A 72,089-nucleotide genomic window follows, 5' to 3' on the forward strand; every position below is an offset into this window, starting at 1 on the left:
CTCAGACTCCATTGATTAAGGCGCTTTGAAAGCGTCATTTAGATGGCTCTTAGTGTTGGTGGCGCCACCAACATGGCCAGAGGCGTTGCCTCCCTCTCTCTTTCCACGTTTACCTCTTCGGTTCCGTGTTCGCCTATTTTGGCGGTTACCTTCCCAAGTAGAGCGATTATATGGACCAGAATGTCCAGAAGTATCCCTAAGATTAGGGTTTCGCTCTTGGCGCCCTCTCTTAGAGGCGCGACTATAATTGGATTCCGGAATATGTTCTATTTCCATGGATCTCGAATTATAGTTCTTCACAAGGATGTTGTCATGCTTTTCAACGACATTCATAGCTCCAATAAGCTCATGAAACCTTATGATCCGTCCTGCAGTAACATCGATTCGATAGTTCTTCGCAACCATCAATGTAGAGACGGGGAAGGTAGAGAGAGTCTTCTCAATCAACATCGCATCTGTGATCTCTTTACCACAGAATTCCTCCATTAAGAATTTAATGCGAAGTGCTTCCGAGTTGTAGTCAAGAACTGACTTGAAATCACTGAAACGGAGGCTATGCCATGTCACTTCTAGGTCAGGAAGCAGGAAGTCACGGACATTGCCAAATCTTTCTTCGAGTGAGACCCACAGCCTTCTGGGGTCTTCTTCATTCATACACTCGTACTGGAGCGAATCATCCATATGACGAGTCATTAGGATGATGGCTTTCGCCTTATTTGCCTCTAAGGCTGCTCTATTTGCTTCCAAAGCTTGAGCTTGCTCAACAGTTAGCACATCCTGGCTAGGCTCGAGAATCGTATCCAGGATTCCATCGGCCTTGAGATGCTGGCGGACATCACGAACCCACCTGTGATATTCAGAGCCAGTTGTTCCCAATGGAGCAAAGTCCAATTTGTTCAGGTTACTCATCCTGAAAGAGAACAAGAAATTAGGGTTAGTTTCAGAGAGAAAAATGCTACCACGAAAACAAATAAAATTTCTGAGCGTAGTCGCTTCCAAGAAATTAGGAATTTCCGAGCGTAGTCGCTTCCAAGAAATTCGATTCCAAGAGGGGTTGGATTAGATCGAAACAATGATGTTTGCGGTCGATCGTTTTATCTCAACAAACTCTAAGTTTGGAGGGCTCTACAAGCTCCAAACTTGGAGTGAGCACGAACCCCCACAGTTCGGCTTAATTTGGTCTCCCCTATGATAAAGAAAACGGGGGTAGAAGAAGGGAGGTTGCAAGTCCCCGAAAAAGAAGAGAAATTAAATGTAAAAACTCTAAAAAACGGGAACTTAAAAAGTCGCCGGAAAAGTGGTTGACCGGCGTTGAACGGAGGCTGACGTGGCACTGATGCTAACGTGGCCTGGTGCTGACGTGGCAGGCTGAGGTCAGTTGCTGACGTGGCAGTGGGGTCCGTTGCTGACGTGGCAATGGGGTCCGGCATATGACATGGCAGTGGGTCCGGCTGCTGACTTGGCAGACTGATGTCAGTGGGCTGGGCTTTGACTTATTCCTTTTGGGCTGGGCTACTTCTTTCTTCTTCTTTTCTTTTTCTTTTCCTTTTTTTTTTTTTTGCTTCTGCCGGTTCAAGATTACTGACGCTCAGGTGGCCGGTTCAGAACTTTTTAGGCCGGTTGCAGGGAAATTTTTTTCAGTTCCAGGATTCTGGGATCGAGACGCTAGTTGTGGAAAAATTTGGTAGCAATTGGAGGTATTGAAGGTGGTGAACCGGTGGAATATTTGTTGCGGGTGGTTTAGAGCTTCTGGTGGCTGGTTTAGTAGGTTTCCGGCTGGTTCTTGAGGTGGCGCCGCCGGTTCTGGACTCCTGGGATGGAGGGCTTCAAGATGTGCGGCGGGGGCCAAAAGGGTTTTAAGGTTTTGTATTCGGATTTAGGGTTTTTGCTTCTTGAATCAGGGTTTGGCTATTTGTTTCAGGGTTAGGGCTTCGTGCTGATAACGTGTTTAAGGAAAACTGAAATTGGGAGAGAATTGAGTCGTGTTTTCATTGATAATAGGGGCCTATTTATATAGAGGATTACAAGCATAGAGATAGAGTTATACATGGAAACATAATCGTACATTGATTGGATATCTCCTAAGATTCTCCGAGAATATCTCTAATATAAACCTTATTTCAACTAGAGCAAGTAATCTCGAGTTTGGGCCAGACAGATTCTGGATTTACTTGAACAGAAACCAATTTTTAGCAGTTGAATAGGGAAAACAGTTGAAATTAGTGGGTGACAATTTGGGGAGCAGATGGATAATACTTATATTTATATTTTTCTTTATCTTTTTTTCCTTTTGTAATTACAGCTTTATCCTTGTACTTTTAAACTTTCTTAAACTTTTTTAATATTTGAGGGCTATTTCAGTAAAAAAATTCTGTTTTGGCTTTCAAACCCTTTTCTCTTAATATTTATTAACAATTAATATAAGAAGGATGATTGTACATCGAGGAGGACATGTTTCCTTCACCTCAAATAATAGTATAAGAATCCTCATAAAGTACATCCTCATTATGATTATTAATATAAGAAGGATAATTATACAGCGAGGGGGACATGTTATCTACACCTCGAGTACTAGTATAAAAATCATCATAAAGTACATCTTCGTTATTATCTATACTATTATTAAGAGAAGAGGCTTTATTAGCTAAAACTGAAAATTTTGACAGATTTAACCCTGAAAGATTAAAAAACTTTGAGAATAAATTAAATAACAATGATAAATAGGACAATTATAATATAGACTATACTATTATTAAGAGAAGAGGCTTTATTAGCCAAAACTAAAAATTTTGACAAATTTAACCCTGAAATATTAAAAAACTTTGAGAATAAATTAAATCGTAAGGATAAATAGGACAATTATAAAATAGATTTTTATTAAGAAAATTAAAAAGAAATGATTCCACAATCCCCACTTTTCTCTCCCACTATTTTCTCTCTGCAATAACTACCGGTGAATCTATTTCTTTTGCAACAACTACCCACCTTTTTTCTTCTTTTTTTTAAACAAAAATTTTTCGTACACATGCAGAGCATGTGATTGCAGACTAGTTATTAATATATGAAGGATAATTGTACATGTTACCTACACCTCGAGTACTAGTACAAGAATCCTCATAGAGTACATCCTGGATAATCACAAGAGTCTCACATAACCAATAATCATCTAAGGAAGAGACACAAGCAAGATGGCCAATCTAATTATTTTGTGAGACTGTAGATTGGACATCGCACATGATATTTTGTGAGATTGTCAATTAATTGAGAATTTTTCCCTCAAAATTTGACCTCATATCAATACTACATATGCAATCGGGTCATGATGGGTACAATTGACTTATAGACGGCATCACCGATACAGGTTCAGGCCCTCACACTCTCGTGCCATTGATGGACTTGTTGAAGACTAGCGGAAAGCTAGTTAAGTTGGGTGTTCCACTTCAACCTGCTGAGCTGCCAGTTTTTCCCCTAAGTATGGGTAATTTAATATTATTTTTTTCCCTATTTTTGATCATATTTATCTTTCATGCATGAAATCACTTATCGAAACTATTCCTAATATTTGTATCAAAAACAAAAAAAAAAAACTATTCCTAATATAGATAAGGACGAAGCTAATTGCTGGAAGTGTTTGTGGGGGAATGAAAGAGACCCAAGAGATGATAAGGCGTCTAATACAACTAAAGATAATAAACCTTATTTTTCAATGTAAGCCTACATTTCAAAACCATTTGAAAAGAGAGTGACTTTTCACCTATCGATCCTAATATTACACTTGTCCAAAGGTAAATGGTTTTGAAAAGTATGTGTAGGAAGAAAATTAAAAATCGCAACGTCCCTCCCTCTCATATGTATAAATCATCGTCAGTGCTGACACTACTCGTACAGCCATCAACTATGAAAATAAGTTCTTGCTATCCCACAAACAGTGGCGGAACTTGGAGCCCAATCTTGGAGGGGCCAAAAATTAATAGTTTAGTAAATTGGGGCAATGGGGGGGCCATATATATACAAAATTGTTGACTTTATTGGTGTTATACACGGCTGGTTAAGGAAATTTGAAAACATTGGGGGGGCCATGGCCCTCACCCGCCCCTATAAGGATCCGCCACTGCCCACAAACATGCTATAAATACATGGCAATGAAGGCATATAACACATACACATGTACACAAATACAAAGAGAAAATGTCTAAAGCACCAGCTCAAGAAGAAGCAGTGCATGCTTATGGATGGGCTGCTAGAGATTCCTCAGGAATTCTTTCCCCCTACCATTTCACTAGAAGGTACTCTCTCTTTTGGCTAGCTAGCTTCTACTTTTCCTCATGATCGATCATAGCAAGGTGCCTCAACTTAATTTTCTCTACTTTTCAGGGCTAACGGGGATAATGATATCACCATCAAGATACAATATTGCGGAATTTGCCATGGAGACATTCACCTCGTAAAGAGCAAAGTATGGTCAACCATTTATCCGACTGTGCCCGGGTAAATTTTCATTTCAACGAAAGCTGGTTTGGTTTGTTTTCAATAGGTGTTTGAAAATATGGATCAAACCCAGATTTAGATTGTCTTTAAAAAATTAAGTTGAGAACGAGCAGGCAAAAAAGACTTTTATGATTCTGACCATTTATAACTAATGGCATTTTCTTTGGCATATAACTATAGTAAGATTTTGTATGATCTGAGATTTTGCTCAGGCGATGGCCTGTTTATGAGGCATCTTGCCTTCAGTCGCCGTTTTAAACGGGGTTTGCCCGTTATCGCACATGGGTTGGATCCCAATTGTGCAACACAGGATTGTTCATCCTTCGAGTGGCTGTCCAGTTGATCCCTGTGTGGATCAGTTTAGCTTTGGCTTTTCTGGCTTCTACTTTGGCGATGGAAGATGTTCTCCGTTTCGGAGATGATCTGACATTTGTGGCTTCTTGTGGGTCTGGAATCGGGATATTCCGGTGCTCTCGTTTGAGTTCGTTGTTGGCTTTTTTCAAACTTTTCGACTCTGGCCTGATGGTGTTCTTCATACTTGGTGCGAATTTTATTCTCTTTGGCGCTACCGCTGTGACAGCGTCCTTCTCTTCTCTTGGCCAGATTAGGGTTTGGGTGGCCTAGACTCGCCTGGTTTGAGTCTGTGTTTTCATTTTTTTCTTTGTCTGGGTTTGGTTTCTTACCCTCTGTTTAGGTTGCTTCGTTTGTTGTTGTTTCTGTACTTGTTGCACCCAGTTTCTGGGTTTTGTAATTTTCCTCCAGTTTAATGTCACTTGATTGCTGTTTGCCGGAAAAAAAAAAAAAAAAAAAAAAAAAAAAAAAAGAAGATTTTGTATGATCTTTTTTTTTTTTTTTGTATGATCATTTTTGTAGGCATGAAATTGTTGGCCAAGTGACCAAGGTTGGGCTCAACGTCAAAAAATTCAAAGTTGGAGATGTCGCCGGAGTAGGGTGCATGATGGGTTCATGTGGCTCGTGCGAGAACTGCAAACAAGACTTGGAAAATTACTGCCCCAAAATGTTATGGACCTTCAATGGACAATATGAAGATGGAACAAGAGCCTTTGGGGGATATTCAGATAAGTTTGTTGTGGAAGAGCACTTTGCCGTCCGAATCCCAAATGACATTCCACTAGCAGGTGTCGCCCCGCTATTGTGTGCTGGGATTACCGTGTATAGCCCCCTGAAATATTTCGGACTAGTCCCCCAGCCCGGTAGCAAGAAACATTTGGGTGTTGTTGGGCTTGGAGGTGTAGGTCATATGGCCGTGAAGTTTGCCAAAGCTTTCGGAGCAAAGGTTACTGTGATTAGTTCCTCTCCGAGTAAGGAAAAGGAAGCAGTGGAACGACTTGGTGCAGATTCATTTTTGATCAGTCATGACCATGAGAAATTGGAGGTAATTAAGTACCGGGTTTAATTTGTTGCCATTCATTATATATTATCTACATACGAAGAGAGCATCATGTGAATAAGAAGTTTATGGTCACCTATCATTCAATTTAAGTTCGATGATTGAGATTAAAATGCTCAAAATATTTTTATTTAATCTAAATCTTTAGATCTAAATCCAATAGTAAGCGACACTAAGATACTAAAAATACCACTGATTTCTTATATTAATCAATATATTAGGCCCAAATGGTGAGAGTAGGTCGAGAATTATGAAAGGCTAGGTCAAACGTTCGATTGCCTTCAATGTAACTCAAGAAAATCTGGCCGATGAAAATCAAAATGTGATGATAATATTTTCATGGTATTAGGCTGCCTTGGGCACCATGGATGGTATCATCGACACTGTTTCTGCTTCTCACTCTCTCCTCCCATTGATTGGCTTGCTGAAAACTAGTGGAAAACTAATTTTGGTGGGTGCTCCAGTGGAGCCACCTGAGCTTCCCGTCTTCCCTTTAATTATGGGTAATTTCCTTACTTCTCTTCCACAATCATATTTTTAAAGGGCGGAATACTAATTAACACTTCTTCTTCTATTTTTGGAAATAATAGGGAGGAAAGTTATTGCTGGTAGTGCAATTGGGGGAATGAAAGAGACTCAAGAGATGATAGATTTTGCAGCAAAGCACAACATCACAGCGGATGTCGAAGTTATTCCAATGGATTATGTGAACACTGCTCTTGAACGACTTGAGAAGGGCGACAATGTTAGATATCGCTTTGTCATCGATGTTGCCAACATGATAAAATGTGCAAACTAGTTCGATCAAGTTGTAAAGCTTTAAGCCTTTAGTATCTGACTAGATAGAAAGGCCCGCGCGATGCTGCGGATCTTTTAATAGCAGTAATAATTGGTGTATTGTTGCAAAAAAAGGGAATGAGAAAACAAAGAAGAATAGCCAAAATGTACATTGATTGTTAGATGTACAAACTGTCTGCTATCTTGGTTGATTGGTTTTAGGCATTACAGAAAACATAGAGAATGGTCCTGACAACCAGTGGTTATATGTACATAGCATGACATTGTTTTTTAAGCACCGTTAGCATTACCAAAAAACCATAGAGATTGGTCTTTATCACAAAGAGTTACACAACATAACAAAAAGCATAAGATTGCAGAGCAGAAGTGGCTAGGTAAGGTCTTTTGTGTCAGATTGAACCGATGTATTTGTTCTGGTCTGATCTGATGGTTCAAAGTTGTCACTGAAATATACAGAGCACATAAAGGTTATATATAAAAAATTGGGCCATTAATTAAGGGATGTCTAAATTGAACGGACAGAGTAGATAAAATGCTAAAAATAAGTGGAAAGGGAATTACAGAGTAAAAAAGAAAATTAACAGAACAATTCATGAACTTCATTTACAGCTCAGTGAAATCTGCAACAAAATTCAAAAAAAAAAAAAAGGTGCAGAATCAAACTATGCTCATTCCCTTATTTCCTTCTCTTGGTCTCAGTATCTTAAGCAAAAATAGGCCGTTCTAGTATGTACAGAATGGCACAGATTAATTATCTCTGACTTGTTCAACTTGGTGTGTTCATGAACTTATTTTAGTTCAATCTGTAATTCTGTGTATAACCCTGGAATGATGTAGAATGTAGAATAAGGAAAGCAGATATGATGGAAAAGGCTTCAACTTCAACTTTACCTGAATCGGTTCTTTCTCAGAAGGCTCTATAGTTCAAAGAGTGTCCAAATTGTAGGAAGCTCTAGCATTTTCTTCAAGAGCACGAACTATCACTTTCCATGAAAAAGTGAAGACGACTACTACAAACGCAAAAACCTACAAAAAGAAAATGTATCCTCCCACATCAATGATGGGCTTTTCATCATTGTTCACACACTGTGAACATTGTAATATATCAAAGATTTGAAAGTAGTTTCAAAAATTTACAACAGGAAGTACAAAAATAGAATTCATTATCTCTGCCCCCTCAAATACCATGGATTCCTCCCTCTCTGGTGAATTTATATTGTTATCGCTTTCTCATTTGTTTAATTATAATATGCAATCATATAACAAAAACAGAAGAAGAGAAATCTTAATTAAATTTGGAAACAAAAAGAAAACAATCCAAACACTGCACTAATGAACTTAAGTCCTTATATGTTAAGGACAATGAGTCCTTAATCCAGACTAAGAGAAAAGAAGGGGTGTGACCTCATTGCATTCTATATATAAAACTCTCTCCTTTATCTCATACTGCAATTGCACTAATCTGAAAACAGCTTAGGAAATTTGGGGATTTTTCTTGAAGTTGAGGAGTTCTTCAAATTACCATTAATAGAGGATGCAAATTCTTTAAGGCAAACATGAAAATTTTGGTTACTGGAGAAGCTGCGTTCATTGGCTCTCACCTAACTCTCAATTTTAAAATACCCTAAACATTGGCTGAGATACTTTATACAGAGAGAGACAATACAATGTAATTGATCAAGATACTTGAGATATATATACATATGGAGGAAATAAGGATGTAGATCATTTACCTTTGCAGCTATCAGATACATTAAAGGACTAAGCTTTTACTCTATCACACAATTACCTGCAAACAAAAATGGAAGGAAATAGTGAACTTAAGTGTGAGCCAGGTATGTAGATGGGGGATGATATATTCCTCTGGTTTCTTTTTTTTATGCAAGTGGTAGTTAAAGTTGCACTCCAACGGGTGGTATTTGTGAAGCAACAATGTTGGGAACAATTCTTTGATTTATTCAAAGTTCAACGTCTACCTTCAGGGTTCAGAAAAAAAAAATTGAAAAACAAAAAAATATGCAATTCCAGACTAATAGTCAAAATAGTGGAGAGCAATTATAACTCTCGCATATGGATCAACTGATAATTTAATTGGAAAACCTATATATAAGGACCACTTTTATTCACTTGAACTTACAAATACAAAAACATATACAACTTCCACCAAATCGTTTCTTGAAAAGCAAACAAAAACAAAAGAAATCATAAAGTGCACCACACAGGCACACATGACATGCATATTAACCCCAAAAAACAAGCTCTTGCCTAGGACTTGATCCATGCCATGCAACACAAAGCTAAACTAAGATCGATGCATCTAACTATAAGTCCCGCCAGTCCATACCCAGGGGCTTAAATCACACTACACTGTATCTGTTCAAAGTAAAGCCCCAAACAACCTATAACACCCCAAAGCCAGAAAGTAAAATTTGCAGAATCGAAATATCGATAAAAGCATTAGGCACACGACAATATCAAAAGAAAATAAGTTTAAGTGAATTCAATGCTAATCCCAAGTCTATGTGACAACAATGTCATTTACAAAGGAGTTGTGATAATCTGAAATGTGAGCGTCATTATTTCCATTCATTCATAATGAAATGTGCGAGCTAGGCATTTCATCGTACACCTTATGTGCAATTTTTAAGCTCATGGATGAACCTCTAGCTTGTCTAACCCTTTCAGTGGGGGCAATCATTAAGTTCAAATTCTAACATAACGCTGTGCCTAAAACCAATTTGCTATGAGAACTACAAAACCAATTTGCTATGACAGCTGTACAATGTTCAGTGATCATACCAATATTTTCCAGAGATTAACAATTAAAACAGAAACACTTACTTGTTTCTTGTTATAAACTTCCATGTTGTTCTATTCAACCTTTCTCTTCTCTGCCTTGGCCTGGTAGGGCGCTCTCTCCTGTATAATTTTTATCCAAAAAGCTCCAATCAAAAAACTATTGGAGAATATTCCAGCAATTACCAAATTATTAACAAAAAGAAAAGCCTAAAAACCCATCACCAGTTTTACCAACCTGGTCAATACCGTAAAAGAAGATATATAACAATTAAAATCATTCAAAATTTGACTAAAAAAATCACAGAAAGGAGAAGTCGAGAGAATTGAGCATGTAGATCTGGGAAATGAGATTCACTTATAGTACTGACCGATTTGTTGTTGGGATGTTCCTTCTTGTACTTCTCTCTAAACTCCACCTATTCAAAATCGAAATAAAAGTCAAAATAAATTCACACCAAAAAAAAAAAAAACAAAAACAAAAAAATTTTCACAGATCCAAAAAATTCATGAACATGCTCAAAGGTCACTTTTTCCTCTACTCAATCAGATGAATCCCACAACCCCAGCTGAAATGTAAATAAATAAAGGGAGACAGGACCTTGAACATGGCATCAAATCTGACTTGAAAAAACTGTTGGGGGACTAAGAATCAAAATGTAGGAGCTGTAGTTTACCAAAAATAAATAAAAAGACAAAATAAAACAGTGTAAAAGCTACAAAGAATAAAGAGAACTGCATAGACTAACAAAATACCACGTATGAGCAATACATTGTGAAAATACTATATGAACCAAGGTCCAAAAACAATAAAGAGCCTGCATATCTTCATTGAGAATAAAACAGAATTGTACATGAATATTCAATAACAGATTTCGGAACCGGAGAAGCCAACACCATAATATCTAAGAGCATCAAAGGAGGGTTTTACCTGCAACCAGTTTTTATAAATCCTTCAATGTAGACCCTCTTTGAGTTTCTCTAGTACATACCTGAATAAAAATAAGAGATTCAGATAGTGCAAAATAACTAACAAAGCAGCAGCAGAAAAACAGAGGCATATATGAATATAGTGTGAAGAATCGATGCTCAGAGGCATATATGAATAACTAACAAAGAAGCAGCAGGAAAATATGCTCAATTGTTAAAGAAGTTTTAAGCTTTTGCATATATGAATCCAACCGCGCCCGATTAATTTCTCTCCAATAGTTTTTTGATTGTCGCTGGTCGGTTTGTTTAAAGAGGAATATGCAAAAGTTTTAACATTGTTTAAAAATTTGTATCACAATCTCAACAGAGGCATATAATCCATCTCATCTCATCCCTAAACCAATCAAAACTTAAACTGACAGCATATAGTATATTTAGAAAGCGGCAACAAAAACCCCCAATTCGACAGCATAGTTACTTAATGAGGCCATAACAACTACATATGATTAATTAACCTCCCAGACCCAAATATCTACACTTGAAAGGAAACACCTCACTGGGTTTCTCACTAAATATTTCTACCCTTAAACAACCTCAAAGTTACTGAAAGCATCATCCATCTTGCTTGAAGAATTATGCAAAGCAAGAAGTTAAAATTATTAGGTCTATATAATTATATACCATGTGTGTTTGAGTGTTCATATTTCATAGACTGGAAAGTCCACATTGGTGAATCCAATCGCACCCGGTTAGTAAAATTTCAAAACCAAGTTAATGTATCGACAACGGAAACTCATTCATATCACACACAAACCCAATTCAAAACAACACTATAAGTAACAATTGGTGTCCCTAATCGTCTTAAAATACAAAACCAATTGTGGAAAAGAGCAAGAACCCAATTGAGAAGAGCAAAAATAAAGTAAATACCTCTTAAAATCAAGAAGATCGCCACGTTCAGAAAGCCTGTGCATTGTCTATCTTCGAGGCAGCTCAATCACCTTGTGCCCAGATAGATGATCAGACGCGAATTCACTTGGGTCAGGGGCGAAGCAAAGAAGAACACTCTCGCTCCCTCTGTCATCTTAACCTCTCTCACCCTAGTAGCGGTGGTTCGGTGGAGCAAAGTGAAGAAGACACACGCCCAAACAACTCCGCGCCATATAAATCGTACAGGTGGACTGTTAAGGAATGGCAAACACAGAAGGGCAAAAGCGTCAGCACACTATTCATAAGGGGGCGTTACTGTTCGTAAGGAGTTGCAGTTTTTTGTTTTTTTAGAAGAAATAAATTCATTAATAACTTATAAGATTACAAAGCATTAAAATGACCGGTTGTGGTCACAACACCACTACACACATTCCTATCAAGAACCGTAGTTATGGGTCCGCCACAATCAGTGACATCCATGAGCTAAAAGAGCCCAATCCCTAACTAAATTTCACGCCCCAAATCATGGGCTACAAAAAAAAAAAAACTCCCGAGTGTCTCGATACAACCTTACTACCAACATTAAGACGAATGATTTCACCCTCTCCAGCACCGTGTCCAAATACTGCCAAACCACGTGCGAGGTCAATTCACCATCACGTTGACAACCAGAAAGCACCAATCTTAAAACACATAGTTCCTGGGAATAACGCCAACCAAATGGCACAACTACAAAACCACCATGACTCCCAAACCCTAGCTCAGTTGAGTAGGGACTTATTGATACTAACCAAAAAACTAAACCAAAAAAGAAAACCCTAAAGAAAGCCAAAAGAAGACTACTGAGACCCAGAACGATGTCCCAAAGAGCCGCCACGGTATCCCTGCTAGCACACATTCTCAGATCGATACACACATCTGAGATGTCTCCCACATCAAGACTAATCTGCATGAGGACAGCCAAGCCGCCACGTACGAGAACACCACCCCCAACCCAACGCATCCGTAAGCTTCCACCGCTGCCAAAATTCACGCGTGGACTCCAGAACTGCCCAGAGCCTCCAACCCCAATAGCACAGCCCACCACAGTCGATCCACCAACCAAAACCCATCTGCACAATCACATGACACCCCCCAAACCCATCACAAATCAGAACCAATGTGGGAGACCACCAATCCCCCTTTCCCCGTCGATCTGAAACACTCTGATCAAGGCCCGACGGAGCAACCCAGCCTAACGATCACCGCGACAAGATTGCCATCGTCTTCTTAACCATATCGGAAAAACCAACAGTGATACCGCCGCCACTCCCCAAGGCAACAAGCCATAGGTAACCATCGCTGCGTCTCCTCAACCCCCCGTCCGGCAGCACCCACCACACACCGGCGAAGCCAGAGGCTCGCACCGCCGCTGGGGCTCCGCCGGACGAGAACCACCAACCACGAACGAGAGAACCCAAACTTTTGAGTGAACCCTAGGGCTCCGAGAGAAACAGATTACTTATTTTAAGACCGGCTTTTATTTTGGAGTTGCAGCTTTAGAAGAGAGAATATATGAGTGCTTTTATCTTCTGGTGTGTATCAATTGCAAAATCAAACTATAAATCGTACTTTTTTATTTGAACTGTTCATATAATTAATTAAGTTATGCCTTGAGCTAGAACTATCTTATGCTTAGAAGACGATTGCAGCGTACTTTCTTTTAGATTACAAGGGAAGGTCGAACGGGGTTGACAATGACATATAGGTTATTTTACACTTTTTCGGACGAAGTATTCGTCGGCATAAGGTCAGTCTGCAATTTTATTTTTAGTTTCTCATAATCTAATCAGACTCTAGATGTAATCACCTCATGTTCTCAAAGAGAGAACTATGTGCAATATGCTTCCTTGATATGATGCATTTTCTTCCACACATGTTCAAAGAGACTCGGAAAATTATCAAAATATATAAGGGGTGCTACAATAAGCACTTTAATGTTCAGAACTTGGCAATTTAAGCATCAAAACCGAGTTATAGAGTGCTTACCCAAAACTTGTTTTAGAAACCCAAGAAGTGTCCTCTACAATTTGTAATCAAAATCTCTTGCTTCCAAGAACATTCTCCCATGAAAACGCTTTTGTTGACAATTTTCCACTCAAGACGACTAGCTTTTGTATTTTGCTTTAGAAATAGTCTCATAAGCCAATTCTCAAAAAAAAAAAAAAAAAAAGTCTCATAAGCCAAGAACGTGTTTAAGATGCTTTAAGTGGGCTGCTTAATTTAATTGTCATATTTTCTCTTCTTCTTTTTTTTTTGAAGGGGAAGACGACAAGCTTTATTAAGTGAAACTGAGGAGTACATGGAGCGATGCAAACACATCAAAAGAAAGCAATAAAATATAACAAGATGCACAAGCGCATCTAATTTTGAAAAGTAACCAGGGTATGACTAAATGCCTTTCGAACATGATTAGAAGCCGAAAAGCCAAGAGCTGCACTGCCTATATCAATTCAGTAGCGAAACTGTAACGTCCCGAACCTAAATGTACCCGTTTATTAGTCATTTGGACGGTAAACGACAACTACTTTCACTTTTACTTTGTTTCGATACTTTTAGTGGCCCTAAAAGTTGACTTTTTGTTCGGGTCAAAATTTGGGAAAATTTTCTTCACGAAAGTTGTAGGCGACGTTAAATTGAATCCGTGGACATGTGGTACGTAAAAATTGGAGTTCGTATGTAAAATTTATGGCCAAAAATGTAAAAGTTACTGTTCACGGTAACTTTCTATAAATATAGAAAGTTACTGTGGTGAGTTGCCATTTTTGGAAACTTACCCAGTTTTCTCTCTCTTCTTTCCCGATCCTTTTCTCCTCTTCGGTCCGATTCTTCCTCCTCCAATTTCTTCCTTCTCCGGTCGACCAACGACGGAATCCGAGCACCGGTAAGCTCGCCTCTTCCTACTTGTCACGTCTGTGGTGGTGTTTTGCAGTGATTCGGCCGGAGGAGCTCGATTTGGAGCCGTGAACTTCACTGTAGCCGATCGGAACTTTCGTCGATTTTCGGCGATTCTGGCCGTCTCCGGTCACCAAACTGGCGTCGAAGGTTCGGTTTTTTCCAAGGATCATTTTGCCCCTAGCCTTGAGCCACGATTTGCAGTGTGGAGGTCGAATCGACGATTTCAAATCCTAGGGTTCTTGGGTTTTTCTGGAAAAACTTCACCGACCAATTTCGATCACTTACAGGTAAAATTGGAACTTGTTGTAGTTGTGAAAAATGCTTGGACTGTTGAGTAGGTGATGCTACCAAAATTTGGTGGCCATTGGTGGTGGTTGTCGGTGGTGCGTGGGGCTCACGCGCCGCCACTGTGGTCAGCGCGTGGTGGCGCGTAGGGCGGAGCTTTAAGTCCAAATTTAGTTGTTTTAAATAGCATTTTTATTATAGAGGTTTTAATTGTGATTTTGGTGAAAATTGGAAGAGTTGGGATTGGATTTTGAATTGTTGGAAAACTATAATACCGGTTTATCGAATATTGAGAATCCGACGATTGGATTTCTCTTGATTAATACCTAGAATTTATAAATCGACGAATTGGATTCTATGGTGAAGTTTGGATGGATATTGAAGAGGATTGAAGGAGTTGAGATTATGGGATTTGGGATTGAATTTTAATTATCGTAAAATTATTTTCCGTCCGGTAATTTTTTATGTACGAATGATTGTGTACAGGACGAGATACTGACTCATCACTCGACGAGGATCCTTACGCTTGGATACCACGCTAGCCGTATACTGTGAGTGGACTTTTGTTTTCTAAATAATGATGCATGCAATTGTTTTCCGAAATAAGTATTTATTTAATTAATGATCATATTATTATAATTCGCTTTCAGGAAATTGATATTGATTTATCTTGATTTTGATTTGGGAAATGGATTAGCGATTTAAATTATTGTTTTAAGTTATCGAGCATGTTAATTGGATTTAAGTATTCATTACCATATCGATTGGAAATTCAAATTGAAGTTTGTTATGCTCGATTTAAAATTGTGATTTATATTGAACTTTGACTAATTATTTTTCCGAGGTGATTTCCGGAATTAAATATTGTATTTCTATTTCGAGAATGTTTTGGCGTGCGGGGCCACGTCATTGGAATATTATTTTCGTCTTGTGAGATAGTGGGGAAGCCTTACTGATTTTCGATTTTCATATGATTTTAACCCACCATACCTGGGTCGACATATTTATTGCTAGCTAGCCTATTAGTACTCCTCCCTGCTTACTATGTGTTTGTGGGTGAGTAGAGCAGAGCATGGGATGCTCAAGAGTGTGGGACACTCCGACCCGAGCCTGGGAGGCTCCCTTTATAGCGTATGGTGATAACTTCTTCCTCATACTTTACTATTGCTTGACTAGCGGGGCTAGTCTAATTTTACTTGACTAGCAGGCCTAGTCTGATTTTTTTTTACTTAACCAGCGGGGCTGGTACGTTCTTACGAGTTTTCGAGTTTAAAGAATTGCACTTTATAATTGTTGCATGCATCGGTTTTTAATGAAATAAACTTGGGAAAGTATAAACTCCTTTTATTTGCAATTACTTATTTTTTGTCCACTCACGCTAACGTTTTTATGTACTTTCCCTGGGCCATTCGGTTTCAAATGCCCAGTCTGCAGAGTAGCTGGTTCAGCATAGTAGGATTCGGGGCATAGCATCTGCTGCTGTTGTTTTCATTGTAGGTTAACTGTTGAACCTACCTGTGTTTTTATTTTCTTCTTCCTCTTTTAGATTGCTCTGATAACCTGTGGGTGATAAATAATGTAAAGGTTGGAAGTTACTTTGGTGTAATTAAGAATATGTTATTTTCGGATTTCAGTTACTTATTGTGAAGTTGTTGGGTTTTGGGGAGCAGGGTGGCTCCAGGAGATTATGGATGATTTGTTAGAAGTGTAGGGTTATTCCTAAGGTGGGCCCCACAGGGCCACCTCGGATTTCAAGGTGAAATTCGGGGCGGGTCCTGTCAGAAACTGTAGTAGCAACCGTAACCAGGATCGTAACCATAACTTGGGAGATACACTTCAAGAGAGTGAGGTGAGGCTCCCGAGAGTACGAAGGCGACCAAGGGTGTCAAAAACTTGGACGTTAGCAATCGAACTCTCAAGAATAAGAACCATGAGACCGAGTCTCTAACCCAAAATTGAATTAGAGCCCGGATTAAACAACAGCAACCACCTGGGTCCCAAACACGAGCCCAAGAATGCGTAGGCCTAGGGAAAGCCGCCCAATACCCTGCAAGGCCCAACATACATACCCAGGCTCACAAAGAAATACTATGGACACCCAGACCACTCAAACCACTCTGATCGGTGTCCCCAACCCTTCGTCGGCACCACCCGACCACTGCTGCTAGTACACCAGAGCACGAGGGCAATGAACAGCTGCCACTAGAGGAAACATAAGTGCGCCAGAAGAAAGAAACGGCGCTCTGAAGACCACCAGCCCAAATCAACCTTGCAACCCGGATCAGACCCCTATACCAACCGGAGTCCTTTAGCCTCTGCGATCGGATATCATCTCGACCTCCACCATCACCGATTACCACCATCAGCCTACCCGGTCCCCATCGCACCCACTTCTCCATCCCCGCGAAAGAGACGAAACAGATCCAAGATCCCAAAGTCGGATTCTCCCATAAACCCACTTTGGAGAAGCACCTCCTCCGGCGAGAATCCCCGAGCAAATGATCTCCCGAGCACACTCCCCACGAGCACCGCTGTATAGTTTAGAATGGCAATCCATCAAGAACCGGGTGCCATAACCCAGCGGTTGAGCACAGGATACAGACGACCTCAAAGAGGACAACAAACAGGCTTCACGAAAGGAATCATCGTAAGCCAAAGATCTCGATGAGCAAAACCCTAAAACTAGGGTTTGTCGTCGCCAGTAGAGAGAGAACATAAGAGCTCTCATAAGTTTTGTGACTGTCATATTTTCTCTTGTAAACCGATATAAAAATGATTTCTGTTTTCCCAAGCAAATTTTAATTGTGTCATATTTCCTACCAGTTTACTAGCTATAATTAGGGGAAATTCATTATAGACTTAATTCCTATAGAATCTAGTGGAAAAAACCCGCTTATGTAAAAGTAAATGGGAATTGATCTACTCATTTCATTTCATAGTCCCTTTATATAGAGATAGAATTACAACGGAAATATCAATTACAATAATGATACTAAATGTTGATTGAGCTGTAATTGCAATTACTTGATTCCCTCTTCGTCAGTCACTTTGACGAAGGCACATAATGTGATTTTCCGTTAACACTCCCCCTTGTGCCAAGTTAAAGACGAAATGGTGCATGAGTTGTTGTCTCACTAAAAACCTTGCTAAGTAACAATAAAAACCTTGTGGGACAAAAAATACACCTTGGTCGAAGGAAAAGAGCACAACGCACCTTTTACATTTGAGGATGACATGTGTGTGTAAGACTCCCCCTGATGTCTACACCTCCCCCTGATCCTTACATTAATCAAGGGAGCTTGGAAAGTATTTGCATTCCTATGTTTTTCACATGTTTCTCAAGTATGGCCTTAGGCAATGATTTGGTGAACAAATCTGCCACATTCTCCTCAGACCTTACTTGATTCACTTGAATATTGAGGAGAGCCTGTTGTTGCCAATTATAGAAAAACTTTGGCGATATGTGTTTTGTATTATCACCCTTGATATAACCTACCTTCAATTGTTCGATGCAAGGTGCATTATCTTCATAAATGCAAGTAGGCTCTTCAGTGGTAGAACTCAAACCACTAGTCCCTTGAATATGTGTAATGATAGCTCTTAACCATAAACACTCACGAACCGCCTCATGTAGAGCAATGATCTCTGAGTGGTTCGAGGAGATAGCCACAAGGGTTTGCTTGGTTGATCTCTAAGATATCGCCATGTTCCCAATGGTAAATACATAACCAGTTTGGGAACGACCTTAATGTGGGTCAGAGAGGTACCCAGCATCAGCAAAACCAACCAAAACATCATTTGGGGTTTCTGTGTAGTGAGTGGCGCTTTCGCCATCAACATTTCCTTTAGGGATTGCAGTTCCATCTGTGGTCCCTCTTGTCTATTTGTATGATAGGAGCACAAAGTGTGACGTTTTTAATATGTATTTTCCCTCATTTGGCTAAGTTATTCTCTTAAAATTACTAACTCTAACATAGTTTCTGTTTTTAGGTACTTCAAGGACGGAAATGGAGAAAAGAGGAGAAAAAGAGCAGAAATGAGCGTAAATGAAGGACAAGTCATTTTAGAAACTTTCCTCTTTCATTTTAGGAAATATTTCCTATTTTGTTGTAGGGAACTTTCTTCATTTGAACTTTCCTATTTCTGATTTTCTTGTTTTAAAGAGAGAATTTAGGAGTCCATCCCATTGAGAACTCTTGAGTGATGAAATCAATGAAACTTGAAGGATAAGATGAAGCACAAAAATAAGGAGGAATATATTCAAGGGGAGATAAAAGGGGAGTTTTTATAGTCAATATTTATTCCTAATTATCTTATTTCTTATTGATTATAAACTCTAATTAAATTCTTATTTTTCTTTATTATAGGAGTTCATTATGTGCACACCCTTGGAAGAAGAAATTAGTGCAATTCAAAGGAGAAAAATAAAGGATGTATCTGGTCACTATTCAAGGGAAAGAGAAGAGTCATTAAGGGGAAACGATATCAGAAAAATCAAGGAAATTTGGAGGAGAAATCACCTCTAGATGAATGGCCATGATTGCATCACAAGAGATGAGGATTCCACTATAAATAGTAGCAATTCTTGAAGCCAAAATCATCACTTCTTCACACAAAATTCAGTTCATTAGCCTAGCTCTCTTCTCTCCAAAACGCTCTCCAAAATTCAGAAAAAGCCTCTTGCCGTGAAGAGCTTTAGGACTTCTTCAAAGCTGTTCGTGTTTTTGAAGGCCTAGCTGTGTGTTCTCTTGACGTTCTCCAAGCTTCCTTGAAGATTAAAAAGTGTAATCCATGGCCCTTATTTCTGTTTTCGTACTCTTTAGTATTGAATTTCAGTTTTTGATTATGAACTTTGTTATTGGAGTTGGATTTTTGTTAAGAACGAGTTTATGTTAGTAATTTTCAGATTCTTTTCTTCATGTTCTTGAGTTGTTTATGATATCTCTACAATCTGATTTCGTGCCGTCCTTTTATATCTTTAAGCATATGATCTTGGTTGAACAATGATGTTAATCTGCAGGTTAATAAAGCCACATTTGTGTTCTAATTCACCTAATCGTTTTCGAGCAGAAATTGAAGTGGTAAAGGCTATGTACAATGGTCAAGATTATATGCTACATGTTTCGTGCGTTTGTAACTTTTTATGGATGCATACATGTTTGAATTCAGAATTCTAATTGCACTTAATGATTCATATTTAATGTTGACGGATGCTCTTCAGTATTAACGTAATGTTTTATATGAAATATTTTAAGTTATGGACTTTTCCTAACTTAGGAGATTAAAAAGAAGAATTAAAGTGGTACTCGATCTCTTCAGACTTGTACTTCGAATTCATTTCTGATATTTAGTGTTGGCACGATTTTAGGTTGTATAGATTGAAACAACTCGTTGCATGTTGATATGGTTTGAAAATTTTAATTTGAGTGTGAAGAAGTCGATCATTGTAGATAGTTTTATTTGTTTTGTTTTTATTTTAAGTAGATTAGGAACCAGATTTCAAAACCCCCATTTTATTCTTTTATTTGTTAATTGACCTTTTTGTGTAGGTGTACCCTACAATCCCCGGACTGAACGATCCCTGCTTATCTTATACTGACAACTACATTTTGCAGGGTTAAATTGTGTGGCTATTTCAGCCGTATCACTGTAGGGAAAGAACAGTCCCAAGTCAATGGTTCCTTTTAGGTATCGAAAAATATTCTTGATACCATTCCAGTGACGCTGCGTTGACGCTGAGCTAAATCTAGCTAACAAGTTCACTGAGAATGCAATATCTGGTCGAGTACATTGGGCTAAGTACAATAATGTGTCTATTGCACTTAGATAGGAATTTCAGCTCCCAAGACCTCTTCGTAATCTTCCTTTAGACAAAATGGATCTTTCTTTGCATCCAAACTTTGACCGATCATGGGAGTGCTAGCAGGATGCGCTTTGTCCATGTTAAATCGCCTGAGCATCTTTTAGACATACGCAGACTGGTGGATTAGTATTCCACAAACTCGGTGTTTTAGTTCAAGGCCTAGACAGAATCGAGTTTTCCCAAGATTCTTCATCTCAAATTCGGACTTCAAGTAGCTCGCGGTTTCTCTTATTTCATCAAGAATACCTATTATGTTCATATCATCGACATATACAGCTACAATTGCAAATCCGGAACTTGTTTTCTTTATGAATACGCAGGGGCATAATTCATCGTTCTTATATCTCTTCCCAATCAAGTAGTCACTTAGACGGGTATACCACATCCGCCCAGATTATTTCAATCCGTAAAGTGAGCGTTTCAACCTAATTGCAAACGCACTCCGTGGTTTAGAGTCACTTGATTTGGGTAATGTAAAGTCATCAGGCACTTTCATTTATATCTCTGAATCAAGATCCCCATAGAGATATGCAGTAACCACATCTATGAGCCGCATTTCCAATCCTTTGGAAACTACCAAGCTAACTAAGTAGCAGAACGTTATAACGTCCATTACGGGAGAGTATGTCTCCTCGTAGTCAATTCCAGGGCGTTGTGAGAAACCTTGCGCCACAAGGCGAGCCTTGTACCTCAAGACTTCATTCTTTTCATTACGCTTTCTGACAAAGACCCATTTATGTCCTACAAGCTTTACACTTGGTGGGGTTAGCACTACCGGACCAAATACCTGTCTCTTTGACAGAGAATCTAATTCTGCCTGGATTGCTTCTTTCCATTTAGGCCAATCTGCTCTTTGTTGACATTCTGCAACAGAGCGTTGTTCGATATCATCGTGCTCTATGATTTCTTGAGCAACAATGTATGCAAATACATCATCAATGTATATGGAAGATCTTTCCATCAACTCATACGCACTCTCATAATCCATTGAGATTTCTTTGTTCTCTGGAATCATTTCAAACATCGGAGCGTCCTCCAGTCTTGATTCATGGACATAACTATAGTCAGAGACAATCTCATGAGAGGGATTCTCTACATTGATAATTAATGGATTGGTTTGTGCCTTACTCGCCCTCTTCTTCCTTGGATGAGTGTCAGTCGAACCAAGTGGCATCCCCCTCTTCCTTTGGGGAGCCACGGCCTCAACCACACCTCCACTAAGTGTGGTTGCAGCTCTTCTATCAGCGGCGCCGTGCTCCTTATTGGGGACTTCTAACCTTGCAGGCACATTTGCAGCTGGTATATGTGATCTCGTTACTTTTGCGATATCAGTAAACATATCAGGCATCGAATCTGCTACGTTATGAAGATCGATTATTCTTTTCACTTCACTTTCACATTATGAAGTGCGGGGATCAAAATAAGACAGAGTAGGGACAAACCACGACAATTCCTGTCGTTCCCTTGGAAAATCATTTTTCCTATCTCCCCCTAATGACGGGAAGACTGTCTCATCAAAGTGACAATCCACAATTCTAGCGGTAAAGAGATCGCATGTCAAGGGTTCCAAGTAGCGGATAATTGTTGGAGATTCGTATCTAACATAAATACATAATCGTCTCTGAGGACCCATTTTGTTGCACTATGAGGGCGCAATAGGCACATATACTGCGCAACCAAATATGCGTAAGTGTGAAATGTCAAACTCATATCCAGTTACCAACTGGTACACATAAAATGGTTGGCTAGCAGTGGGCCTGAAACGAATAAGTAAAGCTACGTGCAATATTGCATAACCCAAGACAGATATAGGTAGGTTGGTGCGCATAACCAGTGCCCTAGCCACCATTAGTAGCCTTTTGATGGTGGCTTCTACGAGACCATTTTGTGTATGCACATGGGGTACAGGATGCTCTACATCGATCCCAATAGACATGCAATAATCATCAAATGCTTTTGATGTAAACTCTCCAGCGTTATCAAACCTTATAGATTTGATAGGGTGATCAGGGTGGTGAGCCCTTAAACGTATAATCTGTGCTAGGAGTTTTGCAAATGCAACATTTCTTATGGACAATAAAGCGACATGTGACCAGCGTGTCAAAGCATCCACCAGAACCATAAAGTACTTGAATGGTCCGCATTCTGGATGGATAGGTCCACATATATCTCCTTGTATCCTTTGTAAAAATGGAATGTTTTGTTTTGTGTCTGTAGCATAGGAAGGTCTCGATCCTTTTTTTGCTAAAGAGCAGGTTATGCAAAACAAGTGATGTGCCTTTGAAATAGTCAATGAGGCATAACGGGAAGGAGGTAGTGCTCCTGGTACTTCAGAAGGCAATGGCTGCATTTGAGCAATATTAGGACCGACACCTTGCAGTGTGGCAGATTTTTCTCCCATTTTATTTTGCACTCGAAAGAAGGGATGTTCGTGTAAGTTCTTTAAAATACGGATCATCATGTCACGACCAGAGTGCCCTAGGCGGTCATACCAAAGCCTGTATGAGTTAGTATCCCACATTTAATTGTTGGTGAAATCATAGGATTCAATGATCCGAATAGTAGTGAGGTACAGTCCATTAGATTGACTCATTAGTTTCTCTAAAATGTGTTTCCTTCCACATTCATTAGAGGTAATATAAAGGTATTCAGTTCCATTCTCACAGTATGTTTCTACATGACGAAACCATTCGCCATCGCAGCCAAGTAGAGTAGAAGAAAAAGGCAAGCCGCCTCCCTTCCAGCCCCAAGGAACCGAGCCACTGCGTGGCCAGAAAACCTCCCTGCCGAGAGTCAATAGATGTGCAGTACCGCCGCCTCCAATCAAGGCAGTTTGCGGCCTTATGTTTTGCCTCTCTAGAGAGAGAGAGAGCATCGCGAATATTGTGTGTTTAACATAATACCGGTATAAACCTATCCTCTCCACTTGAAGGTAAACAATTAATTTTCACCATTCATAATTTCAATCATTTCCATATTAGATTTATTTGCTATTTGCAGCAGAACTAGTAAAGAATTAGCAGAATTAAGAGAACAATTGAGAATATGAAAAGATTTCAAATCAAGGCTTAGAAGAGAAACTCCAGGCTACTGGAATATTATCTTCATAGTCCAGAAAAGAATTTATAAAGTTGAGAAAAATATTAGTGAAATTAAAGAAACTCTTGAAGAGGAACAAAAACCTCTTAGCTATTTGAGCATCGGTTGCTTTGGTATCAGAGCTTGCTTAAAAGGAAAATTCTACAATGTGTTAACGTATGACATGCATAGAATTGCCTTAAAAGTGGTAAAATGAGCCCTCAAAATAGTAATATTAGTCCTCAAAGTGGTAACATGAGTCCTTAAAGTGGTAAATTTTCTTAGTTACCACATGAGTCCTCAAAATAGTAATATTAGTCCTCAAAGTGGTAACATGAGTCCTTAAAGTGGTAAATTTTCTTAGTTTACCATATGAGTCCTCAAAATAGTAATATTAGTCCTCCAAGTGGTAACATGAGTCCTTAAAGTGGTAAAAATAGTTGATGTATGAGAAATGTTAACATATCATAGCTTTACCCTGCTTAAAAAGCTCAAAAAGAATCTCCAATGGTGGTCCGATGGGCTGCGAAGACTCGAGCTGGTCTCTCATCAGCGTCAAGCGGCGTTGGGCTGTTCGCTCTGGGCGAGGTCGGATGGGGACTGGTTGTTGGCTGGGGTCGAGGATATCTGGGTTCAGATCCGATCGGGGACAGTTTGGAAGTGATGGAGGGCTGTGATCGAGCACTCTCTGAGGGTGTGGTGAGTGATCCCAGGGGCTATGCTAGATCGGGATCGGTTTTAGGCCAAGGAACTGTTGCGGCTGCTGGAGGGGCGGCTCGGACGGCGAGTGTCTGCGGCGGCGGCGGCGTGGCTGGAAAGATATGTGTGGGCTCATTGGGTTAGGGTTTTGGTTTACCCTACTCTTTGGGCCTGCATTTGGAGTGGATGGGTTGCATGGGCCTTGATCCGGTCTGTGGGCTGGATTACCCTTATGCTATGGGGCTGGATGAATTGGGTCTCTATGGCCCATAGTACTGTTTAATTTCTGTTTTGGTCGCAAAAACCAGTGCCTTAGTTGAAACCAATTTTATGTCTGCTTCGAGGTTTCTTGGTTTTTGTTAGAATAAAGGTGCTTGAACTTCCTAAAAGGTGGGTGTACTCGGGATTTTTTGGGGTTTTATTCTTCTAGGATAGGATTTCAGGAGGCTCTAAGGAACGATTCTTTCTGTCGACCCCATAGGGGTGTTTCGTTTTTGTACTGCTTGCTGAATATTAATGAATGGGCTGACCTATTTTCCATCAAATTAAAAAAAAAACAAACAAATTCAAAAACATGGGCCCACTATGTTTTGTCAATTTTTAAAATTACTGAAAAAGAAAATGGGTAGGAATAAAGAGGAGGAAACAAAATACAACATAAAGACAAATTGTCCTTAAGTGTAAACTTTTGTCCTTAAATGTTCAAGACCAAATGTTGTGGAGTTTTTTGTATTTCAAAATCCTATCAAGGGGGTATATGTAGTTTGTTTATGAATAAACCCGCCTTAGCTGTCAAGAAAGACATTTACCTCCTACAGACTTTTCTTCTCACCGTTTTTTCTGATTTTTCTCTTGTTCAGACTTTTCTTTCTTGATTTTTCTCTTGCTTGCAGAGGACTCTAAAATATTTTACCATTCGTTTATATTTATACATCCATCAATTGATCAATTCTTGCATGTTACTCCAAACCGTTTGCTATATATAACGGCATATATAGTCTGTCGCGAAAATATTCACCTGGTCAGTTATTGACCAAGAAAATAATGTTCAACCACCCTTGGATGTAAATCCAAGGGCAGAGAGAATTATTATTAAATTGAGGTGTTTTGTTTTCCACCATTGGATGTAAATCTAAGGGTTATTGAGCATAAATTCTTTGGTCAACAACTGACCAGGTGAACACCACTGTAGTCTGTCGACTGATCAAATTCTCTCTCATTACAACTATTCCACTATCACTGATCTGTTGCTATATATCTCACTGATTGCCTCTTCTACACATTTGAAAAGGAAATGAGTGAAACAATTTTATCATCTGCATAGGGAGTGCAGGCATGTGCATGGGCTGCTAGAGATTCCTCAGGAATTCTCTCTCCCTTCCACTTCACCAAGAGGTACGTACGCGCATTTACATTTGATCTCGATCTTCTTCATATTTCTTCAATGATCTCGATTTATAGCTAGGCTTCTTCGATGCTCATATTGTTGTTCGTCTTTTAATGTTACGTAATTAATTTTGCAGGACTACTGGAAGTAATGATATCAGCATGAAGATACTCTACTGTGGTATTTGCCACTCAGACCTTGACCTTGCAAAGGACGAAGTTGGAATGACCATCTATCGGTATCCCATCGTCCCAGGGTAACTTGTCCTAGCTAGCTAATAGTAATTCATTTATTGGAACATGACCATACTCCAGAGTCCGGAGGTTAAACAAATAAGAAATACGTAATATTTACGTACTTTTCATCATGATTTTGTATAGACATGAAATCGTCGGAGAAGTGACCGAAGTCGGAAGCAACGTCGCGAAATTCAAAGTAGGAGACATAGCCGGAGTGGGGTGCATGGTGGTTTCATGTGGTTCGTGCAATAACCGCACACGAGACTTGGAAAGTTACTGCCCCAATATGATATGGACCTATAACAAACACTACCACGACGGATCCAGAACTTTTGGGGGATACTCCGACAAACTAGTAGTCGAGGAGCATTTCGCAGTTCGAATTCCAGATAACTTGTCATTGGAAGATGTTGCACCTTTGCTATGTGCTGGGATTACGGTGTACAGCCCTATGAAACACTTTGGACTTTTTGAGCATGGTAAGCACTTGGGTGTGGTAGGGCTTGGTGGCAGTAGCAGATTTAGAATTTGAATTTGAGGTGGGCTACATATTCAAGTGTCTTCTTTTGGGCGAAGTCCAAAAAAAATTTTGGTACAACTATGCACAAATGTAAGAAATATCATTATGTATTTTCGTCGACGGGCGTCAAGAGGCGAGAGTATTTGGAAGAGAACAAGCAGTGGCTTACTGGCTATGATAACGAGAGTGAGAAACCTGAGTGAAGAAGAAAACGAGGACTCAATCGCTGATTAGTGATGAAAATGACGGAGAGGAGACTGAAAACCTATTCCTAATTATTTTCAGGTGGGCTTTAACATTAAGACGACAACATTTTGTTGACACTATATATAGAATTTGTTGTAGAGAAACTGAAATTGAGAGGAATTTGCTGTGTATTCTCATTGATAATAGGGGCCTCTTTATATAGAGGATTACAATGCATAGAATCTCAATCATACAAGGAAAGTAATTCTACATTGATTAGGATTCTAGATCCTTCTAATTAAATCCTATTACCACTAGGTCAAGTAACCTAGAGTTTGGGCCAAACACAAATAGAGATATCCTTAAACACTCCCCCTTGTGTTGTCCAAACGCGGTGCTTCTCTCGTTGCCTCGTTAAAAACCTTGCCGAGTAACAAAAACCCAGTGGGACAAAAATAACCTCGGTCGAAGGGGAAAAAGAGCACAACACACCCTTCACGTTTCGAGGTGAACATGTAGACATCTCCCCCTGATGTCTTCGCCTCCCCCTGATGACTACGATCATGGGAGTTCAAATAATTTCCGCAAGCCAATTCTTGCCACATGTTTCTCGAACGTGGATTTGGGCAATGACTTAGTAAACAAGTCTGCCTCATTGTCCTCAGATCGAACCTGGTTCACTTTGATCTTGAGGAGTTTCTGTTGTTGCTGATTGTAGAAGAATTTGGGCGATATATGCTTGGTGTTGTCGCCTTTGATGTAGCCTTGCTTCATTTGTTCAATGCAAGCAGCATTATCCTCATAAATGCTCGTTGGCTCATCTGTGGTAGACTTCAAACCACAATTGCTTCGAATATGCGTAACTATGGATCGAAGCCATATACATTCACGAACTGCTTCGTGAAGAGCAATAATCTCTGCATGATTCGAAGAAGTAGCGACTAAGGTCTGTTTTGTAGACCTCCAAGATATCGCGGTCTTTCCCATGGTGAAAACATAACCAGTTTGGGAGCGACCTTTGTGTGGGTCAGAGAGGTACCCAGCATCAGCAAAACCTTCCAAAACACTTATATCGTTTTGGGATGGGGATAGGGGACGCAGTCCACTATTTGTGGCGTCCCTGGCACTTGATGGGTCCGAATCCATCTTCTCTCTGTAGGGATAGAACAAGCCCATATCGATCGTACCACTTAGGTATCGAAAGATATCTTTAACACCAGTCCAATGGCGTCGTGTAGGCGCAGAGCTATATCTAGCTAGCAAGTTCACAGCGAATGAGATATCCGGTCTTGTGCATTGAGCTAAGTACAATAATGCGCCTATTGCACTTAGGTAGGGCACCTCTGCCTCTAGCACTTCTTCATCGTCATCTTTTGGACGAAATTGATCCTTCTTTGGATCAAGACTGCGGACGACCATTGGGGTGCTTGAAGGCTTAATCTTATCAGTGTTGAAACACCTAAGCATCTTTTGGGTATAAGCTGATTGATGAATCAGGATACCATCTCTACGGTGCTCAAGTTCTAAACCGAGGCAAAACCGTGTTTTCCCAAGATCTTTCATCTCAAACTCGGATTTCAAGTGTTCAGCGGTTTCCCTTAACTCTTTAAGGGTGCCAATTATGTTCATGTCATCGACATAAACCGCTACTATTGCAAATCCGGAACTTGTCCTTTTTATGAACACACATGGGCACAGTTCATTGTTGACATATCCCTTTCCAATCAAGTAGTCACTTAGACGGTTATACCACATCCGTCCGGATTGTTTCAATCCATATAGTGAGCGTTTCAATCTAATCGCAAACGCGCTCCGTGGTTTAGAGCCACTTGATTTGGGTAACTGAATTCCGTCTGGAATCTTCATGTATATCTCCGTATCTAGATCCCCATATAGATACGCAGTAACCACATCCATAAGCTGCATGTTCAGTTTTTCGGAAACTACCAAACTGACAAGGTAGCGGAACGTTATGACGTCCATTACGGGAGAATAGGTCTCCTCGTAGTCGATTCCAGGGCGTTGTGAGAAACCTTGCGCCACAAGGCGAGCTTTGTACCTTACAATCTCGTTTTTCTCATTACGCTTTCTAACGAATACCCACTTGTGACCGACTGGTTTGGTGTTGGGCGGTATTGGCACAACCGGTCCGAATACCTTTCTTTTCGCTAGAGAATCAAGTTCTGCCTGGATCGCATCTTTCCACTTTGGCCAATCAGCTCTACGTTGGCATTCATCAACGGAGCGTGGTTCGATGTCATCGGTCTCAATAATCTCACGCGCCACTGAATACGCGAATACATCATCAATGATGATGGAGTTTCTTTCCCATGTCCCATGTACACTAGTGTAATTAACAGAGATCTCTACGTTCTCAGGGATAGGTTCTGACATTGAGGCGTCCCCCAATGATGTCTCTTGGACATAACCATAATCCGGAACATTCTCATGGGACGGATTTTGAGTATCGATGATCAAAGGATTTGTTTGTGCCTCATTCGCTCTCTTTCTAGGGCGAGTATCCTTCGAACCAATCGGTCTACCGCGCTTTCTTGCGGGACCTGCGGCCATAGATGCCACATCATTGCCATGTTGGGCAATGGCGCCATCTCCTGGTGTCACAGGAGAGGCGTGATGTCCAGTATTTGGGACATCGATCCTTGCAGGCACGTTTGCAGCAGGTATGTGTGATCTCGTCACTTTGGCAACATCAGAAAACGCATCAGGCAGAGTGTCTGCTACGTTCTGGAGCTCGATTATTCTTCGCACTTCAAGTTCGGACTGTGCGGTACGGGGATCGAGATGAGACATAGTGGAGACAGACCACGACAATTCCTGTCGTTCCTGTTGAACAGATGTGTTCTTATCTCCCCCTAACGATGGGAAGACTGTCTCATCAAAGTGACAATCCGCAAATCTAGCGGTAAAGAGATCGCCTGTCAAGGGTTCAAGGTAGCGGACGATCGTTGGAGATTCATATCCAACATAAATGCCCATTCGTCGTTGTGGACCCATCTTAGTACGCTGTGGCGGCGTAATAGGCACATAAATGGCACACCCAAAAATGCGTAAGTGCGAGATATCGGGCTCGTACCCAGTCACTAGCTGTAACGCAGAGTAAGATTGGGTGGCAGTGGGTCGTAGACGAATTAGCGTCGCTGCATGCAATATTGCATATCCCCAAGCAGAAACAGGGAGATTGGTGCGCATAACCAATGTCCGTGCTATCATCTGTAGTCGTTTGATAGCGGCTTCTGCGAGACCATTTTGGGTATGAACATGGGGAACTGGATGCTCTACATCAATCCCCAGTGACATGCAATAGTCATCGAATGTTTTCGATGTAAACTCCCCAGCATTATCAAGTCGAATTGACTTAATAGGATGGTCAGGGTAGTGAGCCCGTAGACGGATAATCTGGGCGAGGAGTTTAGCATAAGCAGCATTTCGAATGGACAGTAGCGCGACATGTGACCAGCGTGTCGACGCATCAACCAAAACCATAAAGTATTTAAAAGGTCCGCATGGTGGTTGAATGGGTCCACAGATATCCCCTTGGATTCTCTGTAAGAACGGAATGAGTATTTTGGGATCCTTTGCGTAGGACGGTCTCGGTCCTAATTTCCCGAAGGAACAGGCTTTGCAGAAAGAGCGAGGGGCCTTAGAAGCAACCAATGAAGATTTTGGTTGGGTCTGAGCGTCTGTAGCGCTATTAGAAGCAAAGTGTGTGACTACATCTCCCATTAGGGCGTTAGAGCCATGGAAATTGGTGTGTGTGGCGTCATGGCCACTAGGAGGAACAACCATGGCGTCATGCTCATGGTTGGCGCCATTAACGGCGTCATCACATGGGACTTGGGCGGCCCTATGGCGCCCCAAGACGGCTGCAGCTCCAGATGCTGCAATTGTTGCGGTCTTGCTAAGTCCTGGAATCAATTTTCGATTCTTGCTTCTTCTCACTCTGAAGAATGGATGTCCGTGTGAAGTCTTTAGTATACGGAGCATCATATCACGACCAGGATGTCCTAGTCGGTCATGCCAAAGCCAATATGTGTCTGAATCCAAGAGATCTTCTCTTATGACATTGTGGGATACAATTGGTCGAATTGTAGTGACATAAAGTCCACTAGATTGACACATAAGCTTCTCTAAGATGCGCTTTCTTCCGCAATCATTAGAGGTAATGCAAAGGAATTCTATCCCGTTCTCACTATGCGTTTCCGCATGGAATCCGTTGGCTCTAATATCTTTAAAGCTCAATAAGGTTCGATTTGCCTTAGGAGCGTAGAGAGCTTCAGTGACTTTAATCAAGGTGCCATTAGGCAAAAGGAATTGGGCCATTCCATGTCCTTGAACTAAACCTGATGGCCCAGCCATCGTAGTCACAGATGAATATGTAGGCAACATCTCCAAGAATAATTGCCTATGTCGTAGAATGGTGTGCGTAGTCGCACTATCCGCAAGACATTGAAGTTCATCCATTCCTAAAAGAAAAGCTCGTAATTAAAAAAGGAGTCATAAAGAAAAGAACTCAACTTTTATTAATAAACCAAACGGAATTACATCATCGTTTATTTAACCAAAGAAAATCTAATCCAATAAACTAGTTAATGCAAAACAATGGTAGTCGTCTAACTCCTTTCAGTAATTCCAATGTAAATGTGACCAGGTGAGTAGAGAGATGTCGGTGGAGCGAGGCTCACTTAAGTACCACTTATCTCAAAACCGTCCTAGACATCACACTCACATTGAGTACGCCTACTTTGAAGAAAGACTAATAGCATTGGCATCTACTATAAAAATAATATGGCAATTGCCTACATCTCTTGGAAATAAAAAGACTTAATCAAAATCGCCAGTTTCTGGGTCTTGATCCTTGTAGTCTTCCACCCTTAGATCGAGATCTCCATCTTGATCTTCTTGTTCCATGTAATTTGCCTCCCTTGCTTCACGATACATCTTGTATGCGTTTGCAACGTTCTGGGATGCAGTACACTTCTTTGCCCAATGTCCACTTGATCCACATCTGAGACAAGCATCATTATGGTCAGGTTCCCTTGATCGAGGCGCTCTGGGAGCATTTTGTTGACGATTATTGCCTTTGGTGGCGTTACCACCATAACCGGAGGCTTGGCCTCTCTCTCTCTTCACACGTTTACCTCCACGGTTCCGTGCACGCCTATCTTGGCGATTTCCTTCCTCTTTAGGGCGAGAATATGGACCAGAACGTCCAGAATTATCCCTACTCTTAGGGTTTCGCTCCTTGGGTCCTCCCTTGGAGGCGCGACTATAATTAGACTCCGGAATTGACTTGGTTCCCACGGGTCTGGAGTTATAGTTCTTCACAAGTATGTTGTCGTGCTTTTCAGCTACGTTCAAGGCACCAATTAGCTCATGAAATCTTGTGATGCGTCTGGCATTGACATCAATCCGATAGTTTTTGGCTATCATCAATGCAGAGACGGGGAAGGTGGAGAGAGTTTTCTCGATCAACATCGTATCAGTGATGTTCTGTCCACAGAATTCCATCATAGACTTGATACGAAGTGCTTCTGAATTGTAGTCAAGTACAGACTTGAAATCACAGAAGCGGAGGCTAGACCATCTCACTTCTAAGTCTGGAAGCAGGGAATCACGGACGTTGCCAAAACGGTGCTCGAGTTCTACCCATAGTCTTCTTGGGTCTTCCTCATTGAGGTACTCATTTTGGAGCGCGTCATTCATGTGCCTTGTCATGAGAATGATGGCTTTGGCTTCATTCGCCTCTCTCGTAGCTCTATTTGCTTCAAAAGCAGCAGCTTGTTGAGGAGTACGCACGTCCTGACTTGGCTCTTGGATCGTACTCAGGATCCCATCAGCCTTAAGATGCTGGTGCACATAACGGACCCACTTGTGGTATCCTGCGCCTGTTGTCTCTAGTGGAGCGAAGCTCAACTTGTTCAGGTTACTCATCCTGAAAAACAACAAGAAAATAGGGTTAGTTTCGGAGCGAAAAAGGCTACCACGAAAAACTATAAAATTTCTGAGCGTAGTCGCTTCCAAGAAATTAGGGATTTTCTGAGCGTAGTCGCTTCCAAGAAAATCCGATTCCAAGAGGGGTTTTTGGATTAGATCGAAACGACGATGTAAGTGGTCGATCGTTTTCTTCTCAACAAACTCTAAGTTTGGAGGACTCTACAAGCTCTAAGCTCGGAGTGAGCACGAACCCCCACAGTTCGGCTTTTGGTCTCCCCTATGAAGAAGAAAGGGGGGTAGAAGAAGGGATGTTGGAAGTCCCTGAGAAAAAGAAGAAGAAATTGAAAAACTTCAAAAACGGGAACTTTTAGAAAAGTTTACCTTGAAAAATAGCCGGAAATCTTGACAGGAAAAGATGACGGAGGTGGCCGGAAAAAGGTTGCCGGAGGTGGCCGGAAAAGTGGCCGGAAACTGGTGGCCGGAGCTAGGCAGGGTTGCTGCAGGGGTTGTGCAGGAGGTGTGCGGAGGCTGTGCAGGGCTGGCAGGCAGTTGCTCGGCAGGTGTCGGCAGGTGCTCGGCAGGTGTCGGCAGGTGTCGGCGGGGGCTATGCGGAGCTTTCGGCAGATGTCGACAGGGGCAGGCACAGGTCTCGGCAGGTGTCTCGGCAGCTCTCGGCAGGTCTCGGCAGATGTCTCGGCAGCTCTCGGCAGATGCAGGCACAGGGCTCGGCAGGTCTCGGCAGATCTCGGCAGCTGCTCGGCAGGGGCAGGCACAAGGCAGGGGCCGGTCCGATTTTTCCGACGGCCGGTTCAGGGGGTTTCCGGCCGGTTCCGGTGGTTCCGCCGCCGGTTCTGGGCTCCTTGGGAATAGGGCTTCGATATGTGGGGCGGTGGTTTCAGGATTTTGAAGGTTACGAAATTAGGGTTTTCAGGGTTAGGGCTTCGTGCTGATAACGTGTTGTAGAGAAACTGAAATTGAGAGGAATTTGCTGTGTATTCTCATTGATAATAGGGGCCTCTTTATATAGAGGATTACAATGCATAGAATCTCAATCATACAAGGAAAGTAATTCTACATTGATTAGGATTCTAGATCCTTCTAATTAAATCCTATTACCACTAGGTCAAGTAACCTAGAGTTTGGGCCAAACACAAATAGAGATATCCTTAAACAGAATTTTCTTTTTCTTCAAAATTTTCGGGCGGGCCCATGATGTATGTAGATCCGCCAATGCTTGGTGGCCTAGGTCATCCTGGCTGTTAAGTTTGCCAAGGCTATGGGAGTAAAAGTGACTGTGATAAGTACCTCCCCCAATAAGAAGAAGGAAGCAATAGAACAACTTGGTGTGACGATTTTCTGATCAGTCGCGACCAAGAGCAGTTGCAGGTAAATGAAGCACTACAATGCACTATATAGGCATAGGGTTAATTAATGTTCTATTACTCTAAATCGATAAATCTATCTGACATACTATATATGTTATCCGACTTGCTGTTTGTTAAGAAATTTTCATTTGCATATGTACTTTCATATATAAATAAATAACATGCGTGTAAATAGGCTGCTATGGATACAACGGACGGTATCATCGACACAGTTTCAGCCCCTCATTCTCTCTTGTCATTGATAGACTTGTTGAAGAAGGATGGAAAGTTAATTGTGGTGGGTGCTCCGCTCCAACCTTTTGAAATTTGAACTACCAATGATTCCTTTAATCTTGGGTAAGTTAATTTAATTTTTTTCCCCCCTTTTTGCGATTCCTTCAAATTAATTATCACTCTAATTAAGAAACAAAAACTCAATTTGATGTAAATGTGACTATTTAATCGGAAGGAAGTTAATTGCTGGTAGTGCAATTGGGGGAATGAAAGAGACTCAAGAGATGGTAGATTTTGCAGCAAAGCATAACATCACAGCTGATGTTGAAGTCATTCCAATGGATTATGTGAACACTGCTCTTGAAAGAGTTAGTAAGGCTGATGTTAACTACCGCTTTGTCATTGATGTTACAAACACCTTGAATTCTCCATATTAATCGAATTTTGACAGAAAGTTCGGTTCCAATCTTCTCCGGCCAATTTACTCTTGTAGGTCTCATTTGGTAAGTACGTGATGTAGAATTTGAAATAAGGGCTCGGATCAATTAAGAGCTTAATTTGCTGCAATTGTACCCGTGTGTGGATGTGAATAACGAGAAATTTTTCAATCCTACAGTAGAACCATGTCAGCTGCTGACATGGTTTGCCTTACCAATGATATTTTGACACATAGCCTTGAATTTAGGTTATTTGAAATTCCTTTGTTTCGTTATTTTGAGAAAAGACCTTTTTAGGTTCCCTTTATCTTCTTACAGTTACCACGTCTAGAGGAGACGACGGCACAACGCCATCTCCGTCGAGATTATCATGTTGGAACCTGCTCTCTCGACGGCACGATGCTTCGAATGGTCTCTCTCAAGGTGGAACTTGCTTTTGCGAGGGACGTATTTCTAGATAGCATCAGTGGGATTGAAGTAGAAGACCAATTGGTCTTGGAAGATGTTGAGGACAATCACGATGAAGCCGGCGATGCAGTTGAAGATGAAGTCGCAGGTCCAAAGGCGGTGAGAAGAGGTGAAGAGGAAAGGGAGAGTGAAGATCAGAGAGTGGGTGGGAGTGCCTATGGCTGGGGATAGGAATGGGAGAATGATGAGAAGTTTGATGGCAAAGATTTGTGTTCATCGATGAGATAAACAAAATAATCAAACTCGATTCAATCAATAAGATTCGAATTCCGTAGACTTACCTCTTGCTCTTAACCCAGAAATATCACTATCTCAATAATACAGTATGAATTTATGAAAAAATTTAAAGCCCAAACTTGAAACTACATCCATGAAATTGCCCAGACTACCCGATCAAAAGAACTACATAAAAATATCAATTAATGGTTTTAGATTTGAGAATGCTTTACATGTTCACAACACCTTGCATAATCTCAGTATAAAGAGTTGCAGAAGAGGCTAGGATGATATTGAGATGGTGGGGATCGTGAAGAGGTGCAGATATGAGAGGTAAGAGCCAATACCAAAAGACCCAAAAAGGTCTTTTCCTAATATAAAAAAACAATTGTATTTTAATTATATTAAAATACAAGGCTATGTGTCAAAATATCATTGGCAAGGTAAACCATGTCAGCAGCTGTCAGCTGACATGGTTCTACTGTAGGATAGAAAAATTTCTTCACGAGACAACTGTGTCAATTAATGTACAATCGATGTATGAATATATTGAGTGTTTGCTCTATAGCTAAGAACCTTGCTTGGGATGAATTTAATAGGATGTAGTTTATTTTCATGTTTACTCTTATTACGAAAGTGAAAATATTTTGGGTTTCCTATGTAATACATGTTAAATATCAATCTATGATATGAAGTCAACAGTTCATGCATGTAATCTTTGAACTGCATTACATCTGGCCTTCTCTTGCTGAGCTGGAACATCAAGAAGCCAAGTAGCCAACCAAGGTCTTATACCTTTTAATCATCTTATGATTACTACTATGGATGGGCTCTTGGAGCTTTTCAATGTGATTTTCTGTAGTTTCTCCAAATTCTGGCTCAAGCCTACTAGTTGAGCACTTAGGCTGGTGTTTAAAACAATATATGGGCCTCCAATATTTATTTCGTTTTGGGCTTCACTTAAATAGCCCATTACTCATTTTCTTTGGGATTTTTACATTGGTTTAAATTGTGAAAATCACTTGGTCCTCTCTGATTTGGTCACACTCCAACTTTATGTTACGTATTAGTGAGTTCTTTTGCTAGTTCATCTTTTAAATGTTTAAATGTTGTAACTGTTGCCTAATTTCGTCAAGTTGCAGTTTAAGAAAAGAAAAAAGACCTACAAAAAAATACTTTCCACGTCTAAGGTAAGTGCAAATTTACAAAATTCTTCAATATATAATTAAGGCCGGAAACATGTGGAAGTATAGTGACCAAGTAAGCATTACATTGATGGGTAAAAGTTAGAAATGGTCCCTGTGATTTGGGGTGATACTCAATATTAACCTTGTGGTTTCAAAATGTTTAATTTTACCCTTGTGATTTGCGAAATTGATCAAAGTTTGTCCAAAAGCTAATTTTGACAAAAACTTTGTCATGTGTAAGTCATATGTAAGGATAAGTTTGTCATCTCAATAAAAAAAATAAAACGAAAAGAAATCAATTAGAAATTTTATAGGAAATGAAATTGAAAATAAATAAAAACCAGAATTCTACAACCTCCTATTTTTTTAATTTCATTTTTCAAATAATATTTAATTTAATTTCTTTTACTATTTTAAATTGAAATGACAAATTTATCCTTGCACATGAGAGGTTTTTGTCAAAAATAGCATTTGGACCAATATTAATTAGTTTCGCAAACCACAGGGGTAAAATTTAATATTTTTAAACTACAAGGTTAATTTTGAGCATCACTCCAAACCACAAGGACTATTGATAACTTTTACCCTACATTGATTGAGAGTCGAGACCCACATTTCATGGGAAAGTAATTACTCTTAACCACTAGAACCATTTACTCTTATCCTATATTATAAATAAAGGGATTGAAACTCAAATTCTAAAGATTAAAGTAATTACTCTTAACCATTGGGATCATATGCAAATGCCAGCAAAACAATTTTGATCCATTTTTATAAACAAATGACTACAATTCCATCTCAACATGCAATTTTTCGTTTAGACTTTTGCTTTTGTTATGTTGAGTCAATTTCAGGTACATGTGAAAAATCACAACCCAATCATCAATCAGTAATAGGTAGGTAATCAAATGAGTAGGTAATTAATCAGATGAGTATTTATGGATAAGCCTAGCTTTAGGGAATTCACCATGTGAGTATCGGAAATGTTTTTTTTTTTGTTTGGTTAACAGTATAGGAAGTATTTGTGATGAAATTTTATCGCTTATAATTTTTTTTTCTATTTCCTCAGAAAATGATCACTGCAAGAGCTAAGCAGGAAAGCAGCCGAAATGGCTTTGTGGCACTAGCAGTGCAGCAGTAGTAAAAGTGAAGGAAGAAAGATGGAGGTCAAACCTCTTTGAAAGTCGTGACTGAGTGCATGAGTAATAGAGATTAGGGAAGAGAGAGCGACTTCACAGTGGAGATAAACATAGAAAAGGACGAGAACACCCTCATCCAAATGGTCCATGCATGGACTTGCCGAGAGAGAGAGAGATGGTGCAATTAAGTACGTAGCTAGAACGAAGTGTGCAGATGAGATCAGAGATGAAGCAGAGTGAAAGAAGGCACGCTCGATCAGCTTCGGCCAGATCGAGTCAGCCGTACTCTTGGATGTGTAAGTTTGTCGAGAGCTAGGGCAAGGTACTGATCGAGGTGAACAATATTATTGCAGCTGAGATGATAGCAGCTGCATGCTGCATTGCATATGGAGATCAACCGAGAAAGGACAAAACAATCTCTCCTAGCTTGGTTATTTAGTAATACTAACATCTACTTAATACAAATTAGGAATATAACCGGTAACGTGGTTGGGTCTTCCGAACTTTCAAATTGGCTTGATTTGAATTTTTGTTATTTACTGCTAGTGTTAACTAATTCTATGTTTCTATAGGATACTTTTTAACTACACATGAAAAAATCGCTTTTGTTGAGGTTTACGTAAAAACAAAATATAACTCTTACGGTTGAGAATGTGAAAAGAGTACCTCCCACCAAGGGTGTAGCTAGCCTAGGGCGAGAAGGGATCCTTATTTTTGGAAAATCGTTAATTAGTCTTAATCATCTATGAACATTAATGGAATGAAATAAAATTGACCCTTCTCACTTTATGAAAAATCCTTAATTAGTCTTAGTTTTAAAAATTTAATACAAATTTATCTTAATTAGTCTTCTTCTTCTTTTTTTTAAAGATCTAAGAGTTATCCTTAAATTTTTATGGAATGAAATAAAAGTTTACACTATTAATACACTACAATATCCAATTAATATAAATCTTTTCAAAGTTTTCTTACCTTATTGATCGATATATGCCCATATGAATTTTTGGACACATTTTTGAGAAATTGAATGCATTTCGACAATTTCTCAATTGTGACTCTCGTTATCTAATAATGTTTTGTTCTTAACCTTGTTGCCACATTCTTTATTCCATCTAAACTTATGAGAGTTTATGTAGCTCTAAATTTTAATCGTGGCCTCACGTATTGGACTTAGTAGTGTTTGTAACTTTGTAATAATTATTGCCCTGTTTTTGGATCAATAAAAATCTATGGCTTCATTTGAAGGGGCGGGGCCGTTACAAATTTTTTTTTTTTTTACTATAATTTTTTTTTTTTTTTTGAATCAAACCCAAAGGGTATCAATATATTTATAACAAGCCAGAGTAGGCCGTTACATATCCTTCCACTGTCATCTATAAACAGACAAGAAGATAGTAGTAGTACCCGTAGTGGTACATAGACAATAAACTCACTCATTAGACATTCAAATACGTAGACATAGCAGGACTCCTCCTTTGGTACTACTACATAGAGTGCACATAAGTGCTTAGCTTCCAAAAGGAAATTATTGTAATTAGACAAAACTACATAGAAGCCCAAAAGAGCCCAAGGAAACCCTGCACTAGAGCAAGGAGTAGCCCATCCCACATCCATGTGCACAATCGCCTAGATACCATGACCGATGCCGCTAAGATACCTCGACCGCGCTGCCACAGAACAAGAGGGGAACCACCGTCACCATCTCGACGTCATCACTAGAGCAACCAAATGGTTCCGCGCATGAAAGATCTGATCCCCAAATCCATCCCACCAAACCATCAGCAACTGCTTGGTACTGACATCAACCGGGTGCCGTCACTGCCCTCCTTGATCTGATACGTACGAGCATAACTACAACAGAGATGAGCAAGCCAAGAGCAAGGTCGTCGACCACATCCGTTAGCCGTCGTGTAGACCTCTCCTTGCAACCCAGAGCAAGCCATAGAAACAGCCACCCGTCCAGCAATTGCACCACAGCATCGCGCGACTAAAGCCGAGACTGGTGCTGGACCACCACTGGACGAGCGCCACAAATAGTGCTGGAGAAGATGCTTCGGGTTTGGGGAGAAAACATTTTCTCTTAGGCCATGTTTGGTTGGTGGAAAGGAAAGGAATCACTTTCCTTTCCTTTGGGAAAGTGAATCCTGAGGGGGAGGGGGAGGAACCAATTTCCTCCACTTTTTCCTTTCATTTGGGAAAGTGTTTCCCTTCCTTGGCTGTCCCAAACGCAGGAAAGGAAAGTGTTTCCTTTCCCAATGCCCAGATTCTGGGAAACAAACATGGCCTTAAGGTGTTGCTTTTGATTCTAATGAAGATTGTGTTTTGAGAGTTAATTCGTGAAATTCTAATAATACTATTATAAATAATTGAGGTAAAAGAATCTATAGAAATTGGAAACACTCATTTTTCAAAGAAACGCAAGTAACGTTTCTATTTTTACATAAATTAGCTTTATAGAAAAGTGTTTTGTCAGATGATTCCAAATTTTCTGCATGCTTTATCTCTTCGAAATGAAATTAAAACTTTACTCAATTAAAAGTTATTATAAAAAAAAATTTGATAAAGAATTATGTATAATTTGATAAATAAAAGAGAAGTAAATAAGGGAAAAGTAACACATTTTCTTTAAACCATCCATAATTATCTTGACGAAACAAAACATGCATCATCTTCGATTAGTAATGTCATTCAAGACCGGCCATCTTTCCGACATTCTTGAAGCTTTAAATGTGATGAAAATGAGACAAATCAGACATCACTACCATATGAAAAAAATTAATAATGAGAGGCCTTATGAACATATATGATGGGAGTGGTACGTAAGTGGTTAGAGAGATGAGATGGATGGAAAAGAAGCCCGTGAGATAAGCTAGCTTGAGATGTAACGTACTGGTTATGTTTTCTAGAGAGAAACCATATGTATAATTTGGTTGTACGTTATGTGTTGTTGTATGGGTCATGGTTCCGTTTCTGGTTTGGTCGACTCTCACGGGAATCTGGCCACCTCTATCACATGTATCTCTCTATCTCTCTCTCTCTCTCTCTCTCTCTCTCAACTGTTCTGCAACACTGAGCTGTATAATCTAGCACAAAACGAGTAATCGTTACGGCGATCCACGTTTCTCCACCACCATACCTATATATACATACACACACACACACACACACGTACGTACATATATATATATATATATATATATATATATATATATATATATATATATATATATATATATATATCCTTCCCTTACGTCTTTGGTCGGTAGACGGTAGTGAACTGGCCTAGCCTGCTCTCTCTGTCTAAAACATGAAGTTCTTCATTTTGTAGCTGGTAGGTGTATATGTATCGATCTTGTCAACTGCATTTGCATATATGCCAGCGATGATATTTTTAAGGGCGGGAAGGAGGGGGTTTGGCAGTTGGTTGAAACATTGATATCAAAAATCACAGAAACATTGACAATGAGGGAGTTTAGTTTCCCTCATTGTCCTGCAAGCCCTCTTTGATCTGGAACTATTTATAGTGCAACACCGTTATATTTGACAATTACATGATTCTAATAAGTGAATTTACTACAGTATGCTAGTTAAACACGTTGTATTTGATTTGTGGGTTTCGATTTACTTTGTATAAAGATAAAATGAAATATTACCACCGCTAATTTGCCAGTAAAATATGTAAACCAACCAAACTGACCGCTTGTTATACGTAGGTCGAACTACTGACAAATTGAATAGTGCCAACATTTTCAGTCTTTAAAGAAATAGAAGAAAAACAAATACTCAGTATCTACTAAGAAATAAATTGTGCCCTAAAAAAAAAATTGTTATTTTAGAATAAAACTTTCTAACTTCTTCTTTTTTTTTTAAGGGACTTTCTAACTTTTTTTTTTTTTTTTGAAGAGAAAGACGGCCGAATTGTATTACTCAATCAAAAAGTACAATGAGAAGCCACAAAGTTTTCTTTCTAACTTCTTTAATTTAGTAAAATTTCAAGAAGCGTGATTATGGTTGGACTCGATTTGCCTAGCGTGAGTAGGGTTGGACTCGGTTCAAAACCGGGAATCACTCCTTTTCTCTTATCAATTTATCATCTTCAATTATTTTTGTTTTTGTTGAAATAGAAATTATTCTATGCACCGACGGTGCAAATGACCCAACAATTATAAGATGATCTCAACCTTTAATATTTATAATTAATATAATAACCTAATAGTGTATTTAATATAATCTAACCATCCATTTATGTTGGTGCTGTTAGGTAATTCGGGTCACCTTCCGAATTCCCTAGCCCAAGACCGAAACCGAATGAAGACAGTAATCACAAACTATGCAAGCAAACACAAGATTGTTGACGAGGTTCGGTCAAACAGTTGACCTACGTCCCCGGGTGATGTTGATGGTGGATCCACTAAACGAGAAGAAGATTACAAACTTTGAAGACCGTTTTGGTTCTTCCACTCAAATAACCTCTCTCCTCACAACCCAAATTCTCAATAGAGAATTCTCAAATACACCCGATCTCTCAAAGCTTGCAACTCTCTAAAATCTCTCAAATTATCAGAACACTCAATTGATCCACACACGGATCTCTCTAAACGATGTCTCAATGGCACCCTCCAGAATGAGTCTCTTTCAACCCACAACGGCACCTCCTAGAATGAGTCTCTTTCAACTCACATCTTCTCTAAATGGTGTCTTCCAATCTCCGAAAGCACACACCAAACCAATAACCCTGAATGACTATTCACGATTAGTCCAACTCCCAATAGGATCTTCAATCCTAAACTTTTACTTCTAAGGAAAAACTCCATAAATCCTAGATACACTAGAATTGCTTACCCAAAGCCTTCAGAAGTAAAGAATCCAAAATACAAAAGGAATTAGATATTGAGCCGCAATCCTAACAGGTGCAAGTGCACGTCGGTGTACTGAATCCTCTTCTGTAAAATCCAATGTTAAGCATGTCATGAATCACGACAAGAAATAAAAATTGCAACTTCCTATTGTCCTCGAGAATTGGGTAGTATACGTACACCCTAGCTTGGAACACAGAATCAGATTCCTCCAGTACTTCGCAGCTTAGCTAAGCTAGCATGCTCATGAATTAAATAAGCTGAAAGAAAATCTCCTTCCTTCCTTTCCTCCGGACCCCCACCCACCACCCCCCTCCTTCCAACCCCAAAACCCTCTATGTCTCCTCTGGATCACTTTCAGAGTTTCAGTCTTAGATCTTCTCTATCCAGAAAACCGTAACGTACAACCAGACAAGTAATTATCAGACAGAAACAAACCAATAAGACAAATTAGAATAATATATACGATCGCGACCGTACCGTTAACTTGACTATAAGTTTACATTATAAAACTGGCGGGAAGTGAGGTAGAAAGATCGAAAGGTATCTTTGCTGTTTTATTCATCTTCGAAAAACCAAAACGTACTTGTTTCTCTGCATCCATCATATAATTCTACTACAATCCAACCCTAAGCCTTCAAGCCCTAGGCCCCTAGCTTATGTAGCTACCTTCCTTCTAGTTTTAGATGATAATACGGGTTTTGATCTCACTAGTGCCAGACAATATTATTAATTATGGAGGGGAATATTGATGAACTGGGTTTGGGTTGTCTGCTCATAATTGGCTAATTAGTAGCATAATTGAAGCCTATATACCCAGTTGGGGACCCTTTATATTTTTGCTAAGTTTGGTACGGGCGAGTAGATAATTATGGAAGTGGATTATGGAGGAAAAAGCTAATTAACTAATTGCTTAGAGAGAGCAAAAGGAAATATTGGGTTTGGCTGTAAAGTGAGGTCTATAATGGGTTTCAAAAGGGACACTACATGGGAAGAAAGAGACAAAGCTTGTTATGAGTGGCAGTGACAGACTCCCAGTACTGTTACTGTTACTGTTGCCTCACTGACTCAATGTCTTCACCCCTCCCGCCCCTAAATCCCTAATACAATACTCGATGCCCAGTACTAGCTAGTTACTCTCTTCCTCTTCCTCTCTCACTGTGCCCTGGCCTGTCTGTGTGTCTGTCATTGCTGCCATGCTCTAGCTTTCACTTATAGCCTATATTCTATCATGTCACGTATATCCAAGCTAGCCTTTCATTTCATGCATCAGTGTACTATTGCTCACACATTCATGTATCATCATCTTTCATTTTGTACACAATCTATCACATCCATCAAGTTACCAAGGACCTTTTCATTTTCTTTCTTTTCTTATAATTTTATCATATAAGTTAATAGCAGAAACCCAAACTCTAAATGTACTTTTCTTTTTTGTCTAAAACAACCTAAATGTTAATTTTCCAGAAATTTATTAAATTTTATTGAAAATATTATTACACTCGTTGTATATCAAGCTAACAACCTAGTTTACTCTTTTTCATGTGCAATTTGTATATATACGGGCTGTACCGCTAATAACACTACGCAACCGACTTCAAGAAGCAGAAAAAACACGGACATATAGGGAATTTTGAATCCAAAATTTCTTAGAATCGGAGCAATCAATCACAAAACTTCAAAACTTAAGTTTTTAAAAAATAAGTTCAATAATGTGTATGAAGCTAACAACCTAGTTACATTACTTAATTATTGTACCATCAAAAAGAGATTTCATCACCTATAGCTTGTGTAACATTAATTTTAACGATTTTGATTTTTTTCAGTGATGGGGCACTTTACTATGTTTTATATATATAAAAATCAATATATACCTCATCACATTTTCCATCTCCAACCATCTAAGAACTAATTCTATCCGATTGTTTTCTTCTTAATTGTTGTTGTTGTGGCTCCCTTTATTCTGCCAGCCGCTGATCGTTTTCAGATCATCTAGTTCCCTCTTGTCTCTACTCACTCTCTCTCTGCCCTCTAGCTCTCTCCACACCCCCACCATATATATACAGAGAAACCGACTTCTTCTTTCTAGTGACATCTCTCTCTCTTCTCTCTCTCATGCTTACTCTCATATATATATGTTTAGCTAGCTAGCTAGCTTCATCATATCCCATATTCTCAGATCTCACTTCTAAACCAACCTTTTAATTACATTCATATTTTCCTTTCTCTAATTAATTAAAAGTCCCAGCTTTCAATTTCCCCTCTTTGATGAAGATCACAGGCACCCATCAACACCATGCATGAAGCCATTGAATTTCACTACCATATCTTTGCCTCTGCAAAAGGAAACTCGAGCTAATTAATTTCTCTCACTTTTCTCCTTCTTCACCTCCAGGTTTGCTTTACACCCCCACCACAACCCCATTTTGATTGCACCCCAATGATGTCCTCCGACAACACGCCGGCGAAAAAGCCGGCAGACGACACCCAACAAGGAGGAGGAGGAGGATCAGGCAACAGCCGCAAAACGACATCGTCCAAGGCCCCGCCGGAGCAAGCCCTCAAGTGTCCGAGATGTGATTCCCCCAACACAAAGTTCTGCTACTACAACAACTACAGCCTGACGCAGCCCAGACACTTCTGTAAGACCTGCAGGCGTTACTGGACCAAAGGCGGAGCGTTACGCAACGTCCCCATCGGCGGCGGCTGCCGGAAAAACAAGAGAGTGAGGTCGTCATCTTCCCGACTCTCCTGCAGCCTCGACTCCAAAGACTCCGGCGACTCGGCCTCTGACCACATGGGTCTCAAGTTCTTTCACGGCATTTCCCCAGCCATGGATTTCCAGCTCGGCGGCCTCTCCTTGCCTAGACTCAACCACCACCCTTCTTCTTCTTCAGCAGTTGTAACCGCCCTTTACAATAACAACAACAGCCAGTTCTCTCCATACGGTGACGTTTCGGTTACTTCTGGCCTGACTCTTGATCACTCAGGTGGTGCTTCTGGGAATAGTTCCTTTATGGGTTTTAACTATCCTCTCACTTTAGGCAGTGGAAGCGGCGGCGGGGTTGGGTTTCAACAGAACAACATGAACAGTTCCATGAGTGTTCATAGCAGTCTTGCTTCTTCTATTGAGTCCCTTAGTTCTATCAACCAAGACCTTCACTGGAAATTACAGCAGCAGAGGCTGTCCATGTTGTTTGGTACTACTATCGCCGGAGATAGTCAGACACAGCCGTCTCAGAAAGATATGCAGATGAATGATCTCGAGAAAACTCAGACAGCGCCTATTTTGTTTCAGAATCTGGAGATTTCGAAACCGAAAGAGTCTACCGGAGGAGGAGATACGGCTGCGACGGAGTGGTTCTTTGGGAACTCTTACGCGCCGCCACCGCCGGTGACACCTACTCCGACCAATAGTGGCGGCAACGGAGGAGGAAACGAGAACAATGCGGGTAACTGGAATACTCATGGAGTTGTTCAAGCGTGGGGTGATTTGCAGCAATACAATGCCTTGCCCTAGAGGACTAAGCATCAAGAGAGGTAGCTAAACACAATTTTAAAAAGCATGATCATGATCATGATCATGAAGAAGAAAATGGGGAAATTATATTATTGGTTTTGAAATATTATCTGAGAAAGATACCCATTTTGGCATATGTTAATTTGTGTTTTGTTTTTTTCTTGTGTTGATATGAAAGTGTAAAAGCTAATTGACTAGTCTCTTAACAATGCAAAAGAAGAAATTAGTCTTACTACTTTTGCCCTTAATTCATGTTTATATGCATGGTTGATGAACATCTGATTATTAAACTTTGTGGGTTACCCAAGTTGGATTGGAATATTAATTGTTTGTGTTGTTAGGCAACTGCCAAATGGCAATGATGCTCAGTACTTAAATTAACACTGCTCTAGCCAGCATTGAAATTCATTTCACTACTTTTTATTAAGGCCAGGTATCTCCCTTTCTAAACCCTTTTCTCAAATCTCCCTTTGGGATCTGTGATTTTTTTTTTTTGGAATTAAATCTTTGATTTGTTCTATGTTGAGTCAGTTTGTGTATATATCCAAAACTCTCACTACCCTATAAGCTTAGAAGTGTGTCTCTTTTAAGGAACTGAGTCTCATCAGCCACTGAATCAATGTCAATCTAAACAGACACCAAACTAGAGACAGTAGCAGCTTAACTAGCCCTGCAATGTAGAGCTAGGCTAGCCTTGCCTAGCTGTCAGTTCCTCTCCCTCTTTGATAATAATTAGTGACAGTGTGGTGTGATTTTGGTGCTGTCTGAAAAAGTGATGGTTTGAGAGTTGTATACTTGTATTGAATGAAAGACTGTCAACAGTTGAATCAATGAGAAGAGAGAGAGAGAGAGAGAGAGAGAGTGTGTGAGAGCTTTAGGGTTGGTTCTTTTGGTGTAGCAAAAAAACGTTGTGGGTGTGTTTAGCTTTTTAGAGTCTTGGGGAGTGAGCCCTCTTTCTTCTTCTTGCTCATTGCTACTAATTGCTACTGCTGCATACGAGTACTGATCAGCAAAGCATCTCTCTCTCTCTCATTGTGATTCTGCTACTGATGAGAGAGAAGAAACTAATGAAACTAGCTTTTACTGGCTTCTTTCCATTAATTGCTGCATTGCTCTAACTTTATTCTCCACTTAACCTACCTATTTCTGCGAAAACTATTTATTAGATTTAAGGGCTATAGTCTCTTTCCATCAACCAAATTATCTCTCTTTGATCAAATACAGTTATACAGCTACTTCGACGTCATTGCTTGTACTACAGTGAACGACTATAATGGATGTGCTCTTTGTCTTCTTACCTTCTCTTTGTGGTAGCTACGTATTTATGAAGAGATCGAGGAGCTATAAATTTATCTCTTGGGTAAGAAATTGCCAACTTTTGGTTCTTAGCCACTGTGTTTTGGAAGCGCTAGGCAACATTCCATAGGATTCTATAGAATTGTATACATATAGGGCTTTGCATGAGTTGAGTCGACACCACCAACTTCCTTTGCCTGACATGTTATATAGGTCCCCCATCTTTATAAACATGCATGTTGCTGCTGCTTTTTCATATACATCGTCTCTCACTTATGTACACACATGCGTTCAATAAAGCTATAAACAGCTTCAAAAGCGTAGCAATCATTTATATATGTGTGTGTGTTTCTATCATGATTCTAGAGTATCATACTTTGAGAGAGTTTATTAATCGTTATGTTTTAAGATTTTTTTAGTTATTAGATCCGATCAAATAATAGATATAACATTTGAAAATTCAGAATGTTAGCTAGTTACTCAATAGCTTGGTATAAGTTTATGAATGAATAGATGGGGTTTGCACTAACAGTTGATTTGCACTAAGAGTCGTTCAAATGATGTTGTTGTATATTTCACCATGAGGCAGACGTCCACCAAAGTGATTTTAGCCTCCTTTTTTCGGGCATTCAATTCAATAATCAAAATCATTAATTTTTCACATTCAAAGATGTTATTTTTGTAAAATTCTGCCTAAATTTATATCGAAATCTGTTCAATTATTAAAGCTGAAATCAAATAGCTACACTATTTTTGATTTAGTTGATTCTTCACAAGAAGAATCAATATTGCATAGGAATAAAATAAATAAATCCTTATGATCATTGAACTGCATACTAGAAAGGATTTATCAACGAATATTTGTTAGAAAAATATTATCCCAAAAAAATTTAAGCACGAATAATTAAAGTAAGAACCAATATAATGTTTATCAAACTAACAATATACTGTAAAAAAAACAGTGTCCGACAAAAATTACACAAAACATTATGTTATTATTCTCTTTTTGGAAGAAGGATTGTTCATCAATCAATCAGGATCTATCCTCTTATAGTGTATTGTTCAATTCTTAATTTATTTGGCTTTAGGGAGACAAACAAAGGATAGATGAGTGTTGTGGCTCAGAAACGGAAGACATGAAGTTGCGTGATTAACGTGAAGGACTGAGACAACCTTTTGTTTCCATCGACTGAGATGGTGCGTTATATATAGATGCCGCATATATATATATGTATGTATATATGTGTGTGTGTGTCATTGTTTCAAAGGTCGTTTTACAACCTAGCTCATAAGCTAAGCTAAGCTGCAAGAAGCTCATGACTACTTGTTGATGAGGAACCATCCCATGCTCTTCATCCTCGAGAACTTTATCCTACTCGCCCAGCCATGCCCCTACCATCCACTTAATTAGCCTGTGAACCATCTATCAAATCAGTCATATATACAAATAAAGATGATCGAGCACGACTGTCATGTTTATTATAATAAGTAAACCCTAGCTATCTAGATAGACACATTTTCTTCTTCTTTATTCAACTGCGCGCACGTTATTTCTAAGGGGTAAAATATATTAGCATCATGATTACATAGATCACAAAAGTTTACCTCTTTTAGGCTTGATGGTGGTTAACTTTTTGACTGGGGAATGAAGACCAAGTACCTTCCTCTTTTGTCTCTTGCCTAATCCTTTGAGAATTTGGACAAAATGTTTCTTAATTTCAGTAGCAATGCACGTATTATATATTCTACCGACATGAGACAAATGTCTCCTGACCATAGTCTCAAGGTCCAACATAGCAACTGTTAGGATTAAGTGCTGAAAAATTAGTATTAAATTAACGAATTTCTGTTATTAATTAGTAATTAACACTAATTTTTCAGCACCTAGTCCTAACAGCAATTCGGCCGAACGGATTCTTGATGACTTGAATTGTCAGTAACTGGCCGGTGTATGTGTCGTTGTAGTTGTTGGTTTTAGTCTCAGAAAACCTCATCAGCTCGACATGTTGTTTGCGCTAAACAAAAAAAACTAGGCTCCACTGACCCGATCGTATTCTCTAAGATATGTACGTAGTTCAAAATTTGAGGACAAAACGTACTGCATGATTCACATAATGTTTCAAATATAATTTCGGACTAACTAGTAAAATTGGTTCCTCTAATCTCATCACCCCTACTCTATATACCTATCTTTGATTATTTGTTGGACCGAGCTGATCGACGCCCAAAATTCTCGTATCAAATCAGATAGGAAATGGGTTTGCTTTAGCACCAATTAATGCATATGGGTCTTATTTATTTCAATTTCAAGTGTAACGGCTAGCTAGCTAGGGTTCTATAATGTGAACTAAGAAAGGAGACTCATAGAAGCAAAACTCTTACGGATATTGTACGTGGCAATGAAGAAAATCAAACACGTCATCATTCAAAACAATCTATATGTAACGTTCTCCTCTCGATCAGCAAGAAATCTTTGTTGTCTAGTGTCTCTGTGGACAATGGAGATGGATACTGATTGAGTCAGTGACCCACCACCACCTCCCCTAAAATCGCCTTTAAGATCGTCACCCTCTTTGGCAGTTTTCTAGGGTTTCAGAAAAATAGAGGAGATCTGTAGCTCACCCAAGCCACCCTCATAATTTCATGTGGCTTCTTCCACAAGACAGGTTCGTTACGATCAGTTCCCACTTCACACACAAAAAAGAATTTGTACAGCTAGCTTTGATTGCATTAATTGTTCCAAAGCAAAGTGCATATGATGGTCTATGTTAGTCTATCTTGTATCGTTTCATTCAAAATGTATATTGTTGTAGTTTAAAATTGATATTCGGTGATATAACGCTTTCAGGTTCAAGTTCTTCTAAGAGCTTAGTATTTCAATATTCTTTAACATAATAGACCATATTGAACAATAAAGGTCTATACGTTTCTTTGAGACTGTGAGGTTGCATTCATTGTTTGGTTGATTAGTTAATCGTTTTGGATAGTGTTCATATCCTAAGGTTATCTTTTCCTTGAGAGAATGGAATAATTCCTTTTTCTGAAAATAAAATAAAACAACACATACCTGTATGTAGCAATTCACTCTGTGCATGGACGTACAATAATTTAGACCCAACATTAATTTTCTCAAACCACATGGAATGATACGCTGTATTTTGGGACCTCATATATATAGGCCACAATACGTAACAAGAATTAGAAAAAGGAGACCTATGAAGTTCTTTTTTGATTTTTTTTTTTCAATGGAGATTCAAACTTGGAATTTCAGCAGTTCTTAACCAGACTGTAGCTAGCCGAACTGGCCGAATCCTAGCTGGTTCTACAGCAAAGTTGGATTTACAGTGTATACCTACATATAGTTCTGATTCAAATTATATATGTTTAACATATTTAACAACTCCATATAATTATGTAATATTTGGTAAAATGCTTGAAAGAGTGCGCTTTAGTTGAAGCAAATTAATTAGATACGTGTTGAGAGAGTACATGAGGTAAAGTTGTACAAGGAGTGAATGGCATGGCATGCATGGAGACCAAAGCAAAATAGTCAATGAATGGTCTGGACAAGATGAAGGTAATATATTCGACAAATTGCTTCAAAAAGACCAAATAAAGCAAGATAATTGATGAATTATCCTAACAAGATGTCTGACAAATTTCTTCCAAAAGACCAAAGCAATAGTAATCTCACATTAGGGCTTCTTCACCCTTCATCCTTCAGAGAGTAAAAATCATAATGTCCCTGCTTGCCTCATTATTTAGCCCTTTGGTCCTAAACCTGCCTGGCCCGTAGGGCCGAAGCCCAACCCGACCCTTGCATTAGGGCGGGCCGGCCCTACCCTTTCTCAAATAGGGTAGGGTAAGGGTCATGCACATGAAGCCCGGCCCGTTTGAGCCCGTTAGGGCCAAGCCCGACCCGGCCCTTTAAGCCCGCCCAATTAAGGCCTAATAATTTTCTATTTTTTAAATATGTTTCTCTTTAGTCTATAACATACAACTTATCTATTTTTTGTAATGGAAAATGATTTGTGGCCTCAATCCTAGGTGTCATGCCATGTCACCTACACACATCACCTATTTGTCAAATCATGCCATGTAATTCTTGAGTAAAAAGACAATCTTATCCTTCCAAAATCTAATGGCTCAAAATTATTTTGATTTTCATCTAAAAATAAAATATATTATTTTGGTTTTTTTTCTTTTTTTCGTTATATATATAATTATATATATATATATATAAATATATATATATATATATATATAATTCGTACACAAAAATTTATATATATATTCGATGTAGAATTAATATAGTATAAATAAATATATATATATATATATATATATATATAGGATTTTTCTCAGGTAAAGATGTCCTTAGTTTTTCTTATGGAACGGATTTACTGTTTTCACCCACTTTCCGATCACATTTTCACATCTTAACCGTTCAGTTTTTAGGTCCTAATGTATAGATCACTTTTGCAAAATTTCAGTCAATTTGGTGATCGTTAAAGCGTCCAAAACTGCAATTTACACGAACAAACCGAATCTGTCGAACCGGAACCGTTCGTTTACATTGTTGTAATTTGCAGTTTTGGATGCCTCAATGATCACCAATTTGGCTGAAATTTTGCAGAGGTGATCTATACATTAGGAACTAGAAACTGAACGGTTAAGATGTGAAAATTTGATCGGAAAGTGGGTGAAAACCGGAAATTCGTACCTAAGAAAAACTAAGGACATCCTTAGTGTAGCCGGACTGTATATATATATATATATATACAGATCCTATCCAGAGCGAGGCCTCGCTGTGAAATTAAAGTGCGAGGTTGGAGTTTAGGGTCACTTTTCGGTCGCATATCCACATCTCGACCGTTTAGTTTTTAGATACTGATATATAGATCATCTCTGCAAAATTTCAGCCAAATTGCTGATCTCTAAGGTATCTAACTCGCTTAAACCAATGGATGAACTGAATCTGTCAAACCTGAACCGTACTAGCTTGAAGGCAGTTATCAATGCCTTAACGACTATCAATTTAGCTGAAATTTTGCAAAGATGATCTATATATTAGTACCTAAAAACTGAACGGTCGAGATGTGGATATGCGACCGAAAAGTGACCCTAAACTCCAACCTCGCACTTTAATTTCAGAACGAGGCCTCACTCTGGATAGGATCTGTATATATATATATATATATATATATATATATATATATTAATGTCATAATTCTAACCCACAAAATTAAAAAAAAAATTGATTAAAAAAAAGTCAAATTTAAAATTGATTCCACAAAAATGGAAAGAAAATATATTAATATCTTAATTATAACCCATCAAATTTGGTAAATTGAAGTAATATTCAACTCTTTTAATAAATGAATTTAATAAAATTAATGGAAGATTATTAGTTTACCTTACACTAACAAGTTAATTAGACTATTAGTGCGTATTCTATGATTTCATTAATGGTAAAGGCTTGAGGGCAGTCGTACTGGCCCTTATTTAAAAAAAAAAACAAGTTAATTAGAAAAGTAAAAAATTAAATTGGATCCACAAAAATGGAAAGAAAATGTATTGAAATCGTAATTAAAACCTATGAAATCCGGTAATTGAAGAGGTAAGAAAATATCATTAATAAATTGATCGAATAATAAGATTCTAGATTCCATCATTTCAAAATTTCTCGATAATTTAATATTGTCTCATCCAAACGCAACATTAGGAAGTGTTCCTTAAAGGTCAAGTGAGACTTTATTAATACAACTGTTCGTTTATTTTTACATGAAAAAACAATCATAATGTTATTAATACTATGTAGAAAATCAATGAACAATAGGTGTATAACACAGCAATAATCAAAGAAAAAGTGCAATTAAGGAAGGTGTAAAATAGAAGTCATCTTCCACATTAACATTAAAGTCAGCTAACATGTCTTACACGAACAAATAAGTAATAAGTAGCTAATAATGAGCCAGTAAAGTTTACTGGGGACTTTTCCCTAATGGCATATTTACACTGAAATAGAAATGATCATCCACACTGAAATTTAAAGTCAGCTAATTAACATGTCTTACAGTAACAAATAAGTACTGAGTAGCCAATGATGAGCTAGTAGAGTTCACTGGAGACCTTTACCTAGAAGCCATCATCTACTGAAACTGAAAGAACTTACATGTCTTGCACGAACAAGTAAGTATTAAGTAGCCAATGATGAGCTAGTAGAGTTCATTGGAGACCTTTACCTAATGGCATATTCACACTTAAATAGAAGCCATCATCTACTGAAACTGAAAGAGCTAACATGTGTTGCACGAACAAGTAAGTATTAAGTAGCCAATGATGAGCTAGTAAGTTTACTGAGGATCTTTTCCTAATGGCATAATTACATTAAAATAGAAGTCATTATCCACATTGTCTTACAGTAACAAATAAGTACTAAGTAGCCAATAATGAGCTAGTAAAGTTCACTGGGGATCTTTTCCTAATGACATAATTACAATAAAATAGAAGTCGATCATCATCCACACCGAAATTTAAAGTTAGCTAGCATGTCTTACACGAACAATAAGTACTAAGTAGCTAATAATGAGCCAGTAAAGTTTACTGGAGACCTTTCCCGAATGGCATATTCACACTAAAATAGAAGTCATCATCCATTGAAACTTAAAATAAGCTAGTGTGTCTTGCACGAACAAGTAAGTACTAAGTAGCCAATAGTAAAGTTCAATGGGGAATCTTTCCCTAATAACATATTCACACTAAAATTGAAGCCATATATCATTCACATTGAAATTGAAAGTCAGCTAAGTACTAACATGTCTTATACGAACAAAAAAGTACTAAGTAGCTAATAATGAACAAGTAGAGTTCACTGGGAACTTTTTCTAATGACATATTTACACTAAAATAGAAGCTATCATTCACATTTAAAAATCATTATTGTCTATTGAAAAATTTGGGATCAACAAAACAAGTATACTTTCAAAAATTAATTTCCTCATGTGCAATATATTGTATTCCATATTAAGCAATTTCTTTTCAGATATCTAGGTTTTCAATCACCAGATTTTATGAGTTAAAATTACGATTTAAATACATTTTCTTTCCATTTTTGTGAATCCAATTTAATTTTTGACTTTTCAAATTAATTTGTTAATGTAAGGTAACTAATCTTCCATGAATTTTATTAAATTTATTTATTAAAAGATTTAAATATTACTTCAATTTACCAGATTTCATGGATTATAATTACGATATTATATATATATATATATATATATATATATAGTTATATACCCATACTTTTTTTTGAATATGTATAATGAAAAAAAATCCAAAATAATGAAAAAGAAAGAAAGGAAAAAAACCCAAACAATATTTTTTTTAGAAGAAAGTCAAAATAATTTAGAGCCGTTATATATTCAACAACATATATATATATATATATATTTAGACTAATTATATATATAATAAAAAAAGAAAAAGAAAAAAATAAAATAATATTTTTTTTCTAGAAGAAAACTAAAATAATTTAGAGCTATTAGATTTTGAAAGGATAAGATAGTCTTTTTATTCAAGAATGACATGACATGAAAAAAGCATACCTTGATAGTCTTGTTGAAGTTTCTCTGTGATCTCTTAGCTCTGTACTTTGAAATCCTCTCTTTTCTCTCCTCTGCACTGTACTTCCCCATCTTGAAGCTCCCAGCTTCCTCCATGGCCGAGCTCTCTCGAGGATTACGAGCAGTTTTGAAATTCTGAAAAACGAAACAGTGGATGTTGTTAGTATTTGGTGAAACGAAACAGAGTAAACACAGAGGAGTGAAGTAAAATTGTGAATTGTGATACTGACTTGTAAATCTCCAGTGTTGGAAACCCTTCTCATTTGACTTGTCAAGTAGCTGCTCTCAGGTGAGCTCAAGGAGGCTGCTTGGTTCTGAAAATTTGGGGATTCCATGAGAGAATCGAAGCGAGGTAGTTTTTAATAAATTAAGATTCGCATATTATCTCATCTCGTGTATTGTGAAATTTTATCAAGTGAATGAGTGCATAATAAGACATGAATCTCTTGAAATAATATTGACCACTAAGAGTCAATTTGACATTCTAGTTTTCGCACTGACAGGTGCAAAATAAACTCTTCTAGCGGACGTTAACCGTTTAGAGAATACCCAATTGAGGCGTTATAATGTTAGGTTTAGACTTGAAAGGATATCATCAATATCTATATAGCAAGAAAGTTTGGTGTCAAAAAGCTAGTTTTTGGTGCTTATGTCTTTTATTTTAGTTTTTAATAAATTGAGTTCGTATGTTGTCTCATCCGGTGCATTGTGAAATTCTATCAAGTGAATAAACGCATAATAAAACATTAATTTTTTTAAATAATATTGACCACTAAGAGTTAGTTTGACATTCTCATTTTCGCTTTGGCGAGTGCAAAATAATCTCTTCTAGGTGTATAGGTGACATAACCACGTGGTGTGGTGTGTTGGTCGAATGGCCTAGTCTGGAACTCCCAGGTCTAGCGTTCGAATCCCAGCTCCATCCCGTGGCCAGCAGATTTGAGGGACTCTTTGGGTTCGTGCGTCTGCGGTGCAGTGGATTAGTCTGGCTTTGCCAGGCTTTCGCCGCAATGTCGGTGCAGGTGTCCTGGTGCTGGGATACCACTGCATGGGTGTGTGAGTTACTAACAACTAACCCGATCAAAAAAAAAGGTGTATAGGTGACATGACTTGACACCTAGGATTGATGCCACAAATCTTAGGCCTCATTGAGGCCCTATATCATTGCCCTTTTTGTAATTGATTTCCTAAGCTTTATTTTCTTTAATTTTTGTTTCCTTTGTTAAACAACAATTAATTTTGGGAGATTTAGAGAGATAGTTAATTGAATATAACCATCTTAACTAATATTTATAAATGTTATAACTTATAAGCTAATTCCAATATATATATATATATATATATATATATATATATAAAATATGATCAACAAAAAACAATGAGTCTTGTATTGCCTATATAACCATTTAGCCACATTTTGAGATAAAAAATAAAAATAATATATTTCTTTTTGTTAAACAAATTAAGGCCCTTTTAGACCCATTTCGGCTCTATTTGGCCCTATTCGGAAAGCCGGCCCGACCCGGCCCTTTCGACCCTAGTGGCTCGGGCCTTTCGGGCGGGTAAGGGTTAGCATATTTAAGCCCCGGCCCTACCCTACCTGGCCCGACCCTAAGCCCTAAAATTTAGGGTAGGGCCGGCCCTAACCCGGCCCATGATTACCCCTACTGGCTCAGACCCTGCTGTATCAATGCCACTTAAAATTGCAAAGTTGAGAATAGAAGTGGGGGATATGAAATTATGAATAATTGATCTTTATAGATATACCATAGGAGACAGGCAGTACTACAGCTAGTACTCTTCCATGTTTAATTTCGTCATGCATTATTGTATCATGTGCAGTAAAAAACTTTAAACTCCATCAATAAGTTGAAAGCAACTGAACTCTTACAGTACGAACTTCGTTATTAATTTCAATACTATTCACAAATACGAGTAGCAGGTACAGTATGAATGCATGTTGCTAATCAATCCCATCACTCAGGTTGGCTAAGCAGAAAATGACAGTACATAGCCGGTGGCTCAAATTCAATCGAATTTAAGAGCTGCTCTGCTTCACCACTACACATAGGCTTGTAGCAGACAAACTGGGTTTTAGCCTGCCCCCCAAAGCGGTTGCAAGCTAGCAACAAAAGCCGCAAGCCTAAAACAAGATGTTAACTCTACATTGTAGCTTGTCTCCCAGGGAATTATAAATCCCACATAACACCTACTCTAAGATGGACTGTAGTCATTGTACCAATGTCTGTTTTTAGATTAACAATAGCAAGTTGAGCAAGCTTCCAAGTTTTTAATTATTAGCGTCTTGCTGTATGTATCTGGTTTCCTTGAGCAGTGTTGATTGTGGCAACAAAACTAAAGAAATCCAATAACAAAAGTTAGGATGAAAAGCATCGATTAAGAACTGAAGTAATTTCATAAGCAATGAATGAATTTCTGGTAGCACGATATATAAGAATACATTTTGAAAACATATTAATATGCAGCACAAGGTACTATATTTGTGCATGCGTAACTTGTGCGTAACTACATATTAATAAAAAGGAAATGTGCAGCACACTATCATGACCAGATTTTCTTCTTATTATCCCTCTCCTTGACTTGAACCTGATCTCTGTTAATCTTTTTGTGAATCAAGGGACCTTGAGTAGCAGTAACTGGCTTTGATGGTCTTGTGATTCTTGCAATCTTAGGAGGATCAGATTTCCTAGATTTGTTGTCATATAAAGAAGTCGACAGCCTGTGGAAGTTCTCCGTCTCACCACTTTTAAACTCTCTTTTCCTTCTTTTCTCATGGAGAGAATCGTGTCCTCTTAGTAATGTGGACCCTTGACTCATCCGGCGGTTTAGTGAATTTGAAGCCCTTAAGATAGAAGGATCAACATCATTCGTTATTTCATCTCTTATGCGAGTCTTTCCTTCATGAGGAGTCACCCTTACTACATCAGCAAAAAGTTGAGTACACTGCAACTGGTTCTCTTGCCCCCTCAACTTGTCTTCAAGTAACTGCTTCTCTTGCTCCCTCAACTTGTCTTCAAGTAACTGCTTCTCTTGCACCACCCTGAACTTGTCTTCAAGTAACTGTTTCTCTTGCTCCCTCAACTTATCTTCAAGCTCCTCAATCTATGACAACATGTCAAATAAATATTAGCTCTTGCTCCCTCAGATATAGAATTTGTAGAAAGAAGATGTGCGTTTTAGTATACCTTAATAGAAAAGGAAGGAGCCAAAAGGACAAGTGATTCACACAATGTTTTTGTTTGATAGAGTCAAATACGTCATGAAAATCGAGTTGAGTATCAGACCAAATGTGGAAGTACAATGATAATGTAAATCACAATTTGGAAATCCTAAACACCAGCCAAGGATGCTGATGAATTTTGCATAGCAAAAATCATTCAAAGAAGACTCTAAAAAGAACAAAGAAGTTTTGTCCACAAGGAGAAATTATGAAACCAACCAATAGTAGATGACTATCGTATGATTTCATTTAGAATATTTGGACCAGGTTCACAATTTGGAAATCCTAAACACCAGCCAAGGATGCTGATGAATTTTGCATAGCAAAAATCATTCAAAGAAGACTCTTTTGTAATAAAAAGAACAAAGAAGTTTTGTCCACAAGGAGAAATTATGAAACCAACCAATATTAGATGACTATCGTATGATTTCGTTTAGAATATTTGGACCAAGTAGCTTTCACCAATGGAAATATGAACAGAAATGAAATTCTGGTACCTTCTGGTGAAGTGTGGAAGGGTCTGATTTTCGTTCTTCCTCTTTCAATTTTATCTCCAGTTCCTTCACCTACATAAAATGAAGATTAAATAATATACCTCAGAATTTATTATCAAAATACAACTATTTACATGTACACGAGATGCCTCTTCTCTTTAACAACCTTATTATGTAAAGTGGTAGAAATGAACTCAGATTCTTGCATTTGCTCCTTTAGCTTGCTTTCAAGATCCTTAATCTGCTTATTAAAAGTAAATAGAATAATAGTTAACCTCTTAGCTTTGGAAAGTTCTAGAAACAAATAAAAAGTATCTTAGGCTTGTAAAAGAAAGTTGAAAATGGAAAAAACCAATGGGTCTAAGTTTGGCACGGTAACCTTTTGTCGCAAATTTGCAGATTCTGACTCTGACTTCTGTTGTTGTCTTAGATCAGCCTCCAACTGTTCAACCTTCATAAGATGGAGTTCCTGTCAGCATTAGTAGAAAAAAAAAAAAACATAGAATTCAAAATATTTCAGGTAGAGAGCAACCTTTTGTTTGAGACAGCTGCAGGTTTCTTCTTTCCCCCTTAATCTATCGGAAAGTTGTGAAACTTGCTTCTCTAACTGGCTATGCAAGGCTGTCTTCAACTCAAGCTTCCCTTCAAGATCTTTAATCTTTTCTTGTTGACTTTTGTAAATTTGGTCTTTTCCTTTGTTCTTGCTCTCCATGTTTTGAAAGCTCTCTTCTAGCTTCCTTAGAGATTCATCTTTGGATCTTGCTTCCTGCCTAGCTCTTTCAAGCTGTTTAAATGAAAGTAAAAATGCTTAATAAGAAAAATAAGTAGTGTAAATGTAATAACAAAATAAAGACTGAACTGAAAATGTTATTACCAACCATGAGTTTTGTTTTCTGGAGCTCGCTTGTGTCAACTTGCTTCCTGACAGGACCCAACTCAATTCCTCGAACCCGTGTTGCAAAGTTTAAGGAACTCATAGTCTCACCCAAATCTTGGTCTGAAGGGCTTATTTGCACAAACATCAAAGTTTTAGAGTCACCTCCTGCAACAGATGCACAGAACAATCTCATAAAAGAGGTCGCAGAAAAGAAAAACAAAACAAAGTAGCAGAGTTTAAGCTTCCTTTAGAGCCAAGTTAGATGATTATTATTGATCTAATTGAGCTAGTAGATAAAAACTAACTAATCCAAGCCTCAATATTTACTCTTGAACAAAGAAAACAAGACACAGAGGATAACCTTATTTTACCTAATGAATCTTGAAGTAAATGTGTCAACTTAGAGTTCCTGAAACCAAGCAGCAGGCACGGTTACAAAAAGAAAAAACAGAATCTGAATATTGGTGGAGGAATGAGCTAAGTTCGTAGAACAGATAGTGGACCTGTATGGAATGTGACCACTTTTATTTGCAAGAGCAGATATCACATCTCCGAGAGCTGAAAGGGATCTGTTGATATTTTGAGCTTCCTTTAGTCGTTCTCCTTGTACATCAGTTTTTGCAAGCCTTTCACTGCCAGCCAAATCCACTAACCACAGCTTGCTCTTGGTGCACTCCCCATTTATCACGTTCTTCGCTTTTACCATTATGCAAAGCAAGCTGATAAAATGAGTAAAACATTTACTATGGTGGTAATATTGTAATAATAAAGAACATGGAAAATGGAAAGGAGAAAACTCATATACTAAAAAGGAATTTATAGACATCAAAAGGGTGCAGTACCAATGAGAACGACTGCTATGCTCATTAACATTATTACTTCCTACAGCTCTAGCATTGCTTCCAGCTTGCAGTACCCTCCACACTTCCTTAATACTTTCAACTTTGGCTTCTACTATGCCTGGAACATGATGATGCCCTTCAGGAGCCTGTTTTATCTCCAACCTGGCATACATGAAGAGTTTTGTAAGCTTATGTTGCTAGGTGAAACAGAAAACACATAGTTGATTATCTTTTTGCCTTTAAGCAATTTTATCTTACTTCTTTGCTGACTGTGGTGAAGTATCTAACAAGTCCCTAATTTGCTCATTGTAGACTTCAAGTACGCTAACGGATATGCTGTATGTAAAAGTTTCCTTTCTTTCGTTTGCAATTTCAAACAACTGCTCAAGCGTCCTATAATTGACTCCCCTATTCCTCTCAGTGCCCTCCATTGTGAATGTCTTTCCTGTCCCTGTTTGCCCATAAGCAAAGATGCAAACATTGTAACCATCTAGAACTGAAATCACCATTGGAGAAGCATCCACAAAGACATCAGCTGCCAAGATAAAAGGAAAAACTCTGGCTCAGTACAGACTTCACCAACATAAATGCTGTTAAGGTGGCAATGATATATATCCACACATATAGACAAAAGTAAAAACTCTAGCTCAATATAGACTTCACCAATGTAAATGCTGTTAAGGTGGCAATGATATATATCCACACATTATAGACATACCTTGATCATCTTTTGGTGAGTAAACTCGATCGAATTTGAACGACTTTTTAGTGGAGCCACCTGTTAGGAAGGCAAGACATCCATCCTTTGCTGCCTCGAAGTCTACAACTGCTTTACACCCAGCTGTTATCTCCTCTTGACTTAATGGGCGGCAGCGGCAAAAAACCCTGATATTCCCTGGTTTTTAAGGCACAAAATTCTTTATTTAAACTAGTCAAAATAATTGTGTTAAACACTGCACTACTAAGCAGAAAAGGACACATACCTTTGGCCTCCTGAACCTCATTAAAGAGCTTCTTTCTTTTAGCTTGCTCTTCATTGTACTTCACTTTAAGCTCTTCACACTCCGCAACTGTACAATCATTATGTGAGTCCATACAATAACCAGAACTCAATTTGCATCTAACTTTACAAACCAAATAAAAGAAAAAACAATTAAGTGTAATTCTAACATACCTAATCCTTGAACTGCAGAAATCATGTTGTTCAATTCAGGAATTGAATCAGCACATTCATGTGCTTCACGAGAAAGAAGCAGATGCTCCTTTTGCATCAGCTGCATAAGAAACAGAAATCTGTTGTAAGAATAATAATCTCAGGATAAATTATAAGTTATTGCCTTGATTAATGTCCAATACAATACCTTGATTTTCAATTGCAAATCATTGACTGCTGCTGCCCAGTATTTCTTGTCATGCTCGTACCTGCTAGAAAGATTCCTTATATCTTCAGCTTGTTTCTGCATGGCTTGATCTAATGAGAAAACACAAAAATGTTAGAAAGTCCAATAATAAGTGTGAAATCTATGTTTTAATGTTAACATTTGTTCAGTTTAAAATGGTTTCTGGTATTAATTCAAAGACTGCCCCTATGGTTTTTACTCTTTCATCTAATGTTCAACTAATTTGATGAAAATTACATTATTTTACGGCTCTATTCTTTCATTTTGTGGCAAAATATAGTTGGTTCAGCTCTTCACACGACCATAAAAATGGGCGAACAGCTAAAATATTTGTCGTCTCTTGAGTCTGAATGCAGTAGTATCCACGTAGCTAATCACTAAACCTAACAAGTAATGTTAAATTTTCACAATCGTCCAATAGGCTAGCTAAAAGATTCCCAATTGATTTGATCTGGAGGACACTAGAAACACACTATCTATAAAAAGCGGAAGCTTGCATAAACATACCTTGAGATAGATTTTTGAATGCTGTGTTGTCAAGTTCCATCCTGACCTTGTCCAGCTGTTCATTTGCTACGGTCAAGGACATCCATGCTTCATAACATTCTTTTGCCTTAAGCTCACATCTAGTATTAAGCTCTTGTATCTTCTTCTCATATTTAGCAGTAGACTTCTTTTGCATTAGTTTCTTCTGTAAACCCAAAGTTTTTAAGTTGCCAAATAAGGAACAACATTAAGCTTTAAAGTTGTAAAGTCTTTAACCTATATGTAAAATGTGCCTAACCTGAGCTGAAGACACTTCTATTTCAGCATCACAGTGGTTACATTTTAGATGTTCAACAATCTTTCCTGGAACTGCAATCAAACATAAGCCGACACTAGGCTCAAAATTCTGATATAAATATACTCAAATGCCCCCTAAAAAAAAAAAAAACCATTCATGCAAATGAAATGTGCAAGAGTACCTGAATCACTTGGTGGTCTCCTGATGCCAATACCACTAACTAGTGGGCTTCCAATAACCCCTTCGAATCTTATGACAACTACTCCATCCTCCTTCACTGAGACCCTTGAATCCACCAATTGCAAGGGCTTATTGGCCCCAACAATAGCAAAGATATCAAAGTCTGATAGGACCTGCCGAAAAAAACAAGACAAGTGTCAGTCCCTAGTTTCACTAGTTTCATCCAAAAACAAGGATTTTTCACTTAAATGACTTGCCTTCTCTTCCTGGATGAACACATTAAACACCCTCATTCCTTTAGGCCCATTCGTGTTAATAATTTCTGTGAAATGAATATCGATATAGTAGTCCCCAGGAGGAAGATAACTGAAGCGGTAGCAGAAATTCCCTACTCGTGCCGATTGATAGATGTATGGATAATCCCCACCATCACTTATCTGTTCATTGGTTCTTAAAACATTCCCTCCCACAAAATAACTGTCACCCAGAAATGTCACACCAGAGTCTGATTCATACAAATCCTCAGTCCCAGCATTCACAAACATCACATATTCACCTGCTGCAACATCCACCACAATTAGACTCCCCATTTCATTCAAAACCACTTCAGCACTAAACTACCCCCAATTAACAATTCAAAATTTACTACTCCTCACACCTCAACCATTTTCACATTAACAAAATTTTTAACAGTCTGGACCATCAAATTCCAACTAAAATCATAAAAGACATGCAATTCTGCTATTAAAGCCGAAACCTTTGATACATTGACGAAGTGATTAGCAAGAATTAGGGCTAAAAGAAAATTTCCCATTTTTACAATCAATCAAATTACACTTGAATTAGGGCTGAAAAGCCCTAATATTTACTGGGGTGATCCAAAAGGTAAAACCCAGATCCAATTCAAGAAAATGAGAGATGGAAACTTACATGTGGAGTTGGGTCTTGTAAATCCGGTAGGGATTAGTCTGGAACCGGAGTCGCAGAGCATCGAATCGACCAACGACTCGTCGTCCTCATTCATTGAAGAATCTTTGAGATCTGGGTTTGGCTGTTGAGCCTGCTCGGAATCTTGGAAAGCGGGGTCGAATTGGGTCTGTTCCATGAAATTGGGAAGTGATGAAATCTTGGGGAGAGTGGGGGAAAGAGCGGTTCTTGGAGCAAAGGAAGTTCTTTTGGGGTTTGGATGAAGAAGAAGAAGAAGAAGAAGAAGAAGGAGATGGGATTAATTGAAATGGGGTTTGAGATTTTGGGAGCGAGTATGTGTTTGGAATTTGAATTTGGTTACCGTTGGAAATAATGTGTACCGTTATGGTTCGCTTTGTAAAAGCGTCCGGAAAAGGAAGGAGCGATTATGGTAAGTTTTTGAAATGGGCTGGTGCCTGGTGGGTACATCCCACATGGGGTGCCGGCTGCACTAGTAACATAACATAGGGGTCCAACACTAAGGCCCAACAAAACTAAACAATGGAAGCATACATATGGCCCAATCCGGATTGGAGGACACAGGCCCACATGAAAAACTCGCCATCTTCAATCGTAATATCGCCGCCACCAGACGATTGTGGGGTGGTTCGCCACCGATCTCTTCCAATTTGTAGTTGAAAAACAACATTCGGGCTTTGAGCCGGCACCGGAGAGAGAGGAGGCCTAGAAATGTACTTCATATCTCCGTCCTAGCTAAATATGAGATCTGAGTCAGATATCTACTACTAGTCTACCATAAATGGAGGCGCTATTTTAGTGTCAAAGAATTTCATCAAAATATGAAGTGTCCAAAATACTCTTATAAATAAAAATTAAAAAATCAAAATAAAATTATCCAAGGGTTATTATGAAAAAATAAAAATAAAAAACATAATGAAAGAATTGAAAAGTTGAGGGTAGCTTCAACGTTCTTCATTTTTTTGATAACAAAACGTGGGTATAAGGTCAGTATATGTAACACCATCGAATTTGTAATAATATTGGTGAATTAATCTTATTAGTAAACTAAACTCAAACGGTATGAGCTTATGCTTTTAACAGACGATGTATTCGATTCTAGTTTGTGAAGAATTTCAATTTTTAAGTTCGGTCATTGACTCCCAAGATGTATGGCACCCTTGATATTTGAGTACAGAGGTATTGTGAGGTTCTTTAACCTTCCTCCGTTCCATGTCACAACCTTCTAGCATGTGTTGGAGGCATACATTGCATGAAAATTTGAGCTATACATGTTGTTGAGGGATTAGCTTGTGGCCTTGTGCAACTCTAGTGAAAACCACATGTTTTCAAATATATATGTTATTGCTCTGTTGGCAGATTTGGAAAGCAAGAAATGATGTGGCTTGTAGGCAATTTAAGGCTACTCTAGCTTCAATTGTGGCTGCAGCTACTTCAGTCCTCAATAGAAATGAAGGTGAAGATCCTGTTGTTTCTAGTAGGGCTGGGCATTAAAAACCGAATAACCGATCCCGAACTGATCCCGGCCGGGACTGGTCGGTTTGAAAAGCTTCATTTTTACTGTTTTGTCCCGGCCCGGCCCGAACTGAGACAACGGGACGGGCTGCGATTTTAGTTTATAAAATTCGGGCTAGGCCCGGCCTGTACCGAAATATAAGATTTTATATTTATTTTTGGTTTTAACACATGTCTCAGTGTGATTAGTTATTTGGTTAAGCCTATACCTCTATTAATGATAAACTCTACCACACCAAATTCTACTCAATCTCATTCTTTCTTCTCTCTCAGACCCAAGTCTCGAGACTCAATCTCCATCTCTCACTCTCACTCTCACTCAGACACGTCTCTTCTCTCTCTCTTTCTCATTTTGATAAACCCAAAAAATGTAATTCTCAATTCAACCATCATTCTCTAATCACCTTCACCAATTCGTCAACGATTTCTTTACGGTTTAACAAGGACTTTCATCACCTTTGATTCACAAACCCAACCCTAATTCCAATTCTCTCTCAATCTCCCTCAATCTTCAGTCCTCAGTATTCCGTCGATTATGCAACTGTCAAAGCAGAGAAGAAAATGAAGAGAGAAGGCGCAGATCTCGACCAAATGCATCTGGGTTTGATCATTTTTTCTTTTTTCTTTTTTACAGCTTCAAATACCGAAACCGATCCCGTCCCATACCGAAACCGATCGGTTCGGGCCCAATCGGTTTCAATTCTGAAAATTGCCTATCCTGACCCGTCCCGTACCGAAAAGAAAATTCGGGATCGGATTCGGTTTCAGCTCAATCTCGGACCGTCCCGGCCCGTGCCCAGCCCTAGTTTCTAGGGGAGGTTCTCTTCAAAACCATACTGCCAATATCACTTGGCAACCTCCCCCTCAATAGCCACACGATAAACTTTGATGGATCAGTCTCAAACAACTCGACAACTGGAGGATTCCTGATAAGAAACTGTAATGGGAAGATATTGGTCGAAGCTGCTAAGGGGTTATGAAGAACGTCAATTCCTATTGCAGAAGCCACTGCTCTTCGAGATAGCCTCTTAAATGCCTATCAAAATGGTATTCAAAGATTGCATGTGGAAGGAGACTCAAAACTCATCATTGACTGTATTAAAAAGAGAATCCAGCCACCATGGAGAGTGCTCAACATCATTAGAGATAGAGAAAATTAGATAAAAACCCAAAAAACAAAGCTCCTATTAAGAAAAACCCATCCCTATATTTTCTTTTAATCTACACCCAATTCACATAATTGAACCTTCCTTATAGGTTTTAAATCTATAATTAACATTTTTCACATTTTTTAGTTTGACTTTTTTGCCCTTCTGATTGAATAAATAAAATATTCCTCAAATATAACTGTTGACTATTTTTTGAATTTAAATATTTAGAATTTAATACAATCAATTTAATCCTTGATTTTTCTCTTATTTGAAACGATTAATTGCCTTAATTATCCTATATTTCTTCCTTTCCGATGTGATCTATATATTTGCTATTGTGTATCATCAGATTCTGTTATATTCCTATTATATAAATATTTTTCTTTCTCGACATGATTAAACATCCTTTCATTAAGGTATGTTATTTTGCTTATCCGTTCTAATAGGTGTAGTTATACAATCATTCCATATTCATTAATTTTCTAAAATGGTCGAGTTAATGTAATTAGCCCATGTAAAATGTACTTGATGTAGATTGATTGCTTTAAGATTTTTTTTTTTCCGCCCCTACATTTTTCTCCACATAGGTGCCTGATTCTATGAGGTGGTCAAGGACCACATAATAGTTATGTGTAACTGTAGAGTTTGCTTAATATATAATTATCCCTTAATTTTGGCACATTGAATAATTTTGAATGTGCAAGAGTTTTTGCACTATAATTTAGCAAACTCATTATTATCATTCATTGTTTTACAATTGAAATTGAACTTTACAATATTAAGAAGTTTATTTCTAATATCAAGATAATTTAAATACACATTCTTTTTGAAGGAATAAACCTAAAAATTTATTGAAATAGGGACAATGAGTACAACCATAAATGATGTTCATCCAGTATTGAAATAAACAATTTTAAATTTGTTTTTACAATTGAAATATAAACTTTACATTTTCGAACCTAATATAAAGAACATTATAACACTTCATCCGTCATCTCGACTAGCACTTTGCAATGTAGTCTTCATAAATCTCCCAACTACTAGTGCCCTGCATGTTGTGATTCCTTATACAATTGCAAATTACCTTCATAGATCTATTTCAAAGGTAAAACTCTATTAGGATTTAAATACATATATCCAAAATATAGGTATATTAATTGTCAATACTATAGGTTATGAAATAAACAACCTATGATATAGAGTCACACAAATAATTTAAAACTACAAAAACAAACATCTAAATCATAGGTATTACATATTAAAGCAATCTAAGTATCAAGTAATTAGAAACAACGATTCTATTTTGAAGGAATGAAACTAAGTTTTGTACCAGATTCATAAATTGAAATTTCTAATTACTAAAAAACCATCCAATTCAAGCTTTACACAAAATCAAAAGATTAACAAAGATATTATACTAAATAAATCTGATGAATATATAGGTAATTTGAATTACGAATATGATATATGTACCTATTTGAAAGAAAGTCTCTAACCCATAAGAAAATGATGAAATTAACCTCATGAATAGGTCGTTTGAAATCATCCTTTGAAATCATATGCAACTTTGTGAAAGGTCTCCACCCAAAGAAAAAATGACGAATGAATTCACTAGCTTCTATATATAGGAAGAAACATACCAAAAATTCATCATTATATGATAATAATGACATTAATGTAAACACCTAAAATTAAGTACTGATAAAAACCTAAAGTGAAGGTAATACCAACAATAACGTCAATCAAACTCCATAATATTTGCTAGATGATTTTGACTATTAATCCTATTTAATAGGTGAATGGGGAATTTGATAATGGCAGCTTCAGTAATTCTTAACAACATTGGGTTTTAATATTTACCCTATTTAATAGGTTTTTTTATTTTGAATAAACCTAATTAATTGGTTTGGGTGTATATTAAAACACTCTTATGGATGGGTTTATTCTAAAAGGGGTGTGTGAATTTGGGTGTAGAATCAAATTCCCCTTAGAGATATTCAACAGCTATCCAGCTTATTTTGATTCAATTTCCTTTCATCATGTCTATAGAGAGGTAAATTTGCGGCAGATGCGCTTGCAAATTTAGGCCATAAATTTGGAGGAGTTTGTACTTAGACTAACTCCATTTGTAGTGAAGCTTCTAGGGCTGTTTTATATGATGTTGTAAACTTTAGTTGCCTAAGAGCATCTCCAATGGCTTTTTCTTTTGGTTTGGGTCAAATTTGAATTTGACATACGACATGACAAATTTGATATAGCAACATTTTGACATCCCTAAGCTCCAATGGCTATGTCAAATTTGAATATTACTTTAATATATAAAATTCTATTTATGTTGTTTTTCCTCTTTTTTATTATTATTTTTTTATTTTTTATTTTTTTATCTTGAGAGATGCAATTGAGATTATGAGACATTTGAGATATGGGAATACATATAATCGAAACATGAACAACTTTTGAACATAAACATCAAGTGCACCACTGGAAACCAACGAACTGATCCAAACAAAAAAATCTAAAAGGCTTTCATGACCTCCATACAGACTCATGCTGCATATTACAAGACCAAGTAGTGTTAAAAAAAAATCGGAGGAATAAACTGAGTCAAACTTCATATATCACCTTGCAAAAACAATTGTGAGGACCAATGCAACATGACAGCATATTGAGATGTAACTTAACTGATATTCCTTCATTCTCAGTGAGGAACAAGATATTGCAGAAAAAGAACAAAACAAATAGGTGCAAATCTGGTAGGAGGTCCGATATATAAAAATCAAAAGAGCTTATTAGTGAGGCATTTAACTCATAAATATTATCACAGTCCTCAGTCCTTACTACAGACCAACAAAACAAAATCTAAAAAGTGGACTATGAGTTTGATACAAACTCCATTGAATTGACCTCAGTCTCTCACATAATTGGATACCACAGGGCTATAAGGCAAATGCATATAGTCTTTTCGCATTAAAAAAAATAAAAATAAAATAAAAACCTCTACTTGGCAAGCGTAAACTTATGCTTTGGTAAGTAATGGCATATGTGGTTACCAAGGGAAACATGTTACCTAGAGAGTGTGCTTAGCATGAGATCAAGCGTTTTGTGACTTTCAGAGTATATATGATCATAAGAATGGCTTGGCAATTGGCATAACTCCGAATTATCTGACCAAGAGTCCCCCGACCATGTCTATAACAGGCTGTTGAGAATATGCTTCATATTCCACAGAGACACTTACATTATTCAAGAAATATCCCTCCGTCTGTCCCATGATCTATTTTACTAAGACTTCCACCTCAGTGAAAGACATTGCACCTCCCTCAGCTTCTTATCTTCAAATTGAGGGTCACATCCCTTCCTTCCAAATGAGGTACGATTCTTTGCTCTAATATCCTTTTGCGGTCAAAATTGTTACTTAAATGACTTGAACATTGAAGAGTTTTTGGCTGGTATGCACCAGTTTTTTTTACCATACTATATTATTTCGCAAGTTCATCATAACCGGCCTTAGTTGTCAGATTTTGAGCGAAACCTAAAAGCAGAGAATTAAATCTAAATTTTAATGATATAACAGATGATACATCATCAATTTTATTTGCCACATGTTATTTCTATCTTCAGCAAAATATCTACGACAATCCATGAAATGGAAAATACCAATTTAGGAAGATCTATTACTGTTTTGACCAAAGGTAGATGCATAGAATGGAAAACTATTTTTTCTTTTCTAAATAAGAAAAAATATTTTTTAGATAGCGGTGATCTGTGACCTGTTGTCTATTTGTAATATCAATAGATTCAAATCTCGGGTAGGGATGGCAATGGGGAGGGTAGGGTAAGGGGATTAAATTACCATCCTCATACCCGACTTCATTCTCCATCCCCTTACCCTCCCCAATTCCCGTAATAAGATACTGGGGATTCCCCGTTCCCGTCCCCATTGGGGATTAGGTCCCCGTACCCGCCCCAATCACTGTTAACAATATTACTAATTTATTATATAAAAATTTATATAAATAATTATGGATTGTAAAATATGAAGATAAAATCAAACATCAAAATAAAATAAATTTCTTATTTCAATCAAGGAAAATTAACATGTTGATGAAGATCTTTTATTAAAAGAATCTTTTTTTTTTAACATATTTATTAACAGAATTTAAATATTGACAAAAAGATTAAGTTTACATAATATTTATTTATAAATAATATCAAATATATATATATATATATATATATATATATATATATATATATATATATTTCAGATAATTCTTATTGGGTGGGTATGGGGATGAGGATCAAAATACCATCCCCGCTCCGTACCCGATTTTAGAATTCGAATACTGGGGATTCCCATCCCCGTTACCCGATTTCCCCAAAATTTCCCCTCGTTAGGACCCTATGGGTGCCCTACCCGATGGGGATTTTTGCCATCCCTAATCTCGGGGATGAGTAGAGAAAATAAAGAACTTGATTTCCTAATATGGAATTAATCTCACCGTGCGACATCCATTACATTGTCGTATTATAAAAGCCGAAACGCAACGCACCCTTCTTTCCGTTTTTGATAAACGGGACACCCGCATCGAGAAAGCGTCGAAATGCCAAACTGCCGTTAATATAACCCAACCCCCACTCTCCCCTCCCTCGCGTGCTCTCCACCCACCTTTAAACACGACCCACCCCTTCCAAAATCACACGCGCCACTCGAACGCGTAGCGACGACTGTCTCTGAAAGTGTTTTGGAGCAGTGTCCCTGTTTATCAAAACTAGTGGGCGTCCCGATCCTTTTCTGTAACCTTCAAAAAAATTTTCCCTCACTTTCTAATTTCCGGGATCAAATTTTTTAGGGTTTTTAATTTTTTTTTTTTAAAAACTTTTTAAAGGTAGGTGCTTTGTTTTGGAAATATGAAATTTACTGCTCTAAATGTGTTTCCTTTACTGTATTAATGATTGGGTTAATTCCTTAATCTCTGTTATTCTAAATTTGGGGTTGATTTTCCCCTTGAAATTTGATTGTGGGTTTGTTTCCACAGGTGTGTTTTTGTGTTGGAGGTGGAGTTTTGGGTCTCTGGTAGTGCAAGGTTTCACTGACCTAGTGGGATTTTCAATCAGGTATGGATTCACCTTTTGATGGATTTGATTCTAAGTTTTTTACTGGGTTAGTTTTATGTGTAAAGATTGTAACTTTTTGATGGAAATCATTGGGGGGATTATAGAGGGTGGTAGGTTGTGTTTATCAAGAGGTGTTTCAGTTCTACACTGAAATTGTTGTCTAACTTGTGTTGTAAACCAGTCTATGAGCACTGGCTAGAAAAGAAGGAAAAAACATAGTGGCAATATGAAAGTTTTAAGCAATTGTTTCTGTTTGTTTGAGTCTGAGAAATCGTGTTGACTTGCTTTATTCTAGCTCATTTGGATGTTTCAATCTTATTATGTTTTGATGTGTTGAGAATACCACAGTATATACTATGGTTGATACAAGAGTGCTGCTTATGGCATTGGAGGTAAATGTTGATGGGGAATTCACTAATGGATAAACTGTATTCTGGGATTGAAAACTTTTCATGAGATTCATTTGTTGCATAGGGTAATTAAGTAATCTCAACAAGCTCATGCGTTTTCCCTCATTTTTGGGCAAATCCGTGTCCTGTCTCCGTACAAGTTTGAGCTTAATATGGTTAGAGTTTAAAATTTTAAATTGCAAGACAATTGCTGATGTTTACCATAAAAGAAAAAACCAGTTTATGTAATCGTAAGGCTGTTATGCATGCTTGATTAGGCAAATACTGCATGTTGCTGCTGCTGCTGCT

At 38.3% G+C, this 72,089-nt stretch overlaps 4 protein-coding genes, 1 long non-coding RNA gene and 1 pseudogene across 10 annotated transcripts in view; 4 read left to right on the forward strand and 2 right to left on the reverse strand.

Moving 5' to 3' along the window:
- The first annotated feature begins 3,964 nt into the window (after positions 1–3,964).
- On the forward strand, positions 3,965–6,835 carry LOC133722967 (probable mannitol dehydrogenase). The gene is made up of 5 exons (XM_062149810.1): positions 3,965–4,286; positions 4,375–4,488; positions 5,362–5,884; positions 6,249–6,402; positions 6,490–6,835. The coding sequence occupies exons 1-5, from the start codon at positions 4,189–4,191 to the stop codon at positions 6,696–6,698; spliced, it is 1,098 nt and encodes a 365-aa protein (XP_062005794.1). The 5' UTR covers positions 3,965–4,188; the 3' UTR covers positions 6,699–6,835.
- LOC133722993 (uncharacterized) lies at positions 6,816–11,583 on the reverse strand. The gene is made up of 7 exons (XR_009852912.1): positions 11,354–11,583; positions 10,425–10,485; positions 9,865–9,912; positions 9,539–9,616; positions 8,431–8,486; positions 7,589–7,723; positions 6,816–7,140 (listed from the first exon to the last, which is right to left on the reverse strand). It is a non-coding gene; the product is annotated as an uncharacterized LOC133722993 (long non-coding RNA).
- Positions 11,584–25,509: 13,926 nt separating this feature from the next.
- LOC133727518 (probable mannitol dehydrogenase) lies at positions 25,510–34,537 on the forward strand (annotated as a pseudogene).
- Positions 34,538–44,356: 9,819 nt separating this feature from the next.
- LOC133727519 (dof zinc finger protein DOF5.7-like) lies at positions 44,357–47,496 on the forward strand. Its single transcript, XM_062155112.1, has 2 exons — positions 44,357–45,943; positions 47,148–47,496. The coding sequence occupies exon 1, from the start codon at positions 44,844–44,846 to the stop codon at positions 45,921–45,923; it is 1,080 nt and encodes a 359-aa protein (XP_062011096.1). The 5' UTR covers positions 44,357–44,843; the 3' UTR covers positions 45,924–45,943; positions 47,148–47,496.
- A 9,750-nt stretch (positions 47,497–57,246) lies between these two features.
- On the reverse strand, positions 57,247–63,941 carry LOC133722998 (kinesin-like protein KIN-14R). Of its 2 annotated transcripts, none has more exons than XM_062149842.1 (19): positions 63,593–63,941; positions 62,920–63,218; positions 62,664–62,835; positions 62,483–62,553; positions 62,206–62,389; positions 61,660–61,769; positions 61,473–61,572; positions 61,282–61,368; positions 61,017–61,193; positions 60,557–60,833; positions 60,299–60,460; positions 59,960–60,175; positions 59,828–59,865; positions 59,458–59,621; positions 59,112–59,363; positions 58,959–59,030; positions 58,746–58,820; positions 58,583–58,651; positions 57,247–57,967 (listed from the first exon to the last, which is right to left on the reverse strand). In XM_062149842.1, the coding sequence occupies exons 1-19, from the start codon at positions 63,765–63,767 to the stop codon at positions 57,407–57,409; spliced, it is 3,261 nt and encodes a 1,086-aa protein (XP_062005826.1). In that variant the 5' UTR covers positions 63,768–63,941; the 3' UTR covers positions 57,247–57,406. The 2 variants fall into 2 exon arrangements, with proteins under 2 accessions (XP_062005826.1, XP_062005819.1); XM_062149835.1 differs by having other exon boundaries at positions 62,920–63,221; positions 63,593–63,940.
- A 7,049-nt stretch (positions 63,942–70,990) lies between these two features.
- LOC133723013 (methylmalonate-semialdehyde dehydrogenase [acylating], mitochondrial-like) overlaps positions 70,991–72,089 on the forward strand; it is an 11,574-nt gene continuing 10,475 nt past the window's right edge. For 2 of the 5 annotated variants that reach the window (XM_062149852.1, XM_062149855.1), the window contains exon 1: positions 71,173–71,391. In XM_062149852.1, the coding sequence (XP_062005836.1) occupies positions 71,204–71,391 (188 nt within the window). In that variant the 5' untranslated portion in view covers positions 71,173–71,203. The other 3 variants (XM_062149867.1, XM_062149861.1, XM_062149874.1) reach the window with 3 other exon arrangements.

This window comes from Rosa rugosa, chromosome 1 (genome assembly GCF_958449725.1).
Source record: "Rosa rugosa chromosome 1, drRosRugo1.1, whole genome shotgun sequence".
In the NCBI taxonomy this organism is placed as follows: domain Eukaryota; kingdom Viridiplantae; phylum Streptophyta; class Magnoliopsida; order Rosales; family Rosaceae; genus Rosa; species Rosa rugosa.

Coding starts and splice junctions, on each gene's coding strand:
- LOC133722967 (XM_062149810.1), top strand. CDS start 4,189: ATGTCTAAAGCACCAGCTCAAGAAGAAGCAGTGCATGCTTATGGATGG. Junction 4,287..4,374: donor CCCTACCATTTCACTAGAAG/GTACTCTCTCTT, acceptor TCTACTTTTCAG/GGCTAACGGGGATAATGATA. Junction 5,885..6,248: donor ATGACCATGAGAAATTGGAG/GTAATTAAGTAC, acceptor TCATGGTATTAG/GCTGCCTTGGGCACCATGGA.
- LOC133727519 (XM_062155112.1), top strand. CDS start 44,844: ATGATGTCCTCCGACAACACGCCGGCGAAAAAGCCGGCAGACGACACC.
- LOC133722998 (XM_062149835.1), bottom strand. CDS start 63,767: ATGGAACAGACCCAATTCGACCCCGCTTTCCAAGATTCCGAGCAGGCT. Junction 59,622..59,827: donor TTTACTTCAAGATTCATTAG/GTAAAATAAGGT, acceptor CATCTGTTGCAG/GAGGTGACTCTAAAACTTTG. Junction 58,652..58,745: donor CTACCACTTTACATAATAAG/GTTGTTAAAGAG, acceptor CATTTTATGTAG/GTGAAGGAACTGGAGATAAA.